This window comes from Rhea americana, unplaced genomic scaffold, assembly GCF_003343005.1.
Source record: "Rhea americana isolate MKP2758 unplaced genomic scaffold, rheAme1 scaffold_27, whole genome shotgun sequence".
Taxonomy (NCBI): Eukaryota; Metazoa; Chordata; class Aves; order Rheiformes; family Rheidae; genus Rhea; species Rhea americana.
Window position 1 is genome coordinate 4909919 of NW_028186390.1, and position 71928 is coordinate 4981846.

At 42.6% G+C, this 71928-nt stretch overlaps 2 protein-coding genes across 2 annotated transcripts in view; one reads left to right on the plus strand and one right to left on the minus strand.

The window, feature by feature from the left end:
* SPATA6 (spermatogenesis associated 6) overlaps window positions 1–16035 on the plus strand; it is a gene marked incomplete at its 5' end in the record, with an annotated part of 42471 nt that extends 26436 nt beyond the window's left edge. The window contains 3 exons of the mRNA XM_085308190.1: window positions 8091–8190; window positions 11872–11960; window positions 15634–16035. Coding sequence (XP_085164316.1) covers window positions 8091–8190; window positions 11872–11960; window positions 15634–15814 — 370 coding nt within the window. The remainder of the gene's footprint in view (window positions 1–8090; window positions 8191–11871; window positions 11961–15633) is intronic.
* A 15311-nt stretch (window positions 16036–31346) lies between these two features.
* On the minus strand, window positions 31347–57750 carry SLC5A9 (solute carrier family 5 member 9). The gene is made up of 14 exons (XM_085308166.1): window positions 57570–57750; window positions 55662–55733; window positions 53102–53206; window positions 51066–51230; window positions 48331–48436; window positions 47649–47729; window positions 46700–46905; window positions 45773–45908; window positions 44723–44830; window positions 44073–44223; window positions 42659–42827; window positions 41874–42089; window positions 33671–33818; window positions 31347–31641 (listed from the first exon to the last, which is right to left on the minus strand). Exons 1-14 carry the CDS (start codon window positions 57702–57704, stop codon window positions 31433–31435), a joined length of 2007 nt encoding a protein of 668 aa, XP_085164292.1. The 5' UTR covers window positions 57705–57750; the 3' UTR covers window positions 31347–31432.
* Between the last annotated feature and the right edge of the window lie 14178 nt (window positions 57751–71928).

Below are 71928 nucleotides of genomic sequence, written 5' to 3' on the forward strand. Positions count from 1 at the left end.
CCCAGTCTCTTCTGACATTGTCTGTTCATTAATTACCCATGTCTAGTGAAGAGGTATTGCAACGGTCATTTTTATCCTTTGTTCTGTGGTATGAATCTTTTTTCAGCCAGAATTTTTCTTTTTTTTCTTTCTTTCTTTTAAAATTAATTGTGTTTAAAGCTGTCAGGGTCCCTTATATTGATGGCAGGAATGTCTTGTATGTTGTGAGCTGCTGTTATATGCGTAGTAATTTAGTCATCTGCCAGTTAATCTTGAAATCATCTGAACGTTCTTGCTCCTTCTCTTTACCAGCCTCTCTCCAGAAGTGAATTGTGATTTTGTGAAATTATGGTTTTTTTCTTATTAGAAAAAATGCTCTCAGCTCTTTAGAGATGTAACATCTTTTTTATATTAAAGATGTAAGCATTTACTTTCATAGTCAGAAAAAAATATAAAATAAAGAAATAAAGGGCACAGTCTAATAAATTTGATCTGTATGTTCGTACTACTGGAAAAAAAGATGGCTTTAGTTGCCTCTGTGCTGAGAATTATAGTTGGAATGACAAACATGGATCAGAGGTCAGTATTTGGAAATGCATGCAAATGCTGCTGTTCAGATCATATAAATACAGGGAAAATCAGTACTACTGAAAGTATAACAATGTTAGTATATTTGCAAGAACACTGTGTTTTATCTTGCAGTGATTTGCTTGTTATTTTCGCCACTTTATTTTGAATTACAAAGATAGAAATTTGCATATCTAGGCAACTTTTATTGCTAATCAACCTACAGTCAAAATAATATTTTACTATTCTTTCTCCCTTTAATTCCATTATTTCCCTTTTTTAAAAAAAAGTAATGTGAAGTGAGCATCTGCCTTCATGAGAGTTCTTCCTCAGTTTCCTGCTGCAGAGGTGGTAAGGCATTGCAGTACCTTTCTGTGGTGTAGATGAGAGTTTTGTGTAAGTCCTCTGAACCTTTTTGCATCCTTTTTTAGCAGTTTCCAGTCCCTTTCTGCCAGCCTGCTAGGGAGGCCACGAATCAATCTTCTCTCTCCCTTCTTCCACTGGCTTTGAGTCAAAAGCAGAACTGTAAATAGACTTACTGTTAGGACAAAGTGGCAAAGTTTTGAATGTTTATTTTACGTTTTATTTTTAGGTTTTTCATTATTTAGGTCACCTGAGGAAGGTCTGTGTTGCGAACTGACAGTAGACATAGTGAAGCAGCTGTGCCACTTCCCATTTTGAATCTAGCTCTTATACAGTGCTGTGGTATAAGCATACTCTTTAGTTCCTGCCTATGATGTCTGGGTTTTAAGTCAGTGCAGTTAATATGTACCTTAGCCCTAGCTGGCTGATTGTACATAGGTAAGTATTATGCTTTGCGGAAGAGCATTAGGGTTGAAGTGTCTCTACTGTGCTGCAGAAGAACAAAATTCAAGTCCAGCTCTTGCTTTTTTAACTCATGTACATCTTCATGCATACTAGAATATGGTGTCTGTTCCTGGGGATTTGTAAGCTAAGCCTTCCTTGTAGTATTGAAACCTGAAGCAAAATACCAAGCTGAAGTCATTATTTTGTGAATAAAAGGTGAAATAGTGAAGTGAATTCTTTAAGCTAATGACAGAATTTCTCTGCATGGAGCTATCTGCTGGCACAAGAGAAATGCTTTTCTCAAGAGATTACCACCATCGTAGTAGTATTTGGACATTTTTGTTGTGTTGAGAGGCAAAGCTACTTCTCCTGCATTTGGGATCAAGGGGTTCTTTTTCCTACTTTGGACATTGCAGGATTCTGTTTTTGTTTTTTGTTATTGATCTGAAGAGTAATCACTCCCGGAGTGAAGTCCCTCTTGATGTCTTTTTGATGTTTTCCTGGTGGTACTGCTGCAATGTAGTCTTATCTATGACAAAATATAACAAAAATTCTAACCTCTATTTGAAGTAAGACAGAGGTTACCCATCTGGATCAGATGCCCTTATGTTACATTCTTATGTTGTTTCACTACCCTCTTTCTGTATTTTATCTTTCTCCATGTACTACGAGAATGTCAGCATAAAGGTAGATATTACTAGTAAAAGATTAGCTCCTGTGTGAAGTCCTTGAAAATTCAAGTTGTCAGAAGCTTTGGCTTCAGTGATCTTGCAATGTTACCCCAGGATATTGTGTTCTGGTTTTCTCACATAGCAGTATCTAAACTAAGAGTAATTCACATAGTATTTGAGAAGGTGGAATGCATCCTAGGATACATAGGGCTTATTCTACTTCCGTGAGAAGTTTTGAGAGCCTTCTACTAGGAAGTAGAGCACTGAAAAATTTAGCAGGCTTTTTAGAAAATAGCTTGCTCTAGGGAGAGACTGCAACTAGGTTTCCTGCCTGATGCTAGCTAATTATTTCTGATCTTTGGGAACTGAATTTTGGTAGTAAGGTGGTTCATGAATCTTTGGGGTTTGTTATCGATGTCACCTTTTGGGGAAGTTTACTAATTTTCCATTTACTAAGCTGGTCTCTGGAATCAGCCCTTAAAGATCATTTATTTCTTATCATATTATGTAAAGACTGAGCAGCATATAAGTCTTTCTTCCTGTTTTTGATCAACTTATACATTGTCATCTCTGACCAACTTCTATGTTATTTGTCATCTAATTGCTTGATTTTGCTGCAGAAGTGAGGTAAATTTGAAGGTGATTATTGTCAAAATTGTTCTGTATATAAATGGGAGAATTCATTCAGAAATTCAGAGATGATGGGCCGATGGAAAAACATCCAAAGAGCATAAGAAAGTGTAGCCCATTATGATATAAGCTAATAACATAGTTACAGAATGCTTTGAGAGCTGCTTTGTTGAGGAATGGCTCAGCTAGAGTACTGGGCCTTCCCTGAAACCTCAGAAGTTGTCTACTTCTTGGAATTCACTTTATACCTGAGGTTAATTTAGTCTTTGAATCTACTGAGGGAGTAGATGGTGGTTCATAAAAGGACCCTTTTGACTAAGGGGTCAAGGACTAAAGAATCTTAGTCTTCCTTTTCGTTCTGCTTGCCCCCATTTTAAGGGCTAGATAGGAAGCTTAGTGTATGGCAAAGAGAGTATTTACTAATTTAAACTCTGCTCTGAATGTATCTTTAGTGCTTCAGGGCCTAGTTCTAAGCAGGGCTTTTGAAAGTAAGAAAAACTATTTAGAAAGGATGAGGTATTTTTAATTTTTTTTTTAATTTCTTACTGAAGAGGAAGAGCAATTGTATCCATAACTAAGCTGCTAGCTACTACTTACAAATGTTTAGACTGTCATGCTATGACTTAAGGCCTTGTCTGTGCATGATTGTTTCTCTTTCATGGAAGTATCCTGGTATAGTGAAAGCCACATACTTTTTCCACCACAAATGTGTAAGAATATAAGGAATTTTATGTTGACATATTTTTTATTACAATTCAGAAATTGGTACATACCAGTACAGTCTCTAAAACAATTTTGCACTGGTAAAGCTGCATCTATGCCAAGGTTTATTGCCATCAGTCCTTAAAAAAAAAAAAAAAAAAAACACACAAAACAAAAATGACTCTTTTACTATATAGACTAGTAAAACTCTTAATTGTATCCCAGCCTTTGTATTGTGCCTCTGTATATACTAATATATACTGAGAACACATTTCATCTTAGTAAATTACCACTTCATGTCCTTTTAAATGAGAATAAAGTAACTTCTCCACTTAATGTGGATGCTGCATAAATGTCTACTTCCATATAAAATCTGTGACTTCTTTTTCAATTTCAGAATTAAATATGTTTGGTTTTCTTGAGAATCTCTCTTATTGAAACTGTAAGTTCTTGAAAATTGTGTTTTTCAGGTTATACTTAGCTTAAGAGTTGTATCTTTCTCCCTCTTCCCCTTCCTCCCAATTACCATAGTAATGTTCTCTCCAATTGTGAATCTGTTACTACAGTACTTCATTGATTTCTGTCCTCTGATAGTTTGTCCTTGTATGTGGTTTTGCGCAACGTGAAGTCTGTGTCTTTGAAGCTGATGAATTCTTCATGTAGGCCACATGCACAGAGTTGTTCACAAGGCTGGGAGGTATGATGGTGGGGGAAGGGGTCCTGTTAGACACTGCAAATATTCCGCAGTAGACTTTTGCATTAATTCTGCTGGTGTAAAATTTATTAGTTGCTGCTGCTGCAATGTGATATTAACATTTTTGCTATGTGCAATTATGTGATTGGATTGTCTGACATTTGAAAATTCCTATTTGTTACAGCTCTCAAGTTTGCAAGCTTCTATTTGACTGGAATATATGGGTAGATGTATCCTCTGTGTTTGTAATGGACTATTTCATCCTAATGGATAAAATTATATATGAAAATAACTTTAATCTTCAGCACAGGATCTAGACTGTACTTGGCTTCTTTTTTCCCATCAAGGTAGATGTTGTCTGCCTGACCTTAAAAAAAAAAAATCCTTATCTCATAAAAGAAAATAAATGCCTTTAGTTACATTACAAGGGAAAATGGTTCTGTTTCCTTGATCGTACTCGACACAACATCTTTGAAATTAATCTTGAGAAGTTCTCTGATTGATCTGGCTTTTTCTAGGTCACTGAGCTATATTTCCAAAGTGTTTATACAATCTATTGGAATCAATAAACAATTTAAACTGATGTAACTGCAGAATGTTTGCAAGTCCCAGGGAAAATTGGAAGTATGACAAAGAATACAGCTGTAGAAGTTTATTTTGTTTATCAGGACAAACAGTCATTGAAATGAAATGACTTTTCTTTCAACACTGCAATACAATACTGACACCTTAATCACATACATAAGTAGCTAGTTGTTTTAAAAACACATTATTAGCAAATGCAAAACCTTTATTTATAGTTTAAGAAGCTATGCTCTAAAGCCTGTTTTATGCTAACTCTTGTATTGGAGATACTTTTATATCACGAAATGGTTTCACTTCAGATTATATGTGTTATATTTCAGGCATCATTTTATTTTAGGTTGAGTTTTGATTGGTGTAAATATTAACATTATGTCTTAGAAGGTGAATTAGACTGTATATTCATTACTAAAATTAGACAATAATGATACTAGCAAAACTAATTAAAAAGAAGCTGATACTATTTTAATATTGGTTAAGATTTTGATTTCTCTCTCTCTCTCTCTCTCTGTCTCTCTCTCTCTCCCCTTCTCCCCCTCTCTTTTTATTTTGGTACATTAAATTTGGGATATATGCAAGTGACTAACATTTCTTATACCACAGCGCACACTAGTGGATTGATTAATAAAATCACCCAAAGAAACACCTAACAGTTCTTGAATTAAATACTTAAATCTTCCTGCAGACATAGCCATGTCTTCTATAATTGAATACAATAGCAAGCTGGGTTTTCTTTTTCTCTAACAGCAAATACATCTATCTCCAAGGATATTTGTAAATTTAAGATTAATAGCAATGATCTGAAATCTTACATATGAATTTCATAAAATTTATTTCCCAAAGGAAATCTGTTCTAACTTCTGTTCTCACTGCTGGTAACCTGGATGTTGGAAGAACAGCAGCTGCTGTTTAAGAAGAAAATGTCAAGCTTTCTTTGGTCTCTCTTCATTTGTTAAATGGGAAATGATCCACTATTACTGCATCTAGAATATAGGTTTTTAAACACGCATTGCAGAGATTCTTTAATATTAGTGCTTGTAAATGCTAATGGGAAGTTGTAAGGTGTCAGTACCACTCCAACCCCTTTTCCCTTACCTCTCTCTTTTTTATATAAATTGTTTTTGACCCCTGCCTGATCTGATTCATTCTAAGCAGAGTGTTTTATCAGGACGGCATGTTTTTATTCAGCACAATGCTAGTGATACACTGCATACATTGTAATGCAGTACATCATAAGGGTTCGACTGTATTAAAGAAATGAATGCCCCTGCTTGTTTAAGTTTTTTAGATTTCTACACTTTTAATGGCAACTCTTCCTCTTCCTCCCCTCTTCCCAAGATTCACAAAGTAGTTACTTTTTTTTAGGACAAGTTACTTGATTTCTTTAAATGTAACAGAGTTTTAGATTCTAGTATGCAAAATAACTGAATAATATGGATTTCTCATTTATGCTGTTGGGTTTGAAATGAGTTGTAAATATTCAGGATACTAATATCAATGCCTTTGTAGCCTACTTTGTGAAAATCCTTGCCTGGTATGCAGAGATGACACAAAGATAAACAATGTTGAATGTAATTAGAAATATGGAAAATACATCCCGCATAGGTTATATGATTCATCCCTCCCATATTGTGTCAACAATTTCCTGTCATCGTTTCATAGAAAAAAAAATAGTCACATTCAGAGATGGATGATCTGATCTAAGAAAACCTGTAGATTGGCTGAAAATCTTGGGACTGTTTAGAACAAAAGTAGATTTTGAAAGAGGTAAGCAATAAGAAGTAAGTTCAAATAAGTTAAGCAGATTCAGGAAAACAGAAGAATCTTACTCAGAAGCAGCCTGCTGGTCGCTTTCTGCTGCATCTTTAATACAAGTAATGATACAAAAGGTTAGGAGGTGCTCCCAGCCCTGTCTGCGACCGTTAAGGCAGCCTGGCACTTCCCATTTTCAAGATCCTATTTTTGGTTACTTTTGACTTTTCTTAGTTACCTGTTTTGGTCTGAAGCTTTATATGTGCAATATGTGCACTCACTTTATTACTTCTGTAAGGAGCTGTGTTGTTTTGAGCAAGACTTCTAGAAGTTTGGTGAAGGTGAACGAGGCCTGTTGCGCTCATGCTGTGGATTGGAGAGAGACTTGATAATGCAGGGAATTGCCCTACCAAGGGCGATGGTAGCCAGCGGAGAGAAAAGGGCAGAGGGCTCGCAGTCTCTCAGACCTGTCCAGAGCCCAGTGCAGAATCGCAAGATTCAGTCATGAAATTTCTCTGCTGCATCAAATTTGTGCAGCCAACTAACAAAGCATATCTGTTTCCATGCCTCTAGTCTTCCCAGAGTATGGCAGCCTGGCGCTGCTGCTAGCTGCTCTTCCCTTAGCTCAGATTGCAGAGGTCTGCGGCAGATCTACGGCTTGCAGTCCTGCTGGTGGCCCATTTGCACGTGAGCGTAATACCGCGTCAGGAGTGATTATTTCCTTGCTGCTCTTCAAATTTAGGAAACGGTGTAAATGAAACTAGCACTGCAAAGTCAGGTTCTCAAAGGTTAGGAAACACTAAAAAGATGCACAGTCTTGATTTAGTGTTTTGTTTCCATGATTGTGATGAAATGGTTTATGATTTTTTTACACAATCTTGTACCAGTGAATTCTTGCTTTGCCTTAATCTTGCACCTTTTTAATAATATATTTTTGAGTATGCTAAAATACGGAGGTTGGTGTGTAAATGATCCTATCTTTAAAACCTTGCCTGTCTCCCTTAGTAATCTGAGAATTACTATAGTCATGAAATTTCTGCCAGCTTCAGAGCTCCCTGAGATGGATGAGGGGTGTTTGAGTAAACTGGAAAAAGTGTACTGCAGAACATGAAAGAAGAAATCCAAAGTTTTTCAGTCAGTCGTATCAAGTGGCCTACCTTGGTTTTAGTATAAAAAAGCAACTTAAAATGGAGTTCGGTCTTGTGAAATTTGTGGTACTTTCACGTTTAGGTAAGACTGTGAATTTGCATTTTTTGAACTCCATGGATTTTCCAGTTTACACATGTTGGAGTTATCTTCTTGATGGTTTAGCCCAGTGGAAATGATTTAATGTGGGTAATACTTCCTTTAAGAAGAGAAAAATGCAGCCTAATCAATGGGAACAGAATAACTGCATAGCTTTTCTATTCTGTAGGGACAATACAAACATTACAGAAATATTACTCACTTACAAAATCAACATTTTCTCTGCTTTGTATCTTGTATTGGGCTTGTGAATGCATATTGTTTACGTGTGGCTTTGAAATGTTTCCTTAGTTGTACTCCAGAGGAGAAAAAGAATCAAATCTAAACATTGTATATGTTCCAAGTAGAAGGAAGTAATGCATTCTTCATAATTTAAAAAAAGTCTACATCAAAAGCATGTTGGAGCTTTTTAACATGGAACTATTTCTTCTATTGGTTTATTTTCCCTCTTCGTCTTTCAGATTTAACTCTGGTTGGCCTACACCAGCAAATGGAGATGAGATCCATAAACGAGTGAAAAATATTTTAAGGACACACAGTGCTAGACAGCGTCTAATATTTGTAAGTGTGACTGCAAGCTAACTTTTTTTTATTAACAAGATGATTGAGGAAGAGAATTGTGCCTAGAGACTTAGTTTTATTACATTTTTGTATTTCGAGGCAGCCTTGAGTGTAGAAATGTGGATTCGGTGTTTTGCACTGATTTTGGTAGCCTCCTTATGCAGTCTTTGTGGACAGCTGGTATGGGTAACCCTCTCACAGGGTATTGAAGATGATTAAATTATTTTTTAAATTTGGGTCCCCTGCTTTCAGTTTAAGGGAAAAAAAAACATTACTGATCTGTAGAACATCAAGGACATAACATGTTGTGCAGCTGCACACCACCAGCTGCTGGTGTCCAGCTGTTTGTAGAGCTAATATTATTTTTCAAATGTGTGCCTTTTTTCTTAATTACCTGGCTTTCAATAAGCAGAGATCTTTATCTAATGAGATTGTGCCCTGGATCAGAACATTTTGTCCTTGAGCCTGATGGAATTTTGAAGTGCAGTTTTAGTCAGATAACAATTTTTGTTACTGTGATTCTAAGAATCCCAGTTGTGGCACAGGAGTTCCCTGGGCAAAATGTTGCATCAACTGAATGACAGGAGTGTCCATCTGCAAATAAGTTAGGCTGTTATGTATGAGATGGCGTAAATGAGAGGTAAGAGAATGATAAGAATTGAAATAGGTAAGGTTAAAATAAAGAGCTCTGATGAAGTTGTTATTTTTTCTGGAAATCTAATAGGCTGATGTTACTGATCAGTTAGAGACACAAGTCTCTCAGTGGAGAAAGACATCTTGTTTGCTTCAGTTTCTCTTCTTGGGGAAGTGTGACAGAAGTGCGTGAGCCCTGGCCTCCTTGCTTCCTCCTTCAGCACAGAGCAAGTAGAAGTAATGCTAATATGCTTGAGTATGAACTGTGCTGTTTGGGATGCAGTGACTCCAGTGGCTAAATGAAGGTTCTTGTTATCCCTTGCTGAAAGATGTGCCAAAGAATATCTGTCTTGGCCCTAAAATCTTGACACCCCACCATCACTACCAAATTTAGCTATCCTGGACAGTTCCTTGTGTCACTTGTAGGCACTCTTTACTGTTCTTTTTCTTGTTTTCTGTCAAGTGTTTATTTTTAGCTTAGTTTTTGTGAGTTCTTTTTGTTTTAAGCACTGAAAAACCTTTCCTCATGCATGTTAAGACTGTGAAATCGTGTGTATTGTACCTCCCTGAGTTTTTACACAAATGTTACCACCTCTTGTCAGCTGCTGCTGCTGTGAGCTGTCAAATAGAAGATACCTATCATATTTTTGTATTTCAGCTACTCCAAAATAGGTACAAATCTTGTCAAATACTCCTCTGATGTTTCAATGAACTTAGGATAGCAGGTTGAAATATATGACAGTCCAGCACCTACATGTAATGAAAGTTTGCACAGCGCAAACCATCTCCAGGGGTCCTTGACTACTTTCCTTGAACAGGAGACCATGACTTTAGGATAAAAGATTTACTAGGTTGTTAGAAGAGCTAAATGACTGGTTACACTGTCTGTCTATATAGTCATAAAGACTCTAAATATTTAATATTGTAGCGAGTAAAAGAGAACTCCATTGCTTTCTTCTTTTAGTATTTTATTAATTTTATTTTTAAACATCACTTAAAGCAACTCTTGGAATGAAGTCTTATGCTACTCCAGAATGACTTACACATGCTGGTATTCACTTCTTGCTGCAATGTTGCACAAATGAACATTAATTTGAAAGTATGATGTTAGATTCTTAAAGCATGGTGCTTTCATTTGGCTTTCTCTTAGCACACATGATCACTTCCAGTATTGAACGCATAGTGAATACACACAGGATTAATAACTAGAAGTGAAGCTTTACTGATTCTTCTTCTGCCAGAAATCCTCATGTGTCTGCCCTGAAAAATCCAATACCCCATCAGAGTATTGGATAGGATTTTTGGATCCTTAATTAGAGATTATGTCAGAAGAATATTAGAAAAGTGCCATTTTTCTAGGTCCATTTTCTTCCACGGAGCAAAAGGAATGGGAGGATATTACAGAAAATCTCACTGTTTAATTATCACATGCTGCTAACTTGTGAAAGCTGTGGTAATAGCAGCTGACCTGTTAAACAAACAAAAAAGTCAGTCATACTTGCATTGAGTGCTGTAAAATTATACAGGATTATACTGTGCTTCCCTAGAAGGTCCAAAATCTAGGCTGCGTAGTTAGGCAGTGGGTGGGTGAAAGTCAACAGATCATCTTGAAAGTGAAGGAATAGTAAAGCAAGTGCATTGGCAATTTGATGAGTAAAGATTTTGGCTTCAGCCTGGAGCCTCTTCCAAACTTTGAAAGGTTTAAAGGTATCTCTTATTCTGTTTTATTCCAATGAGCCAAATGCTAAATAAACATTCTCAGAAGCATCCAGCTGTGTTTTTCAGAACTTCGTTTCCATAGTGCTCTGTAAAAACAGTGACTGAAACTGTGCTGCAGATTCCTTAGGGTGTCCGCTGTAGCTTTCCACTATGATATTTTGACAGTATCATGTTTCCATCTTTTTCTGTTTTCCAGAACATAATTTGCCTCTGGCAAATACTGCCGAGTTTTATTTACCACTGTACCCCATTTTCTCTACTCAGTACTTTATAGTCTGTGACTGCTGAAGGTAGAGAGCTTTCCTGTTTACAAACACACTTATTACCTTATATTTTACCATAGTAAGTTGAATTAGATTTTCCCTCATCCATACTCCTGCCATTCAGCTTGCTTTACATCTTATTGCTATCTGCCGTTATATTTATTGTCTTCTTGCCTAGTTCTGTGTTAAGAACAAGCTTGATTATTTTTACTGCAGTCTCTTTTTCCGTTTACTTCTTATATATCATGAAAGATTTTGTTTCCTAATCCTCATGGCAACTGGCTCCTGCTGAAAGCATTACTTAAGTATCACCACTTAAGTTGTGTCTTTGTTCTTCAGTGTAGAGTGAACCTGGTCATATATGGATGGAATTCCTACCATCCAGTCTCAGGTGAGCAACGGGCTCACTTCAAAAGAGGTATTTGTTTCTTATTTACCTCAAAGAGTAACTGTAAATTAATTAATGTCTAGATAGCATTTGAAAGATAAGATTGCTTTGTAGCAACTCTTAAGAATACCACTGAAGAGTCATTAGGTATGTCACAGATATTTTTTAAAACTGAATAAGCATGTTCTCAACCCTGTATGTGGAATGGAATTATTTAGATGTATAGAATGCTACTGTCATGTAAAGTGCCTTATGTGAATAACAGTAGCTCGTAATGCAAAGCTAATGAATCATGGACGTTTAAGGTTCTTTTCCCCCTCTTCTGGAAGATGCAAAAGTAAGGCGGTGAGCAGTGGGTTTTGTAGCATTTATGCCACACATTTGTTGGTGATTATTGAGGCTTATGTTGTCTGCATAGTTCTTTAGAACTACAATGCCAAGAAATTCTTTCCAGTTTATTACCTGAAAATTATTAGCTGCATTTTGGTGAACTTAATTAAAAGTGTTCATAAATGGCATTTGGTTCATTACACTTTCTCACTTTCTCCCCCAAGAAATGTAAGCACTTTAATAGTCTTTCACTAAATGGAAAGAAAATATTTTTGAAATGATATCATTATAATCAGAAACTAAGGTAATGAGAATTTGATTTCTGTTTTTTGTTTTGTTTTGTTTTAGGATGAGAGTAATTCAACAAAAGAAGACTTGACTAAAATAGGAGAGTTTTCACATAAAGCATCCTTATCCATGAGTGAACAGCAGAGCAGGTATGGAGTTTTTCTCTGTCCAATACAGAACTGTCATATTCATGGTATTGCCCTTTAAATTTAGCCAAAATTACACTTCCTGTTTTGAACTATGTGATATATTGCATGGAGAAAAGGCTTCTGTAGGCATTAATCCTACCAAGCCTTTTCACCTAAAAGCAAAATACAGTTATCATTATGCCTTTCATGCTGTTTGGCACTATGTCAGTGTAGTCTTCAAAATACCCTGATTTTGGGACTGAACTTGGCTATAAAAATTATCTATGAGTGGTAGTTTCTGGATTTTCTTCAACCCAAATAGACAGCAAATGTAACTTTAAAAATAACCATTTGACTATACTTTTTAAATTATAGAAATGAAAAAATAAAAGTTTAACGTTATTTAGTAATTTGACTTTTTTTCAAAGGACATGCCTGGAAAAGAGGAAGCATCTTAAAAAAATACACGAAAAACATAGACTACATGTTAGAGATTCAGCATGCAATATTTCATCAGGAATCCTGAAAACCTGAGATCCTGTCTGGTGTATATAGGTTAATTATTCTGTGTATTCTTCAGATGAATGATTAGGGTTTCATTCTAATATTTTACTTAAAACATACTGATTGATTTGATTTTGACAACTTCTGTAGTAAAAATAGATCACTGTTGAGGTTCCCTGTGTATGCACACTGTATTTTGTAGAATGTTTTGGGTAGTCATTGGAGGAATGATGTTAAGTAATGTAAAACAAATTGGGTTATATATTCTTTTTTGGATTTGCTTAAATTAAGAGAAAAAAAATCCTAGAACTTTGATGCTAAAATTGAGACTTTAAAAGGTTTTATTTTGATAATTAAATGTGGTGCAATATTTTGTGACAATGGCCTCATGAGTCACCACTGTATACCACTGAAAGGAGCGTAATTCAAAAAGGTCTAAGAAGGTATGTTTTGAGGGGGTGTGTTTGTTTGTTTGTTTGTTTTTAACTCCTGTAATTTGTAGATACCTTTGGACAAGCTATCTAATAAAATAAATCTTAGATTTTCACATTTGCATGAAGTTGTTACTGAAGTTGTTAGCACTTCTCTACCTACATGCACTCCTGTGTTCTTTACTACTTTGTCATTAACAGCTGCTGCAAGTAAAATATGTGGAATGTGTTTGTGAGAGAGAAAGTGCAAGTTTTTGTATTGAGACAGCTTTAGGATTTGATGCTGAAACTGAAGACCGTAAGAAAAGAAGAAACAAATCTTAATACTGCATCAGGAGATGATGAGATACGAAATATGGCACTCAGGTTGGGAAAGGACAGTTCCTTGCACTTAGAGCCTGGCAGCACTAATGCCACTCACGAAAGGGAGAGACACCTAAGGACTCAAGGACAGTCTGACTGCTGAGTGTTTGCCAGAGTGCTCATAAACAAGATACAAGGACAGAGACAGAGTTCAGAGAAGGACATGGTACTGTCAACCAAATGTTGGCAGTAAAGTAGATGATTGAAAACCACTGGGAGTAAGGAAAAGGTCCATGTTTTGTGAAATATTTAGTATATGACTCACTCAGAAAAGAACAACTGGGACTCCTAAAGGAGATGTATGAGGGAACAAAAGCATATGATGGATATTTCAGAGCAGGGAGTTGCGTGCAGAAATCCTGCTGTTAATATGATTTGTGAGTGTAATTCCCAGATTGCTTAGCTCAGATTCAGATGGTTTCCAGTTGAGACAGGTGAGGGACTGTTCCCTAGCTTGGCTGTATCTTTGTCCAGACCAGTGCTGTGTATCTCATGTGCAAGGACTGACTGATGGAAATACACAAAAAGATACTGAAGCTTATGTCTTTTAAGTCTTTGTCAGAAACAGAATAAGGAATTTACAAAAGTTGCTATTATTCTTTGACAGTCTTCTCCTACTGCCATTAAAATTGTTGAATTTGAGTTTTCCCTAGGTAGATATGCTTTTAGTAGGAGAAAGTGCAAGCATTAGACTGACTCTAGGAAAAAGATTCTGAAGAAAAGTATGTCAGAGCTGTTTTTAAGATTGCATACAAATGACCCTCCTAGGGCACTGCTCATTTGTTGGCCTAAGAAGGCTCTGTCGGAAGTGAGGTGATACAAGCTGTGGAAAGAATGCAGAAGTTTAGTTCAGTTGTTGATGGTCTCCAGTGTGTTGAATTGTCTACATTTAACATAGGCCTGTGTAACTTCCCTGTTACTTCTTCTGTTATGTTTCTTTGTGTCCAAACTGTAGGACATTGTTCACTGTATCTAGGATGATAAACAGGTTTAAATTTTTCTCATGCTGTTGACTGAACTAAAATATTGGGGTTTGACTTCTCCAGAAGTGTGAAGGTGACCTATCTCCATTTTTAGTTTTGGAACCTCATATAGATTTTACTGTTGTTGATTCGTATAGACTGACATCACTATAGTATTTGAGTGTAAGAAATCTAAGTGCAAAAGCTGTTCTTCCTTCTGTTTTCCGTGGGATAGTGGAGGCTTAGAAACGTGAATTTGAAAAACTATTCCTACATCTTTCTCTTCCTCCCTCCTCATTTTCCTTTCTTAAAGTGAAAACTTGAATGTGTTATGCTGTAGCTAGCTAAAAGTATATTTGTAAATGCTTTCATGGAAAGATCTTTCAATTTTGTCACATGAGTTTACTGATATTAGCTTGAGGACAAAGCTTTAACAATTGGTTTGACCTTTTAGATTAATAGATGGTATCAAAATAACAAGATGTAAAACTTCCCCATGAAATTTAATCCATTTCCTGGGTGAAGAGGGACATGAGTAAGTTTCACATTTCCAGTTTATTTTCTCTTACTGAGAACCTTCTCAAAAGGCTGAGGATACCTCAGTCCTAATTTTTAAGTGTTTAAATCTCTGAGCGGATGTGAAAGATGTCACCTCAGTAGTCATTTTTTGCTTATGAATTTTTATCTAGTTTCAAGTTTTATTACTGGAAAAAGGCTTGTTTCATTATATAACACAAGCCTTTGTTTCAAAGGTTCAGGTGAATGCAAACAGCTATGAAGTTTAGGTATACATACTTCAAATTTGTCAGTGTTTCATAATGATTTTAAAAGAATAAACTTTGCTTCGTAGATCTAGGAGATAATTTCTTAAAGCAACTGAAATATGAGAATATATTTGTGTTCAGTATTAAAACAGTGACACAAAAGATGAGGTGAGAAACAAACACTCGATTGCTGTTATATCATAATGTATTTTGGTGGAATGGTTAATCCAAGATAGTTTTGATAGAACATTTTACAGCTGCATAGACGGTAATTTAATATACCTCAGATAGATTGTCTATATTGAAATAACTGCTTGTGGTTACATTTTGACCTTCAAATGACACAAAAATCCTCCTGTGTTTCTATTGCATAGACTTAGTGCCTAGTCACACTGCCTATCAAAATATAGTGAAATGACTGCATGCTATTTGAAAATTAATTCTCTATTTAGGAGGTATTATCAAGTGCACTTGGTTACACGGGGGAGAATTTGTGTGAATGAATAACGTGGGGCTCCCATTTCTTAGAAGTAGCTGCAGTGCAGCTTTTATTTCTATTTGTGAAAGATAGTCTATGGTTAGCAGCTTTACTTTGGATTTCTGCTGTTTTGTGCTCTGACTCCTCTGCTCTTGATTTGATGATTATTGCTTTGCTTCTTTGTGTTAACAGTTCACCAGTACAGCAGAACACCGCTGTTCACTTGGATGATGGTCAGTACTGGTCCAGTCATGCAGCTGTATACAAGGGGAAGCCTCACAGAGCGATCTTTCAAGACAGTCTTGAGAAAATATACAGAAACATGTACCAAAAAGCATCTGGCACTGTTTCGGACCAAAAAACCCACTCCTGATAGCATTTTATCTGGAAGTGTATAGTACACAATGTTCATATTTTTAATGAAAACTATTTTTATGTAACAAATGCTTGTATTCTATTTTTAAGTTGTAAGTATGTTTGGGCAGGGTTGCTGAGCAATGGAGTATTGGGCTTGAGTTGCCAAATGGGGAACAACTTGGACACAAACAAAAACCAGGCTTCTTCCTAGTTAATAAAGCTATGTTGTTCCTTTCAGACTGTCAGAAGATAGTCATTTGAAGACTGATAGATCTGCTGGACATTCTTGTCTGACATCGAGTTAGGTTTCAGCTGCAGCCAACTTTTTAAAGAAATGATTATAACTGTTTAGTAACATAAATAGGATTGGTTGAGAAAGTAGTAAGTAATATATCCTAGTGTTCAGAGAGGTGGTCTAAAGGGGAAAGGGTGAAAGTGTGTATCGATATAAAAGCGTCTGCTTTGGGAAAGAGGGAATGGGTTTTTAGAAAATTGCATTTGGATTGTTTTTTGTTGAAAAAGGCAGAAGGAAAAAGCTTATACTGACCTATAGACATGCTTTCAAAGCATTTTCAAGCACCTTAGTAACAAATTTTGCAATACTGTCAAATTTTAAAAGAAACCTGTCCAATCCAGCAGTCTTTTTATCAAAAGAAAACTCTTCTTCACATACCCTGTGCACTTGAAAGTTCCAAGGTTCTCTTGAATGCAGTCATGACATTTGCCAACATGCTTGTAATTTAAAAAATACAAATAAGAAAAGGGCGAGGAGGAGGTAGGCCTGGTACTAGTCAGTAAACTAATATGCCCAGTTCAGGCCTTCTGAAGTCACTTCATCACAATCCCACCTAATTTGGAGCCTATCCTTACCAGCCTGCTGGGATCCTGTTGGCAGAAATTGCATCCTTTTTGCTAAAGGCCACCAAATGTTCATCAGCAGTTCGATGCTTTCCCAAGAGACGGAACCTTTTCAGCTTTGCGTTGAGCAGATCCCACATTAACAGACCAGGGCAAATTGCCCATCTATTGAAAAAAATGAATGTTTTAAAAGGGCAAGAGTGTCCATCTCCTGCTTCTTTTTAAAATGGAGAAAAAATAAACGCATATTCTGGCTCCTTCCCTGACTGAGAGAACAGATTCAGTTCCACCGATGCCATTTTACCTATTACGATTGGATAAAGGATAAAGCTAGCAGTACAGATGGCAGAACATATGACTGTAACCTGCCAGCATGCCTAGATAAACAAAAAGTTGGTCTACTCTGCCTTCCCTCCTTTAACGCTGAGACAACATAATTGATTTGAGAAAGCAGTTGGTGAGCAATTATGCTAGTGGGAAAGCACGTTGAAAGGCTGTGTGCTTCTGTTTCAGGAAAGGGGACTCTCAGAGGAAGTGTCTTGCATATAGACATTTCTATTCCTTGTAACAGTTAAACCAGTTGAAGTGGATTAACACTGATAACTTCCTGTCCCTGATGCCATTTAGCACATTAGTGCTTTCAAAGGGCATTAGCTGTTCAGTCTTATGCTATAGATAAATGTTGAGTCACTCTATTGAGAAGTAGTACACTTTTTTTTTCCTTCAGAAGTGAAAAGTAAAACTTGGCCAAGGTGGTTCACTGAAGGATGGTGACCATAGTGTGTTACAGCACCAGTACCTGGTACTCATCCATCACCTGGTGACCCATATTAGTCCATAATGGAATAGTTTCTTTTGGCTACTAAGGAATATAGGTATACACAGATGGGCCCTGAATAGGCAGAGGACATTCTGAAAGACTCTTTCCAAGCTTTTGGTTTAAAATGAATCTACTAATATCTGAAACTTGCTGTGGTCTTCCCATATGGATTGCAGCCTTTGATATTCGCTGTTCTTCTCATGGCATCCCATAGTCTTCATTCAATATTCTCTGTATTTGGGCCTGTTAGTGTCATAGCTTAGTAAAAGTTAATGTGATCAGAAGGTTGGCTGCTCCCCTTTGGCCGAATCTGTCTGCCAGGTAGAAGTACCGTTCAGTTTACCCTCCCTGGCAATCTGTCATTGCAGATTTTGGTCCCTGTTAGCTCAATGTGTAGGAAGGCCTGAGTACTCAAACTCTTTGTGTGGATAACCAAGGACACAAGTTGCCAAGATATCAAGAAACAAGGAGGGGAGGAAGACGATTGGAGGCCACTGTTGAAAAACAGTAGTATTTTGGACAATCCAGAGAAACAGCTGCGGAGTGCTTCATTCTGTTCGCCTAACTTAAGAAAGGAAGCATATGGTAAATATGACAACCTCTTTCTTTTTTTTTTTTTTTTTTTTTTTTTTTTTCCTTTTTTCCTTTTTTTTCCTTTTTTTTTTAAACTCAGAGGGATGTCTTTTTTAATCATCTTCTTAGTCCTAGGTACAGATTAGAGGACTGGAACATCTCTCTTATGAGGAAAGACTTTGAGAGCTGGGCCTGTTTGACCTGCAGAAGAGAAGACTGAGAGGGGATCTTATCAATGTCTACAAATACCTTAAGGGAGAGTGTCAGGGGATGAGGCTGGACTCTTTTTCAGTGGTGCCATGTGACAGGACAAGAGGCAACAGGCACAAACTGAAACATAGAAAGTTCCACCTGAATATAAGGAAAAACCTCTTTATTGTGAGACTGACAGCACTGAAACAGGTTGCCCAGAGAGATTGTGGAGTCTCCTTCTCTGGAGATACTCAAAACACGCCTGGATGCAACCCTGTCCAATGTGCTCTCAGTGACCCTTCTTTTGAGCCAAGGGGACTGGACTAGGTGATCTCCAGAGGTCCCTTCCATCCTCAACCATTCTGTGATTCTGTGTATTTCATGTGGGGATTCAATGCGAGAAAAAAAGTGTTACACTTTTTTGACTGATATTAATATTCTCACTCTGTAGCCTTCATATGCAGCAAAACAACAAATGAAGCAGATAGATAGACTGTAAGTGTCTTTGGCCTGATCTAACTGCTAAGGGAGATGGTATGTATAAAGTCTTTCTGAATCAGCTGCTGCAGAATATGTGTTTCTCTCTTGGGTCAGAGTCATTCCACAGCTTATATGCTGTGATAGAGAAAAAGTGTGTTCTCTTCCAAGCAGTGTGCTGGAAATCTGTTTTGGTTAATGGAAAACTTTTCTATGAAATGGGACTTAAGACCCAAATTGCTCTGATCTGTCCCCAAAATCTGCAAGCCACTTGGTTTTTAAAAGCTTTTGGCCCTTTCCCTGTTTGCTCAGCTAGCTCTCTTATTAATACGCATACAGCTCAAGTGCACTGAACACTGCTGCTCCTTTGCTACTGTGGTATGTGATAAGTATAGGTTCAGGCAGTGAACCAACATAGTAATAAACTGTAATTGTTTAGTGCACCTTGCTTTCTAATACAATTTAAATCCCTTCTAACAAATGCAAATTTCTAGGTTCCTGAGTGGAGCTTTAAATAGCATTTTCTGTGTTCATTCCTTATCTTTAGTCATCCACAAAGTGGTCTGTTAGTGACAGTGGGATGGCGTAATTCCACCATCATCACTTTACCTCCTGAAGGAAAGTTGCCTACTCAAATCTAGAAATAATGGGCTAGATTAAGAGAGAATTAGTGTTTTTCTGTAGAGTCTGTCTCTTATTCCTGCCTTCCCCAAGTTATTACAACCCATGAGTATTCTCACAAAATGTTATGGCTTCCAGTGTTGCTTGCAGTATGCAATATAATCAGAACAGTATTTTAATCTTTTTCATTTTAATAAGTCGGTCCTCTTTCTTTCTCCCTTCCTCCTTTGCTACAAGTAACTTTGTATAGTTCAGGATCTTTGGATGGCTTTGCACAAACTAGCTAGCTGTGTTCAATAGCACACCAGATCGTCTACTGAATAACTGAATAGTAGTTGCTTTGGAAATCACTCAGTTTGGGACCTACTGCAGATTAAAAAATGTCAAGCTCTCTAATGATCAGCTAGGAAGAGGGAAGCTTAAACTGGTTGACCTGGAGCAAGAGACATAGATGTGGATAGAGTAATGAGAACAGGTAGCAATAAGATGTGCGGCCATGTTAACATGTTAAACCCCCCAAGTCAGCTTTAAGCCCCCGAAAATGGTGAGAGGGAAAGAAGCCTGCCCAAAAGGCTTGGGCTCTCTCTCTCTCTTTTTTTTTTTTTTTCTTTTTTTTTTGGTAAAATAATAGGTTTTTAGCTCTGCTCAGTATTAAGTAGTCTGTGCTAAACTCACTGTTGTTTTTACCTCAGCTGTAAAATGGGGAGTTTGTGCTCTGAAGCTTAATTAAATGACTGTAAAGTGTGTTGAGCTCCTGAGGTGAATGTTGTTAGAGAAATTATTTTATTTTGTGCAGCCTAGGTGAAAAGTCCCGTCTCCGGGTTACTAGAAAGGTGTTATTTTAATTTTCCCAGTTTTATTGTGTTTTAATCAGGAAACTATCAAATAAGTCTTAATCTTATCAAGATACAAGTCTATTAAATCTAAGACGCTCCACTGAGAAAAACAGTCAACTACTTTCTACCTGCAGTTTTAGGAGCTAATCTTTACAATGGGTATCCTGCTCAGCTTACATCTCCTGGATGATCCAGGTTCTTCATAATGATGAGGCAACAAGCACAAACGGAAACACAGGAAGTTCTACCTGAATGTGAGGGGGAACTTCTGCACTGTGAGAGTGACGCAGCACTGGAACAGGTTGCCCAGAGAGGTTGTGGAGTCTCCTTCTCTGGAGGTATTCCAAACCCTCCTGGATGCAACCCTGTCTAATATGCTTTAGGTGACCCTGCTGAGCAGGGAGGTTGGACTAGATGATCTCCAGAGGTCCCATCCAACCTTAAAGATTCTGTGATTCTGTGATTGCTCTCATGATATTTTTTTTAATACAAGTTCTGTTTTTATCATCATGATGTCTTAATGCTTTCTGCTATATGTACTATTAACATCTATGAGATTATTTGTTCTCATCCTCTCCCCAAGGGTGAGAGGTGCAGTGATGTGTGCAATAACTTCACAGCGGAATACTTTGTGCGGTGCCATAGGTTTATCAGGCAAAATAAGTTGGAAGGAATTTCCACCTTTCCTATCGATGAGCAGGGTATAGTCTATTATCATATTATTCTCGTCTTCCTAATTCTTAAACTTGAAGGTGTTTCTAAACAGTTGTTTACTGAAACACTGAACTATGCAACAAAATTATCCTTTTAGCAATGGCCACTTAATTGTGTAAGTCGTGAAACATGGACTCTGGGTCATGTGAAAGCCGGCTATGATTTTAAGTGCTCGCCTGGTTACAAAATGCTCATTATCAGGATACCTGAGAATATCTCAAGAGATTTGTTTAGGAATCAAAGCATTTGGGGAAACTTTTAAATCAATGAAACTTAGGGAAAGCCATTTAGCTTCTTGGTGCCAGCTGAAGCCAAGAGTGAACAGCACTTCTGTGGGATGATCTTAATGAGCTACCTCGCTGACAGAAGTGATGCCTGGTTTAGGCAGTGGACACCGGTAGCAGCAATCTATGGTTCTTTTGAGTTTCCACAAACAAACTGGTATTGTGGGAAGTGATCAAGAATGTTTAATAATTCCGTTTTCTTTTATGCAATGGAATATCAAACAAACTTCATTGCCCTGGTTTCTACTGCTTTGTCCGTGGAATTCAAAACATCTTCAATCAAAACTCTTAAAGGTGAGACTATAGCTGCTTTTGTTAGTGATGTTGGCTTGTTTTCACCCATTTGACCAAAGATGTGCAGTTTGTTTCCTGTGTTTGCCCTGAGAGAGAAATTCTCTGAAGTGCGGCGATGATTTGTCTGGATGACAACATGGAGGAATTGCAGTCCTTCTGTTTGCTTGATCAATGTGGAGATTGTGCTTTTCCTCCTTGTGTATTCCACTCGGCTCTGCGTGATTGCTTTCGACTCTGCGGAGAGCTCTCTGCAGTCTGAGATGTGGGGATCTGAGCCTTTTCTCCTCTTCAAGTGAAGGAGTTCACTCTTGCAAAACAAGTTTTTCCCTTTTAGTTCATCAGAATTTACTGATCCTAAGGATGTAGCGCTTTTTCTTTTTCCCCCTTTCTTTTTCTTTTTTTCCTGTGATCCTGTAGAACTGATACCACTGAACAGAGATTGCTTTGTATGAAGTGGGGTGAGAGTGGAGAGCAGGGGTAGATTTTGTCTGTGAGTGGTTCAGTGCATGGCTTTCTGTGTTCTATGCATTTACATCCTATGACTTGTAGATGTATAAAAAATCGGTGAAACTTAAAAATAGGTGTTTAAGTAACAAAAGCACCATTTACGTTACTGAACTGTGGTGAATTCTAACACTTATATTTGTATTGTTATACTGACCTGAAGTTTTAGATGTTGAGCTAATTGTGTAATTAGGAAGACTATAGTTGTATGAACTGTTTCATTCAGTACCCCAGTAGTAAACAATTGCTAAGAGGTTGCTTTCCCTGCCTGCCTTGTTTTCACCACAGTCATCTAGTGTTTACATACATTTTAGCCACTGTGCCATTTTTGAAGGCTTTATTTGTCTCATTTACGTTTTTGGTTTGGATAATACTTAAATATGAAATCCATCTGTGAAACATATTGTATATTCACGTTGAGGGGTAAAACCAGTTTTTAATTAAAATTTTATACAGCACTTGTATTTCACTTTGTCCTGTTTTATTATGAAACACTTCAATCTTCTTCCTAAAACACATATGTCTTCTGCGTTTCAAGATGTTCCTTGTTGCTCATGCAGAACCAGTTTCTGAGCTCTGTCAGCAGAGTGCCATATGTTCTGGGGTTCATTTAGCTTCTCTGGCGTTTGTGTAGGCAGCATATTGGATGTAATGCAGCTAAGCTCAACTCCATTCTTTTCTTTGTAAACTTGTCAGGAGATGAAATAAGCAGGGAGAAGAAAACAGTGAATAATACTAAAATGATCTGAATTATCAATAAATTATGCTAAGTTGGCCAGTCAAAGTGAAGGCTTTTTATGTATTTGATGATTTTCTTTAATTGTGGCTTATGCCTAGCTTATAAGATGGTGTATCTCTCGATGCTACCCAGCATCACACCCAAAATGAGTGCCGGAGATTGAGCTATAATCCAGATGATTTGGAGATGACAGGCTTTATAAGTGCTCGTAATTTGCACCAATCCACTATTTTTAAATACAAAAATGTGAGTTACGGGAGATGTGAGTGCAAAAGAATTGTATTCCTCTTTGTTGTCTTCTGCCTTGGTGAAAAATAACTCTCCCCATTTAAATGTCTGGTACTGAAAAGGGAGAAATCCTTCATCATCATGAGCCTGGTGGTGCCCTCCTGTTAAGAAAAATGGTTTTTTTTTGTTATCTGATCAATCCATTCCTGTTCCCTCCATGCACCCCATAATCTTGACCATGAACGAATAGTTCCTTCAGTTTTTAATATGCTGCCAGTTTGTGGGAACACAGTCCATGACTCTTTATTGATATTAGTCATATTGCCAGATACTGATCTTATCCGCTGAAAGCTGACTATGACAAAGAGGACCAGGACCGAAGTATTTTTGTGATTTTGTAACCAGAGCTATTAAAAAAAAAAAAAAATCTGTTTCCCCTCTTGCTGGGGGGGTTGAAGAGGCTGGAGGGAAGAGGCTCAAGTGGCTGCTTGAAATGAGTGCTTTGAGGAGTGGGGAGGGAAAAGTTTGCAATTCTGACCTAATATACCCCAGGGATGGTCAGAAATAACCAACTGGAATGACATGAGTGTAAACCTGGTTGAAGTGACAGGCAGATCAGCTCCTGGGACTCTATTTACATATGTTTAAAACAAACAAAAAAGCTGCTTTTGTTCCCTAGGAAAACCTATTTACTTGGCATTCAGCTCTTGTATGAGCTGGGACTGCTTTCATGGAAGATGTAGAAACAAAGCAACTGACACTTCTGCTTTGATATGAGGCTGAAGCTAAGATTTGGTTCTGAAATATGAAAGTAAACTGAAACTACCTCCAATTTAAGGGGTTTTTTTTAATGACCTTAAAAGTTTTGCAAAGTTCCCCCCCCCCTTAGGGATCAGAAGAAATTATAACAGTAATCTTACTTATAACTGTAAGTCTATAGAGACAGTGGCTGTAGGTTAATGAAAAATTGACACTGCTACTTGCCGGTGCTTCCAGCAGAATTTTTTTCTTCAAACTGATGTGAACTATTGCACTGCGTGAGTTGGTTATGAGTCTCACATATTAAATTGAATGCTTCTTTTGTGGAAGCTACAGTAGTGAGTCACAGCTGAATGTTTTGAACAACATTTCTGTTTTGAACAAATGCAACAAAAATTACATTTTTTTATAATGGCTACTGTGATGCCTTCTTCCCACCCCTTCACTCCGCTCAAAATAAAAAGCTCACTTTCTTAGACTAAACCAGAAAGTGGCCAGAGGAATCACCCCCTAACAGTTTCTATCCACAGTAGTGTATATCTTGAGTGCTATTAACCCACTCCCTTATTAATCAAGAGCGAAAAGAGACAGCACCATAGAGCAATAACTGAGTACTGCAAGTGGAGCTGCTGTTATATTTTACGTACACTTACATACTATTTTGTATACTTACACACACTCCTCCTAAGGGCTCCCCTAAGGTTTGCAGAGCTTTATGGAAGTGCACTCTCTGGAAATATTTCCACAGTGTATTATGGGACAGCTTGCTTCTCATTTCTGGGAATAATGTTCAGAAATGGCACAAATTCAGCAGCTCAGGCTGATTTGGTTCATATTCTGACATCTTAATATCTCTGCTTGTTGTCCTTGGCACAGTGGTGCCATCTGGTCTTGCTTGGACAGGTTATCTTTAACACTGCACAGCATGATATTTCGGTTTTTGCTTATGAAATCTTGGGCTGTGCTTGAATGGCACAAGAAATCCACTGATATAACTTGGTGCCAGCCTTTGACCAGGTGGCACCTGCTGAAATGACATCATCTCATGTACAAATGGCTGTGATGGAGCTGGATAAGCAGAGGTGCTGGGAATAGCATTTGAGACAAAGGGAAGGAAGAAAGACTACTTCAGGCATTACATGTGAATTCTGGTCAGGAAATAAAACGTCATTGGACATTCAGAGACCACCTTACTCACTTGAAGAGCTTTACATCCGTAATGGACAGTTCCTGGAGGGAGAAGCTGTTTTAGGACAGAAGCATTCTTCATCTCTTCTAGAGGAGTTTCAAGGCTCATTGGGCCAGGAGAAGGCTGTGAAGATAAGTGACTTTGTGGGTTGGGGTACACCTGGGAAAAGGCAGAGTTATGTGCTCATCCTTGCTGCTGTCATGATTCATATGTTTTATCTAGCGAGTGTTTCGGATGAAATGTACTGAGCTGATGATCTGTCTTTCTGAGGTGAACACAAATCCCTTCTACACTGTGCTTTGGCTTCAATAGTGGAGATGAAGGCTGCTCCCTACCAACCACTTCCAATTCTGTGGCTGTTACCACCTCATAGCCATCACTCTGAGGACTCCTACAAGACAGTGCCAAGACTCCTGAAGCTGTGGAGCCTGCTGGCTTGGTGCTGCACACTCCTGCAAGAGCTTTATGGTGGTGTATGCCTTTTCTTGAGACAACTGCAAAGGTCTGCTCTGTGCACGGTGGATTGGGGCAGCACAGCTGAGTCTAACCACACACAGCAGCTGGAAGGACAGGTATGGCCAAATTCAGTGACAATGTCCAATGCCAATAAAGACTCCTGCTGGAGTGCTTCTCTAACAACAGCATCATTATTTTGGTGTTCCCAGCAGACTGGCCCCCTCCAGTGGAGAGAAGATTACATTTGTGTGATGAGGAAGTTGTGTTCTTGAACTCTTCTGAAAAACAGGCAGTGACATTTCCTTGCAGCCTGGCACAGCCTGGGAGGTTGCCTTCGGCACCTTTGCAGCAACACTCTGTTGGGACAGCGAGTGGGCAATTGGCTTATTCACTCATGTTCACCTGCTTCAGAGATGGTTATGTAAAAACCTCAAATTGTCGTGACATCAACATTTTATCTGTGACAAAGAATTCCCTTTATCTATTGCTCCCTGTGTCACCTTCACAGCGCCTTGTACATCTCTTTTTACCTTTATATATTGTGCAAGGCAAACAAACTAAAAACCCAAATGCCAGGCATTTGGTATTCACAGAGGTTGGATGACACCTACCACATTACCCTTCTTTGGTCCTAAACGGGGAAGGTGATGTATCCCATTAAATGTGAGATGAGAGACTTTTAAATTGGTTATTTGGATCTGTTACATCTTGTCCTTTGCCACTTCCTTTTGACTTCTGCCCTTTTTTTTTGCCTCTCTGTGATTATAAACCCCTGTTCTTCTGCATGCACCATTTATGATTTTTATTTACACTGTATAACTTCATAGTAGACAACCGTTTAATGTAACAGAAGAGGCTTGATGAAACCCAGCAGCAGAAAGCTGGAGAGAGATGGAGTCACACTAGAAATAGGGTCCAGCTTTTAGGGGTTTTTTTTAACATAACAAGTATTTAACTTCTGGAACAACTTATCCCAAAACTCTGCTTTGCTCTTGACTTGCAGTCTTTACGCCAGGACTGACAACCGTGCTAAAAGAAACACAGCTAAGCTGTCAGGTTGATAAAGAAATAAGCAGGGATGTTCTGTCATGCCAAAAATCCCAAATCCTACCTGTACAAATTAAGAAAAATAGTAATAGATTAAACTTAGAAGCTCCGAACCTGGCTGGCTGAGCTGTATGCCTGGATGTATGCCACCTTAGTCTTGCCACGTATGAAAACTCTGTAGTGTCCTCAACTGAACTGGAGCTACAGCTACAGCCTAAAAAGAGGACTAGCTTCCTTCTCTTCATAACTCATTGCCTTTTTATCTGCAGACATGCCAAACCTTGCTTTGGGATATTTTCAGACTTTTTGTATTTGTTATAGATTTTTGAAGACCTATGCTATATTGATGGCATTTTTAAATCAAAAAAAAAAAAAATCTAGGAGACTTTGTTTTGTAGCGATAAAATGTACAGCTAAACACCAGTCACTTTAATGAGGGTGTGTTCTGCTGCTCCTCAGAGATACCAGCTGCACACTGAAATCCTCTTGCTGATATGTCAGCATTTCGTAACTGCTGTAGCTTGAGGTTAGCGGGGTGATTTTCCCTTGTCTGGGGTTTAGACCAGCGCTTCTAACCTGGTATCTGGGTAAGATAAGATGAAACGACTGAAGGTAGGAAGCTGGCTTTAATATCTGTAGGAGAAATACTTTGAATACATAATTCAAAATTGTTTTATGCAATCTTCCCACCCGCTCCACCAAGGAAAAGGAGAAAGGGAATCTGGGCAGTGATCAACACTTTGATTTTAACTTAGAGTCCTACAGAGGCTGTTTAAAGAAAAAAAAAATCTTTACCCAGACTAGGGATTTAAAGCTGTTTCTAAGGCTGCAATGAGATTTCTGATATATACAAGCATTTACAAAACAGATTATGCTGATGTTGGAAGCACTGGACTTTGGAAAATGGTTAAGTAAGCTGCAGCGTTAGGCAGAAAAATTTCCAGCCTGAGGAAGCTGGAGGGAATGAGGGGTTCCCACAGGCTGCAGTGTCCCAGCCTGGGGAACGTCTCTGTGGCAGTACGGTGCGGGGTACTGGCAGCAAAACTGGGCTCAAGATCTAAGGCTGCGTGTGTGAACAGACCAAAGCACTAACAAAGTCAACAACAGGTGTTTTTTTTTTGCAATATTATGTGCAGTAAAAGTAGGAAGGAGGTTCTGATGAGTTGTTTTCTTTGCATTTATTATTTATTATTGTTTTTCTCAAAGGAAAGGGAAAGCAAGAAGACAAGGAGCAGAAGAAAGAAAATCAAACCATGCAAAGCTGCTGGTTTTATTTCTTTTCCCAGTAGATATCCCAGATGGAGAAGGGTACAGGGAGTCTGTCGGCCAGGCCTTCTTACCAGACCCAATGTGTCCCACCTTCTTCTTCAGCTCTCCGTGAGGTTTGCACTGGTGAAGTTTCCCTCTGTAAGAGTACAGGGAGGGTAACACTCCCTGCAAGGGTGAGAGCTTATGACCTCAGGTGATAAACAACTTTTACCCTCTTTAACCAGGAAATGGTGACTCACAAGCGGTCGCTGTCCGGTCCCTGCTGATGAGAAACGGGCATCTCTTCTCCCAGAGAAACGATGTTGCCCTGTTTGCTAACTCACTCTCTACCATGATGAAATATATGGGGTCCATTTTTTTTTCTCCTTTCTGTAATAAACTGTGCCCACCATAGCGTTTATTTTTTTAAATAACATTTTAAAATATTTTCCGGTAAATTAAAGTGATGACATGTTTGTAGGGTTCATTGTTAATTTCATTTCCTTTGGCTCAGCCAACCAGATAAACCGCAACGTTATTAATCTTTGTTTAAAAGAAGATCCTTTGCCGAAGAGTAATAAATGATCTTGATAGATTTGTCAGGAAAACGAATGATAATCATTTGCAGATAGACACAAGCCTAGTATGGAAGATTAATAAGAAAATATGTATTGGCATCATTAATAACAGCTGCTGCCAATGGACTTGTATATTGGTTACAGTTCTGAAAGCACTGTGTTCTTATTAGGATATTGCAATTTATCACAAGCCCTGAAGAGTGAGGCTGCCCCCCGAGAAGGACCGGCGCGGAGCAAGCCGGCGCGGCCGCTCGGTGCCTCTGCCGCGGCTGGAGCTCCGGTTTTCCTCAGCGCTGAACCTCCACGTACGCTTCCCTGCGTCGTCGGTGCAAGGTCTTTTGGTCCGTGTTAATTTGTCCACTCCTTCCTCGTTTTGGGGGCCGCAGCAGGCTGGGTTTGCAGATAATCCTAATTCCCTCCGTCCCTCCTCTGTCAGGACTGAGCAGTGCCACCGGGGAGCTTGGGCCCAGCGCAAAGAGAGGGGAGATGGAAGGAGTGGAGGGATTTACCAAGTCAAATTTACCAAGGAAATCAGTTTCTCTTGTGGGGTGCACAGCTGGCTGCAGCTGGCAGTTGCAGTGTCTCCATCCCCTCTGTGGGCCAAGCTCAAGGATGAGGTTACAGCTCACAAAATACATTGTGTCCTTTAAAGGAAACAGTCTTGCAGGGTCTGTGGGGTGAAAAGGGGAGAGGAAGAGGTCAAGATAGTATGTCCAAAAATCAGGAGTGTTTTGTACTGTTTAAAAGGAAAATAAAGAGTGAAATTTCAATTTCACTGCTTGCAAAATTTAAATTTTCTTATGGAAAAAAAATTCTCAAATGTGTGAAAACTGTCTCATTTTCCATCTAATCACTCAGCATTGCTTTTCCCATGGCATTAGAGACTGTTTGGTCCAAAAAAAAGAAAGAAAAAAGAAAAAGAAGGAAGAACAATAAAGCTGGTGAGCTAAGACCTGCTGAGGGGTGCTGCGTCTCAGAAGCCCTCAGTGCCTCTCTGCTTCAGGCCAGGAGGTGAGATCTGTGGTATTTCTAAATGCACTGGAAATTTATCCATTATTATTAGACATTTACCAGCTATTAATCACAGCTGGTAACTTGATTACCTCTGAATCTTTTGCGGCACCCTCTGGTTTGGGTACCACCTGCTCACAGTTGCACAGTGGCAGTGCCAGCGAGCTTTGCAGCGTATGCCTGTTCCCACCGGGAGGGACAGGTGACCTCCTCTGGTTGCTGGGGCTGAGATTTCCCTTATTTAAAGGAAAACTACTTTTTTCTCTTAGAAAAAGCAAGTGCTTGTATTGATCTGTGCCAGCTGAGCCCCAATCCTGCATTCCTGCATCTCGGCCTGTGGCGGGGGCTACAGAGGGTGCTGAGCCCCGTGCACAGCCCACGCCGCAAGCGCTGTGCAGAGCTGGCGTCCACGAAACTGCAGACGTCCCTGCAGGCTGATGTCCCAGACCAAGGCCATTTTTTTATCCCCCCCCCCAAAAAAAAAAAAGGAAATAAAAGGGCCAAGCTAAGCCTAGCAAGATGTGCTGCGCTGGGGGTGAGGAAGCCGGGCTGGGGCAGCCCCGGACCGGCATTGCCAGAAGAGCGTGCGAAGCGCAGCCCCAGGCGCCTCTCCGCGCCCCGGGGACCAGCGGGCCGCACACCGGCCACAGGCCGGCCGCTATCGCGCTGCCTGCAGGATGCTGCGCTGAAAAGCAGGGTGAGCTTTGTTGTGCACAAACCTGGCCTTGAAATCCAGGGCACAGAGATGCTAAAAACAACACCAGTAACAAAATCCTCTAAATATAAAAAGACTCAGAAAAGAGCCCTCGGTTCCAGCGGTGGCACCGGGAGCGGTGGGGGAGTTGGGCACTCACGCAGCTCGGTAAGGGAAGGTGGCTGTTTTGGCTGCTGGCAAGGAGCACCTGGCCAGCTGGGGCCATGTCTGTGCAGCCTTGTGTGCACAGGGCACAAATTACTCTTTTGCAAATCTTTGCACCCGTCCTGCCATGGCTAATCCAGTCTCCTCCATGCAAAATTAGGAAACCAGACCTCAGGGCTCCCTGTCCCAGGTGGGCACAGAGCCTTTTGCCTCCTCTCTTTACTGGATCATGGCTATATCTATCTATCTTCATCTTCATGGTGCTGCGCTTCACTGGATGCCCTCACTTCTGCACGTAGGCCATGCCTGGTGGCTTGGATGTGCCCCTAGGCTGCTGGAGCAGACTCGAACTCCTTGCAGACACTTTTAACTTTCTCTGGATGAGATTCCTAAACACCTGGCAAAGATTTACAGTGGGGACTTCCACCTTGCCATCTGGGGGAGGTTGGAAAGGTTATGGCCATGCTACATTTCATGACACTACCAGGATGGGTCAGACTCCAGGGCAACCTGGACCAAGGAGAGACATTTATTTTCCTTCCACTGCCAGGACAACGTGGTCCCACTGAGACCTTTGTGCGTCAGCACAGGATATATAACCACAATAACCTGAAGTCAAAATTGGCTTTGTTACTAAGGCACTTTTATTGCTGGTAATGTTGTTAAGGGGTAGGATTGGTCCGACGAATAAATATGATCACGTTGTAAGGAAGTCACACTGTTACGTGGCAGAGCCAGGGAGGATCTGTGAAGCCCCTTCTCTGTTGCTGCTGGGGGCTGGCTAACGCAGGTCCCCGGGCAGTGGCAGCCAGCTGGTGTCACCCACGGCTCTGGCTGGGGAGTGCAGGAGCCAGGGCTATCCCTGAGGTTAGCTAATCCGGCGTAACCACACCCAAATTTTGGCCATGTAAATTCAGCACATCATAGCATTTAGGTCTCCCTCCATAGACCAGAGTAAACTAGCAGTCATTCCTCTGAGCCCAGTGGTGCAAAGTCAGCCCAGAGCCGGGACACGTGAGGTGAGAAGCCCGTGGATGTGCTGCAGCCGAGCTCTCTGCCAGGCTTGGCTCTAAGCCTTTAAAATTGCTCCCAGGTCTCCTGACTGCCCCAAATGCTGTCCCACATATCCTCCAAACCTTGGATGTGACAAGGTCTTGGTCATACCTCTTCTTAGTTACGGAGAAACCAAGCCCTGCAATCATTGCCAGCAAGCAGTGCCTCTTGGGAAGGACTGCACCAGGGCTCAGTCCAAAGACCATTATAAATATCTCTGTCGTCCGACAGCACCAGCTTGGAGAAGACAAGTAGCAGTGAGAGAAACCAAAGATATATGCTGCTTCCCCATCCTCAGCCAAAATATCCCCACAAAAAGACATTAATGGCCAGCAAGAGAATAGCATTAACATTGCAAATGTTCTTCCACAGGGGTTTTTCCTCAATACTGGTGAGTTTCCTTTCCAGGGCAGCTCTCTCCTCCTGGGACAGCGTAGGGACAGGACTGTTGGATAGTCCGCAGAACCAGAAGTAGAGCACTTTCCAACAAGGAAGCTTGGCAGCTGTGAGAGACGGGCAGAAAAATGAGTGTTACCCTCTGGCTGGTGACTCCTCCCATGCTCCTCCAACTTAGAGGTGCATCGGGCAATCTGCAACGGGGTCTGATGTGCACCTTGGATGAGAGGAGACTCCCAGGGCAAGGCTTGTGTGGGAGAGGGACAAGGTAGGACAGGACAGGAAGAGGGGAGAAGACAAGAGAAGAGAAAGGAGAAGCAAAGCACTGCCTGGATCATCTACAGCACAGCTTGATTACTGTCGGTTGATTGTGACATGAATCATTCGTTATTTAATTAACAGAACATTTCTCCTTCCTCCCCGACCAGGTTTCCATCCACTTTCACAAATTTTTGACAGGATGATGGCCTGTTTGGAGATCTCCTGGCTTATTTATTACACGTGATGTGCCATGGATGAAGTATACATTTTAATTGTCAGCCTGGTGCTATGTGTTTTTCATTGGGTGTTCTTTCCAGATATAACTTTCTTTGAAAGGTAGAATGTCACAAGGCCTTGAAAAAGGTGTTACTTGAAAAAAAAAACTCATTAAACTGTCAGCTGCTGCATTCTGCATTTCCTTTCCCATCATTACTAATTACCAAATTACCAAGACATTCATTTATAAAAAGATAAGCTAGTTAGGTGAAGTAGCAATTGATAAGAAATAATAAATAATGCTGAACAGATGCATTCAACTTAAGCCCAAAACTTACTTATTCTGTTAAAAAAAAAAAAAAAAAAGGTGTTTTCTTTATTCTTTAGTGCTTCACTTCTGTTTAGTTTGGCTGTAATTGGTACTGTGGTACTGGCATCCGTTGTATCCTTTGATGAGCAAAAGGAAAGAGTGAAAAAAAAAAATCCTGTATATCCTGTGTACGTGACCTTCTTGTGAGTGTTTCTGCGCTGTGACCTTGGAAGGTTAAGCTCAAAATCACAAAACGGAAATTTTTAGTGGCTTTGCAGAAGAAACCTCTGGCTACTCTGAAAATAAGCTTGCAGACGTAGCATCTCCTGCTCTCTCTTTCCTTCCTGACAGCTCTTTAAGCTTATTTGTCACTTTGTCTTCCCCCTCTTTAAATGCACTGTGTTGGGCACACAGCTAAAATAAATTAAGTTTGAGTCTTAACCGTGGCTTTTATCCTAAGGTAAGAGGATCCTTGGCATAGAGTAAATGAGAAAACAGAGACTTTTAGATTTACCCTGGGGCATCCAAAGAGTCAGAAGCAGAGCTCCCAGGGCAGTATGTTCCCCTTCGGACCATGACACCATTTTGATGTAACAGGTTATAGCATCACTGACTGGAGTTAATCCAGTAGGGACAGCACAGGGGTAAGGAAGAAGCATCTCTAGCACATACATAAATGCTTTAATTGCTAGCCATGCTAGAAGACAAGTATAAATAGCATTCATATGTGCTGGGAGATGAGATTACAGGGCCTGCCATAGAGTCAATGTTATCTTTGCCATTGTGCTACGGATCTCCTCAAAATTATGTTGTAAGCAACAGATCAATGCAGCATCATGAACACACAGGCCCATGAGTGGAGCTGGGTGCAAGACCCTTGGCACAGACCTTCACCATGCCAGGGGCTGTTTGGAGGTGACTGATGACCCCCATCTAAGGAGTCTATCACATCATTAATTTGCCAGGTCTGAAGTGCTAAAATAACACTGTGACGGGGGCAGGGATGGACCAGGGTCATTTGGATGGGCAAATACCTTGTTTTAAGGAGGAAAAGGAAATAAGATTTTAATGAACGGTGGGTTTTCTTTGCTTTTCAGGACTGGCAGTCCTTTTGAGCCTTTCAGAGGATTGGGCCATGAAGGTAAATCCTCCAAGATATGTTTGGAATGCCAAGAGTCATTACACATTAATTTGCTGTGTCTTCACAGCTGGCACACCTGTAAATACAAGGTGTGACTCCTGTGAATGCAATGGATGGCCTCTCCAGGGCTTTGAAGGGTCTTGGGAGGACCCTATCCTGGCTGTAGACTCCCAGGCAGTCCTGCATGTCTGCTCACCAGGCAGCCTACCTGACTGTTCTTTATCGCCCAGCCCTGCATTTTCAACCATGTCGCTCTCTCCCGTGGCTGGGTTGATTTGTGCTGCTTCACTCTTGCAATTTTCCAGGTCAATGGCACGTGCTTTGCTGTGTCTAGTCCACCACGTCAGGCAAGCAAGCTGTACAGAGGGATGAAGAGTAAGCAGATTAGCACCTGCCAGTCCCAGACTGGTCAGCCAGGTATGTCCTGGGTTATGGGGCATGTGTGTGAAAAGATGCTGGCAAAGCTGCTCTAAGGACATGGTGTTCCCCCCACTTTCTTGCTACCTCCCCTTCAGGCAGATGCCCTCACTCCTGCACAGGTAGCCAGTGCCATCCCACGGGTTCACAGATCAACCCTGGATTTAAGCTGGCCATAGCTCTCCAAAGAGCTAGGTGGCACCAGTGTTTTTGCAACCTCCATACGTAACTGAGCAGGACAGCAAGGCCCATACTGAGCAATTCTGCCTGTAAGAAGCTGGCACTGTCCATAGCATGTCCTCCCTCACCTGCACATGCTGCACTGCAGCTGCAGGATGGCACCAAGGCAGTGAACCTGCACTGCAGACCACATGTCAGGCAAAGCCACTCGCTCATCCAAGGAGGGGTTCCTACTTGCTCTGCCCATATGGAAATGAACATCTCAAACAGGTCACTTACTTACAAAGTAACGTGAGTTTAATTTCTGAATTTTACAGACACAAATCTAGGCAGCAGTTTTCAGCTGACATAAAATGTTGCATAATTTCCAGAAGATTTATAGCTTTATTTAAATCATTTTCAACCAAGATGAGCATTGGGCAGGGCTAATCTTTCTTGTCACGATGTGCTAAATTGCTTTGATTTTGATGATCCTCATCTTTCTCAAGGATTTTTTTTTTATCATTTAGGAAATGTCACTGGAACATAGCAAAGTTTCAGGGTACTAAAGAATTCAAGAAACTTTTTTTCCCTCTGTGTATAAGTCGCTGACGACTGTTTTTGCCCATTGCAGCAAAACCTGCCAGGACTGGTGTTTCCCTGGAGTTCAGACTCTGCCAGACAGGATATAAATGCTCAAAGCAGCACAGACCCCTGGGTTACCTCATTGCATATCCACACCTACCCACCCAGGACGTGGCTCTGACAGCAGCCAGCCTGTTCACTAAACCCAGCCACTATCCTGTATTCATGAATCCGCAGTTTGTCAGAGCCAGGCCCTCGGTCACGAGGGAGAGCAGTATCTCCAGAGTGAGGGGAATGGTCAGTAACATGTGGGAAAGCACACACCAAAAAATACTTTTTTTTCTTTTCATGGATAATAGTTGTTGCTTCTGAACATACACAGCAACCAGAAAGAGCTTAGCAGACCTTCTACTGCCTTGAGTTGCCCTTCACAGTGCTTAGGCACCATCAGTAATGCTCTCAGCTGAGATATGCTCTCCTGTCTCAAGCGTGCACAGAGTGATGGGCTGCCAGATTTGCTTTTGTTCACTGTTTTCCTTCTTCAGCATTTATTTGCCCCAGGGACAGCTGGCAGGGGCAGCCCACAAGCGTGGCAGCTGTGCACCCAAGCTTTCATCCATTGAGAGCGGGAGGGACCCATGGGCACTCATCAGTGAAGTCTCATACAAATGCTTCAGCTTCAGCCCTCCTGGGGTGAGTTCTGGCCAGGTAAATTCCTTGAAGTCCTTCTTTATGCTCTTTTCTGTCACCCAGACCAACACACCAGGGCAAGCTGGCAGATCTTCATGGCCATGAAAGCAGCCATGGTGTGACTAACAAACTTGTTACACTGCCTCAGCACAAATTTACAAACAGGTGAGACTGAAGGAGGAGGAGGGAGGAGATGGTGTATGTTTTGCATATGTAGAGAAAGCAAGCGAGCAAATAAATAAATAAAGAGAACTGCTAGCAAGGGAGCTGCTTTAAGATAATTGACTTGGACCTTAGAAACACTGACACATATAGAATCATAGAATCGCAGAATCAGTAAGGTTGGAAGGGACCTCTGGAGATCATCTAGTCCAACCTCCCTGCTCAGCAGGGTCACCTAGAGTGTGTTAAGACAGGGTTGCATCCAGGCGGGCCTTGAAGATCTCCAGAAAAGGAGACTCCACAGCCTCTCTGGACAACCCGTTCCAGTGTTCCGTCACTCTCACAGTGAAGAAATTTCTCCTCACATTCAGGTAGAACTTCCTGTGGTTCAATTTGTGTCCATTGCCTCTTGTCCTGTCACACGGGACAACTGAAAAGAGTTTGTCCCCATCCCCCTGACATCCTCCCTTCAGGTACTTGTAGACATTGATGAGATCCCCCCCTCAGTCTTCTCTTCCCCAGGCTGAAGAGGCCCAGCTCTCGCAGCCGTTCCTCATAGGGCAGATGCTCCAGCCCTCTGATCATCTTTGTAGCCCTAAGCTGGACTCCCTCCAGTAGCTCCATGTCTCTCTTGTCCTGGGGAGCTCAGAACTGGACACAGTACTCGAGATGAGGCCTCACCAGGGCTGAGTAGAGAGGCAAGATCATCTCCCTTGATCTGCTGGCAACACTCTTCCTAATGCACCCCAGGATACCATTGGCTGCCTTTGGCCACAGGGGCACATTGCAGGCTCATGGACAATTTTTCATCCGCCAGCACTTCCAGGTCCTTCTCTGCAGAGCTGCTCTCCACAAGGTCAGCCCCCAGCTTATACTGGTGCCTAGGGTTATTTTTCCCTAGGTGCAGGACTCTGCACTTGCCCTTGTTGAAACACAGGAGGTTCCTCTCCACCCAGCTCTCCAGCCTGTCCAGGTCTCTCTGAATGGCAGCACAGCCCTCAGGTGTGTCAGCCACTCCTCCCAGCTTGGTATCATCGGCAGACTTGCTGAGGAGGCTCTCTGTTCCCTCATCCAGGTCATTGGATGAAGAAGTTGAACAGGATGGGACCCAGTACTAAGCCTTGGGGGACGCCACTAACCACAGGCTCCAACTAGACTCCACCCCACCGATGACGACCCTCTGAGCTCTGCCTTTCAGCCAGTTCTCAATCCACCTCACTGTCCACTTGTCTAACTCACACTTCCTGAGCTTATCTAGGAGGATATTACAGGAGACAGCGTCAAAAGCCTTGCCGAAGTCAAGGTGCACAACGTCCAGTGCTCTGCCCTCATCTCCCCAGCCAGTCACTCCATCATAGAAGGCTATCAGATTGGTTAAGCAGGATTTCCCCTTGGTGAATCCATGCTGGCTACTCCTGATCACCTTCTTTTGCTCCATATGTCTGGAGATGACATCCAGAAGGAGCTGTTCCATCCCCTTTCCAGGGATGGAGGTGAGGCTGACTGGCCTATAGTTGCTTGGGTCCTCCTTCTTGCCCTTCTTGAAGACTGGAGTGACACTGGCTTTCTTCCAGTCCTCAGGCACCACTCTGGGAGCCCCATGTCCCTGTGGGCACTAGTGCCACCTGTGAGGAGCCATGTAGCTCTTCCAGGAATGACTCAGCCCCTTGGTGGATGGGGTTTGGGGGATCTACACTCACCAGGGCACAGTAATGCTTGGGCTGGGAGCAAAGGAGGATGGCGCTCGCCTGTTCCCAGCTGCAGCACCCAAAGCAGAGGCTGTGTATGATCAGCGTTGCCAGGCCATCAAAACCTGCTTCCTCTCACCATTCTCTCACTCTGGGCTTGCCACTGGCAGTCCATGGTGCCTCTCCTGTGCTACAGAACTCCTGGACATGCAGCATCATGAGTAGAGCCAAATGGGGGCACATATGACTCCCCCTCCACCCAAATCACGCCTGTCTCCACAGATTCATTCAGCAGTGGGGGAAAGGGCAGCAGAGCATTTGCAAAGTGCTTTAAGATCCTGGTGCAGGAGGTGCCAGTGACTGGCACTTTTCCATCAGGACACCACCAGGGCTGTGCAGTTGATGCAGGCGTGGAGCCAGGTTTGGGGTTTGCTGGGAAAATTGGCTGGTTTGCTCCTCTGTGAGCGCCTAGTTTCCACAGGAGTCAACCACTTTTTGCTCTCAGTGGCACTAAACGATGCTGTAGGAGGTTGAACCTGCCCAGTTTCAGCACCTCAGGAGTGCATAGTGTAGGTTCAGACCAGCTGGGCATATCAAACCTGGCTACCATATGTAGTCAGACTTAGTTTATGTACCTAAAGGAGACATCAGACCTCAGCACACTGGGAAAACATCCCTGACTGAACACGACAGCTGGAGTTGCTGATCCATCAGCCTGACAGGCAAATCTAAGCCCTGATCCCTGGGTAGGTGACCTGCTTGCGTAGCACTGTTATTTTGTGGATTGTTTTTCTCCTTTTTCCCCTCCACATTTTCTTCAGACAAGGGAGTTTGCAAGAACTCAGCAAAGTTTTTCTTCTGTTTGTAAACTAGAATAAATCCTTCTGTTCCAAAATGCCATCTGGCACCTGACAGTTGTGTTTCAGCTTCACAGTCTCAAATTTAATTGTAAGCTCCTTTGCAGGGTTTTCAAGGACGGCGTGACACAATATGGACTACCTACAATGAAGACATATGAACTCTGGAGCATACCAAACAAATTCCTTGCATACTTGTTTTCCAGCACAGCATCAATCACCACAGGGATGGGAGAGTGTCCAAAACAGCAGGGAAAATATGCTACAGCTTGCAGTTCTTGGATTGTAATTCATTTAAAGCCAGGCACATTAACTGTACTGCTCTAACATCAGATACAAATCTCTTTTTTCCTTCTGCCCATTTGCTATCTGCAAAGCATTGAGATTCAATATTTAAAGTCGTCCAGTGTAGATCCTCAGCTGGTGTAAAGTAGCGTAACTGAGCTCACCAGCTGTTCCTGGTCTTTGAACGCAATGGAGCTATGCTGATTTACATCTGCTGAAGTCTGATCTATCACTATATTTCCTTGGCTATTTTTTTGTGTGTGTGTGTGGTTTGCTTTTCTTTTCCTTTAGCTTGACAAAATAAATGGCATAATTTCTAGCTCTTATATGGTGTCTTTCATCATTATATCTCAAAGCAGTGTGCAGATAAGAGCCAGCAAAATGATCCCCATGTAATTTCTGTGGGGAAAATCTAGTGCTCATTCAATGAGTTGTCCAAGCATACAGGGCCCAGAATACAGAGCCAGGAATAATCTCCCGATATCCTTGGCCAGGACATCCCGTAGCCCCCTCAGCCACTATCACAGGGACATGAGAGCTCTTCACCACAAGTTTACCCATTCACATGCAAAATGAAGAGAAACCCAGTATTGCCTGTAGTCAAAGATTAGGTTCAGGCGTTGGTCTCTACTTAGAGGGTTAGAGCCTGACATGTCCATCCAGATGTCTACCTCCTGCCTTTCCTCCCTGCAGCCTTCCTGTACTTCAGTCATTTCAACGCAGCCACAGACTGGCTTGAGACAAGGAGACAATCCCTGTTTGCAGGGCACCTCAGCACCACCCAAGCACATCAGCAGGACAGCACGGGAAACCGCTCCACTGCACGTAATGGTCCCACCCTCTACCAGTGCTCATGTGCAGCGCGAAAGCTGGAGTGAGTCTGACTGAGGGAAAATGAAAGATGATGATTTTAATGCTGTCTACTCAGATACATACCAGACAGGCAGCAACCCAGCTACACTGGCATCTACCTCGGTAAAAATCACCTCTTGTTTTGGCTGTTCTCTGTTGAACAAGGTCAGATCTTTCCTATTGAAACTAGAGGTAAATAGCAGGAATTCAATGGAAATCAGACTAAAACCAAATACAGGCAGACTCCCCAGTCCTACAGAGCCATATAAAGAAGGAATTAGTTACCATTTACTGGCACAAATTGTTATCCCCGCTCATTTTCATTGTGAAGGCACAGGGGGGGTCACACATGGGACATTGATGACTCATTGATGATCATCACTATTAGACACCATCATCGGACTACTCATCTGGGTCTCCATGTCCAGCATCCTGCTGTCATGGCCAATCACCTCATTAATTATCTTAAACAGAATCTCTTACACAGAGGTCAAGTACCAAGCCTACCTCTGCATGGGGTCCATGGCCTACCAAAAGACTACACTGAATACTTTTTTTTTTTAGAAAACATTTTTAAAAAATGTCCAGTCTACATTTGTTGATAGCCAGTTTTATTCTTCTTGCTCTCATGCCAGCATTGTGCTTTAGCTGGCTGCCCTCCCTCTCTGGCTCTCCAGCTGTGTTTGGGGGTAGCGACCCCCCCAGCCCCTGCTCTCTGAGGATAACTGTGCACTGTTCTTTCAGAGAAAATGCTCTCCTCTCTAGCACTCCTGTTAGCCATCGTCCCTGGACTGTTACCAGTCTTACAAGCTTTTTGCAAGAGCATTGGCTCTTTGAGAAGTTTGTCAATAAGGTCCCTTAAGTCCAACAGCTCTTAACTCACTTATTTCTACTGAAAGTCCCTTATGTGGAATCTCTTATGGTCATAACCTCTTTCTCCCTGATGCAATTATAGTTGTTGCTCATCCCATCATATAGTAGTTGTTCATCCCATCATTAACGGACACTTTCTGGGCTTTTCTTCAGTTCTCTGGGAGTTCCACTTGTTGAGCTCTGAGCTCAATATCCCTTAATTTAACTAGCCCTCTGTGCACGTTCAGTTCATTTAATATCTGTCCTATTTAATAAGCCACACTTTAACCTCATACACGTCTTCCTTTGCAGGACTTTGGGCCATCATCATTATCATCAGCAAGAATAACAATCATACAAAGTCAGGAGGGTCTAGCAACATAGTTACCAATGAAATGGCTAGATAACATCAAAACAAAAGGTACCTTCCTGCAGCCAGATACTTCTTTTACTAACCACAATCTTCCCCAGTGTAGCTAATCACATCCCCTACGGTAATAAATATAGTTTATAAAGTCCAGATATATATGATAGACCAAGCTTCCTTTGTCTAGCAAAACAGGTTAGGCAGCCATGCTCTAGTGTTGGTAAATACATGTTACTTTTTGTCTCAGCTTCCACTGATCTACATGCCTTTTCTTATTCTCCACTCCACCTTTTAAAATGTTTTTTATTTGTGTCTGTAGCACTGAGATCAGACTAAAAAATCTGTAGGTGCTACAACCAGTCTTTCATCTCCTGCACTGTTGGTATGACACTCACTCTTTGCCAGCGCTACGCTAATGCATCTTATCTTGCTATTGCTGTGGGCAGGGAGTGCTGCACATGTTTAGTTATCATAGGTCAGCTGATAAGTGGGAACTCATTAAACCACAGCATTTAATTGCCGGCAGCCATCTGCCCACCTCTAAGCAGTAGTGAACAAGTCATCCCATAAGCAGTAGAACTAATGGCATCTCCTTGCCAGTGTTTCTCGCTCCCATGTGGATCCTCTGATAGATAATAAAAGCTGAGACTGTATCCCAATGCAGGCACAAAGAGCGTCTTTCTCTTCCCTATCTGAGCATCTGCTTTCATGTAGTCCTTTGGAGCTGGGATCTTTGGCACCGCTATCATTCAATCAAACATTGATGGAGCTGGTTAATGCTTCACAAGCTAAGAAACTACTATGAAAGCATCACCCTTATTTCTTTAGGAAGTTAGACAGAAAAAAATGTTTTTTAAATTTATCCAGTAACCTTCCTTTGGAGGCAGATGGCAGTTTTGTTATACGGACAGCTGCTTTAGAACTTGGGAGGGGGAATAGTTGCTTTAAGGTGTTACTAAATAAAGCCTCTAAACTCGGTGCTGTTTTAAATCTGTTAAGTAAAAGAAAGCTGCACCTGACTCAAAGTTATTAAATGCAATTGAGATCACATTGGGACAAAATGTTATTTTCCTAAATGCCTATGTTGCAGAAGATATTAATCTTGTTTGCCTATAAGATTGATGCTGGCTCTGCTGAAATAGGGTAGAGGCTACAATTAGATATATTTAATTCCTCCTCAGCAGCCTTCTGTAATACAATTTCCTCTCCTTCCCCCTTCTTCTTCTCCTTTCTATTCCAGTTATGACGGGCTGTACTGTCTGCCCAGCTCCAGGCACAGTATGGGAACTTGCACTCAATTTTGAGCACTCAGTGCCTCAGGAAGCATTAACACTATGAGACCTGGGAAATAAAAAGCTGAGGAGCAGGTGTTTCTTTGCAGCATATGCATTATACACCATTTCCCAACCATGGGAGGAAGAGAAAAGTCCAGGTTTTAGACATTTTTGGAAAACAAACTAGGTCTCTAAGAAAAATGTGCCATTGCAAGGCACTTACCTTTTCTTCGGATATCGGAGGGGTGCAAAGACTAACAAGGACAATGACAATGGCAGTGAGGACACAGAGGATGAGTGCAAAGTAGAGGTAGTGCAAGTCCTTTAGCACAGCTGGTCTTCTGTCCTCCTCACCACAAGCCGGTGTGCTATAAATAAACTCCATGATGATCCGAATGAGACCAATAGCCAGCCCAATCATGAGGCCCCAGAAAGCACCCTGAGAAAAGGCAAGCATAGAAAAAAAAGAAGGTCACTGCACATGTTACCTTTGGTTGAAGTTTTCTTTCTTCTTCTTCTTCTTCTTCTTTTTTTTTTTTTTTTTTTTAATACAGTTCTTTTCTTAGACTAAAACCTTTTATGCCTGATGGAATCCCACACTGACATATATCAAAGAAGGACATTTTCAGTTAAAAATCCTGATTTTCTCTTTCTGTCCTTGAACACGGAACAGATAGAGCACAGAAAATGCAAGAGTCTCCTCCTAGCAACATGCCTCCAGCCAGACCCTGAGACACCATCCCTGAGGGAGGAAAAACTTTGGCTTTTGTTCTTTCAGTAGAGACTGCCAAGAAGTACCACTTGCAGTGGCTTCTTGGAAGCAAACCCCCATGCACCAGAGGCATATCTACTAATACATGATAGGAAAATGTTTTCTAATTGTCACACATTAGTGGGACTGGCTTTGAGTCCAAAGAGACTCTAGGCCTAGGTAGCGGATTTTTTTTTTATCATTATTATTATTAATATCAAATATGTGTATTAATTGGCTGATGATATCCCACTTACAGGTTCATTAATCCTCTTGCAGAAGATTGCCAAGATGAACAGAGCTGTGATTGGTGGGGCTAAATAGCTGGTTATGGACTGAATGTAGTCAAAGAGCTTGCCACTGTTGGCTGATTGAATGATGGGGATCCAGAGAATACTGATGACTACGAGGATGAGGATAAAAACTCTGGAAGATGAAGATAAAAGGATATTAACTCTACAGGTGATGAAGTCCTCCTGAAAATGAAGTTTTGCAGCAAACCACACTTCTGATTGCTTTCAGAATTTCCTAAGAAAAATCCATAAATTGCTCTCAAGAAGAACATAAGAAGGGTTCTTTGTGTGTACACAGGAAAAGAGAACATTATTCTCCTCTAGAAAGTCAATACAACCAATCTCCAGAGCTCATTTCATAGATTTCAGAGAGGGTTATGCTGGGACTTGCCAGTCAGCTTGCACGGGAGCTCTACAAGGACATAATGGTTCTTTATGGGGCCCTCATGCCATGAGCTGGGTCACTGTAAGCCCCTCAGTCTGGTGTGTCCTAGAGAGTGAGATGTTTTTCGAAATGCTGTCTCTTTGATGTAATGAAGATAGGGATCTGGAAGCTCATGATCATTAACCATCTTTATGCTGCCTTTCCAGGCAGATAATATATTCAGTCTAGTGCGTATGCCAAATACCAGTGCATATGCTGTTTACTAAATTACTTCTGGGGTCTCAGGTGCATACAGTACCCTCCCTCATCTCTGCATTGGTTGTTATAGGGTTTCCCCATATTGCTGAACAAGAGGTACTTCCCCTCTCAGTACCTAATGGCAGTGAAATATGCAATTGCCTGCATCCTTCACCCACTTCATATCTAAGTTTTGAAACTTACTGTTTGCAGGCAGAGAGGAAAAGCATCACAATCATGCAGAATGTTGCTTAAATTCTTCTATGAGGGAGAAAACTACGCACACCTCTGATATAATGCAGTACTAAAGCTTGCCCATAAGGGTCACTATATCTTACCACAGAGGCAGAGAACTGGGAAGCTCACATAATCAAACCTACTCTTTTCCCTGAAAAAGGAACAATTGCACTGTATCACTCCTGTCTGATGCAGAATTAGTGCATTTTTAAAAGCCACTGGTGATGTTGATGATGGACAATCTTTAGCTTTTCTGTATATTGCAATGAAGGCAGTATTTATGTTATGTTTAGACAAAACAGAAGTGATGATCTACCTAGCTCAGAGATAAGCTCAATGTTTCTCTTTGCTCAGTCTATCTGAGTTGAAGCTGGAAAACATAATGCACTTTCCCATGCTGTTCTATTCCTGTTCTATGTTTTAGGCACGAGTGTTTTCTCAGTGAGCCAAACTGAAGAATGTGAAAACTGCAGTCAAAACAGATGATGAGAGCAATGAGACATAAAGAAATGTAAGGACCTGCCCACGATCATCAGCTCCTGCTCTGAAGCCTTTTTGCGGATCCGCTGCCAGATGTCTATAACGAAGAGAGTGCTGCTACTGTTGAAGATGGAGGTGAGGGAACTCATCAGGGCTGCCATCATCACAGCGATCATCAAACCCCGGAGCCCTGGGTTAAAAACAGGGGGATGCAAATCAGAAGCAGACCTTTTGCTTTCTAGCAGCAGTAGTATGTACTGCATCAGAGCCTCGACTGATCTGTGGCCTGGTTTAGGCCAAGATACGAGCACTTCCTGAGTACTAACTCCCACATCTTGCATCCAAAAGAAAACCCTCTGGGATTTTTCTTTTTTAAAATGCATTTACCACATATATATCTTGAAAAAATAACAACCAAACAGTTCAGTTGAAAAATCAGAAATGCTTTGTTTCTTTCAGCATTTTTTGCACTTTCTTACTTTCCATTTTCTTATCAGACTCACTATCATCTCTTTCATTGCGTACATACATGTAGACATATTCCTCTATGTTGTAGAAGAAAAGACTCATCTCAATGGCTAACAGCTGCAGGAAAGGAGTTCCTTATCTTTACAACGAATATGGGCAGTCTGATCCCATCATGCAGTGCTTGCCTCAAGCCCACTTCTACACATATAAAGTTTTCTTACCTTCAGGCATGAGTTCTATTACAAGTTTAGGGTAGGCAATGTTAGAACAACCCACTTCAGCTCCACAGACCTTTCTACAGATGTTTGGGTCCACACATCCCACTTCATCTTTCGGAGACATGAAAATAATAACAAGTCAGTGTAAAGCCTTTTCAGCTATAGGATATATAATTCAAGAGAACAAATCTTGATGTCCTCTATGGCTTAATATAAATTCAGAGGTATAGATGGAAATGCTGCTATAGTGAGTTGCGGTGAAGAATATTTTATGTCATAAAATAAAGGTGAAATTTCAAGATGCCATCTTGCAATTTTCTCCAAGGTATAGATGTAGCACTGCTGGATGCTACCTAATTGTAATCCTTGGTGATTTGTTCTTTGTAGGAACTGAATTGTATCTTTGGGCAGTCAGGTGGCTTACCAAGAATGTTTCAGGCTGATTTACTCCTATTTGAGGAAATCTGGGAGTGAAACACTAGAGGCACTTAAGTTTTCCTCCTGAACCGTTTTTCCTAACCAGGGTAGTCTCTCTAATAAGCAGAATGCTCTAAAGAAACCATCAGTGAGTGCTCTTCAGGAGACAATGTGAGGAGAACTCTTGCTCTTCCCCAGAGGAGGGATTTAAGCTGCCCTGCAAAATCCACCAGGAATTACATGAATCTGTACTGCAAATTGCTATGACTCGCACCAAAAGCCTAACAGACATACTGCATAGGACCTGAAGAACTACCTCAGTGCTTCATATATTTCTTCTCACTGACTTCCTCCAGATAGATAGACGCACGCAACGTTCATAGCATGGAGTTATATGCCCCCAGTAGCACAACATACTCAACATGGGTACTCCCAATGACTTCTGCCGCAGTGGGAGCAGCAGAAGTGAAGGGAGGCCATGAGAACATCAATGTATAAGAGGAATATTTATGAGTATGCCTGCAGGATTCCAAGGACAGGGGAGGTGCTGAAGTGTAACAGTGCTAGGGAGCCTTGGTGGGATTATTGCTTGTACAGGCGTTAACATCCTACAGTGAGGAACACAGGAAGGCCTACCTGGGTAAAGAGATCTGCTGATCATTCCTGGCATGACAATGAAAAACATCGGGAAGATTTTCAAATACCCTCCGAGCACAGATCCACCTTTGGCATGGGAAAGGTTCCTGGCAGAGAGAGACCTCTGAACTATCACCTGTAAATGGTGAAAGGCAGCAGGGAGTAAACAGAAGCACTGCAGAGATAGCAGGATCCATCCCCTCCCTCTTCTTCTCATGGATGACTTTCATCCATCAGGGTCCCAGGGAGTTTTGCATGCCAGTGGCAACTTTCCCATCTCAGCTGACTGCAGCCTGCTGCCACTACTCAGCGCACAGGCTATAGCAGAGGGCACTGTGGAAATTTCCTTTACAGAAATCATTTTGCCCTTGACTGAAATGAAGCCATCCTGAGGACTGGAGACACAGCGATCGTGCAGCAATGCACAAAGCAGCAAGAGACAAGGAATAAAATGGACTTGGTAAAAGTTCATTGGTAGGTTTTGGTGATTATATCACCTTGAACCACAAAAGCAGTTTTCTTAAGAAACAAATACATTTTTCCTTGTTTGTAGCTTGGATAGTGATAACAAAACTGAGATGAGCTGGGATATGAGTGACTTGCCTGAGGGTCCACACAAAGCCACTGTGGAGGCAGTTCCTTCACCTCCTTGTCAAATTAACTGCATTAACACCCCCCCCCCGACACCCACCAGCTGATAGTGGGATGAAGAGAGATTAAAATAGCACGTTTTCCCCACATTAACAAATGCACAAAATTAGAAGCTTGCTGAGAAGGTGGAGGATGTGAGCTGTTCTGGTCTAGTCCAGTAATGGGGGCAATAACTCCTGCACAACACGTTTCAGCTCACAGATCTACAGACTGAGGAGTGTCCTGGAAATACTACCACAGTGGTTTGCCTGAAAAGAGGAGGAAGATATCCTTTACCTGGTCAGTGCACCAGCACCAAAGAGCCAGCACCGAGAGGCCAAATATAAGGCCAGGCCAAGGAATGTCTCCTGTGACTGGATCCCTGAACAAATGAAAGGCGTCCTCACGTGGGAGGTGACAGGTTGTGTTGGGGACTATGACCTTTGGTATTGCTGTGCTGTATTTCTCCTTAAGTCCTTCATACCAACCAACTTTTTCAAATCCTGAAAAGAAAATAGTAGTGATTTAAGGTCTGGTGCGTCCTGCAAGGCATTCTTTTATCTGAGTCTCATGATTCTTCTCTATCTTCCTCTCCTATTTTTTTTCATTCCAGCCTTGCTTTTGATGGCAAGGTTTGTGCAGGAATCAGTTGGATTTTACCCAGAATGCAAGAAAATCTCCATGAACCTAATCCCCATCTCCATGAACCTAATCCCCATGAGGACCTCAGAATCTGATCTTTGCTCAAATATCCTCCAAGAGCTGGAGCAGGACGGTATGAAATGAAATAAGGTGTATCTGTATTTGTATTTAGCAAGAAGACTTAAAGCAAAGACTGATATTGTTAAGTTTGTTCCTTTTTTTTCCTTAATGCTTAGTTACACTCAGGTGAATCCACAATAACTGCCAAAGTTAGTAAGGAAAGTCAGCTAAATTACCCTGAATTTATAGTGACAGCAGGATTTGGCTCTTGGGATATAGTTTTGCAAGCTCATTGGCAACTTCATGTAATCCCAAACAGCCAAGAGGAAGTTATATAGAACCTCCCTCCACACAGTTAGTACAGAGGAGGAAGCAAGACTGACTTGCTGGGGGAGGACAGCAAGTGCCAGTTGTGCCAGCACCACTTGTGTGAATGATTAAAGCCCACTTCTGAGACGTACATGAAAGGATGAAATATCCTGTTAAGGTCTAACAATCTTGAGATCATGAAACTAGTGGATGGTGCCACTGCAGGTCTCCTTACCGATGAACATAAGCACCAAAGCTCCCAGCACCATGATCAGTGTCTGCAGCGCATCTGTGTAGATCACAGCTGTTAAACCGCCTGTCAGGAGAAACAGACACAGTGTTAAGTAGGTAACACACATATTTACATGGAAACAGGTAGCTCACATGGCAAAATGCTTTCCTTGGCCCCATCCCTGTGATTTCAGGACACATCCACCAGGAGATCTTGGTACTGAGCTAGACCCCAGGATCTCTCACAAGCTGTCTTGTGAAGAACTGCCTGACTCATTTCTCTACATTCAGGAGAGGATGTGAAGGCAGTGAAAACAGCTCTAATGAGCTGAAATCAGCATCTTAGCAGCTAAAAATGCCAATGTTGAAAAAAAAAAAAAAAAAAGAAAGAGCAAATACGGACAGTGGCATCTGTCTGCACAGGGGAAACCAAAAGCATTTGCAATATGAGAAACTCCTCTAGAAAATACTGAAAATCTCCAAATAGTGATTTCCCCCTGGGCGAGGAAAGGAGAGAAGAATAGCCAGAAGTCATCAGCAACCGGGGACAGCAGTGCAGGTACTACACACAGCCAGAGGAATCTTTGCCACAGATCAGGACCTGAATACTTTCCCCTATAGAGGAAAGGGGAAAATTATATTCTAGGCTCCAGGTTATGGAATTTCTTTTAAAGTTAACTCCTTACCAGCTATAGTGTAGACAGCAGTCACTGCTAGCAAGACCACAGTGGACAAGTAGAGGTTCCAACCCAAAGAGATTTGGATGAACAGAGCTCCAGAGAAAATGTCTGTCTGGAAGAAAAAACAATAAAGCAGGTCTGACTTTAGCAGTGCTTAATGCAAGTAAATCTAATGGAGCAATCTGCAGCCTTCTGCAGGTGAAAGCAAAGGGAGGACACCATGAAGGTGAAGTAGAAGAGGAGGAGAGAGCCAGTGGGCTAGTGGTAGTGAATCTTCTTGTACTCAGTGTAAAGAATATTTCTCCTCCAGGTCACAGCTATCAGTTTCTGGGAGATGGGGCAGCAAAAGACTGAAAATCAAGGTCCCGCCCCAAGGGACCACAAAGCTACCAAAATAATGACTATCTTACAGGTAGCCTTCATGGCATGTGAAGGTATTGACTGCGAAGAGATCTATGGGGAGAAGGCAACAGATAGGAGCCTTCAGATTGGGCCCACCTCTCCACAGAGCAGATTCATGAGGAAAGTGGGGTGAATAGCACGGGCCAGGCTTTTTCTATCATTGTAGCCTGGTGGCCTCATGGCCAGGAGATAGTCTCAGCCTGAAAGACCCCTGATGAATCACTGTATTTGTGCCATGAAACCATGAAACCTACTCATCTGAAATAGTCAGCAGCCTGCTTTTCTATTGCACAATTCAGCATGTTAGAGTGATTCCAGTAAAACAGTAAAGCAGGTAAAACCTGCTGAGGGCCTGACCAGAAATACAGCTTCACTTTGATTGGACCCATTACCAGAGAGAGAGAAACCAGCATCTGGGAGAAACCTAGAATTATGCAGATAAATATCTTTCAGATGCAGAAGATGATATGAGAGACATGTATGTGTTGGGAAATTAACCTGAAGAACACCTGTAAACCTGGTTAGACATAGGTAATGCCATTTGCAAAGTGAGATAGAAGGTATGGTGCAAGAATTTTATGTCCCCCAAATAAGCACCTGAAAAGCAAGCATCCAGGACACCTGATTCCACAACCCTGAGACATGCTCTGAAGTGCTGGCGTCAGGACACTACAGAAGCAACTGTGCATTCTGACTTCCCCTTGACTTCCTACTAGGAAATGCAAAGAGCTCTCTAGCCATGCAGAGTTGCTCCTTTGACAATGGTGTTTATTCGGTTTTCTGCTCTTCTTTGCAAGCAGAAAGCACTCTACAGTGTCCTAGTTGCTAACCTGTGTTTGGTTAAAAAACAAAGTGGAGGAAAAATCCTTTTTGTAACCAAGTGCCTGCTGTCCAGCCAGCCGCTAAATTAGCTCTCTACAATCAAAGGCAGTGCTTAATAGAAAGCACCTGTTGTGCCCATAAACTCCACTAGCCACATCCGTCAGCCATGCACGAATTAGGTGCACAGCGAAGAAACTACTGAGATGAAAAAACAATGACTAGGGCCAGGTGCTGCTCTGAAAGGCATTGGCAAGTACTGCCTTGAGAAAGGTAATATTCAAAGACTAGTCTCTTTCTACCACGCCTGTTGAGTGCCTGGCTGTGCACAGTGCTGTGTTATAGCAGGAAAGACCTTCTATTTACCCTGCATATGCCCCATTTTGCTCCAAAGGTCTCTTTGCAAGAACTTATTTTAGGCAATGCTTCAATCCTGCAGAGCAAAGCACCTTGAGACAGTGATAGCAGCAATGAATGACACAACCAGCACTTGGCTGTTGGAGGAGGAAATCTATTCGGCACTCTCAACCTGCTCACATCTCCACTTCTCCTCAAGATCCCCCAGTGCAATGCCTAGTGAGTGGGTGGTTCTTATTTAGCTCCTTGAAACACATCTTCCAAGACCTGAGATACAGCCAGCCTGGGAAATCTGCTTCCAAAGGCATGTGGGCACCGCATCTCCAGTCAATATCTTCTGGGGCAGTTTGACATCAAATACTTTGACAGAGTCCAGGCAAAACTAACTTGGGCACAAAGGACAGACATTTTCAGTCCTTGTAATAGATTCCAAAATATAGTCTTCTCCCTTCAAGGGTGCAGGTAGTCCTTATGAAATCTCTAAGCATAAGTTATCCACCTGCATTCATGACATTTAAATGAAAGAAAATATCCAACAGTTTACACTGCTTTTGGCTACCAGCAGGGTACAATGCTACCAGCAGGGAGCAAGCAGCCAGGAAAGATGCTGAGTTTTGTCTTAAACTAGAACCTATCTCCCTCTTACCATACAATACAAACTACAGAGAGAGACAGGAATAACTGCAATATGTTAATATCATAGTGTTGAAAACTCAATTACAAGAACAGCATCAAAATAATCACTAGGATAATGCAGATTTATGGTGATTTAAGACAATGTCACATCTACAAGATGCAGCCTGCCAAATCCTCAGATGGGGTAATGCTGCAACTGCTCCCCTGTCTACATTGCCTAAGGTTTGCTCTGATGGATGGGCACAAGCAGGCAGGCAGCTACAGTATTTATACTATTTAGTAATTAGCTGCCATATCCCCGTAAAGTTCTTGTTGTTTAATGAGGGCTTTCTGTTTCTCTCTCTCGGGGTGGGTCTCCATGATCAATGCAGAGGTAGCTATTTACCTGAGCAAAGCACAGTAACACAGTGATACTGTTTCTGACAGCTGAGCTGGTCCTTTCGAGGACATCTGAGTTATCTCTGAGCAGCCTTGCGTTGTTTTATGCCTGCCCTAGACACAAGGATAGCATTCAACTGGATACATACGGATATCTTGGTGAATATATAGAGAATGAGTGACAGCACAGACATGTAGATTTGAATCCTCTGCCCTCCAAATCTCTTCTGCAGGTACTCGGGCATAGTGACCACTCCTGCTGCAATGTAAATAGGCACAAAAATCCAGCCAAGAGCCAGGAGTGCCCAGGTAGCCTGGTAATGAGAAAGAGAAAACAAATGCACGTGATTCAACGCATGGGAAGGTCCCCTCCTTCATCTCAGTGGACACCCTGAGAAAGCAAAAGGGTGCAGTGTTATGCAATGTATTTGGGAAATAGTCTGGGGGATGCATATAGGATTTTGTCCCTGCTCAGAAGATATGATTACAAATGAATTATTGCAATAGAATTATAAACTTTGAATTTTTCCTCTTACATCCCTTGCCTCTTTGTCACAGGGTGACATATCCTGTTCCATCTCTGTGCCTCTGGCAAGACGATGTATTTTGTTGCTATGGGTATCTTAAAAGGAGATGTTGTATTTGCTGGCCTTTGCAGTCATTGCTGCTGTGGCAACGAAGAGTTAAAGAGATTCAGAGAACGATGGGAGCATCTGCTTGTTGCTTGATTAGCAAGTGATGAGGCTGAGGCAACAGACTCTCCCTGTGGAGCATAAAAATAAGCAACAGCAAGACTCTACCAGGACGTTCTCCTTTCGACAGAAACAGACCTGCTTCTATGTCAGGCAGATCAAGGGCAGTTTGATTGCTTTGCTACAGGTGAAGACTCTTTTGGAAGGCAAAAAGGCATTTCTCTTCATGTATTTCTTCTCCAAAACCCAGCAAAAGCCCAAATAGGAGATCTTTAATTTATATAAACGCCATTAAGCTATCAAACCCCACCTTCTGGATGTCTCAGGCTCTTACCTTTCATCCACGTACCTCATATTAGTCTAGATTTTCCTTAGATTAGTCATTTAAATTGTCAGAAATGAAACTGAACCTTGGGGACAAAGACTGTGAGAGACTGAGGAGAACAGCTATGGCTCCTGCAGTGGCTAAGACATGCGTAGGTAAAAGATGCCCATAACTGCCACTGATTCTGTAGCTGAGTGGCGTCCTATGCTGCAGGGAAAAAATAAAGGAATATTCTAAGGTCCTTTCCAATCTCAAAGAAATGTATCTAAACACATGAAGTTAAATTTGCCCTAAAATTCAAGCTATTGTCTTCATGGGTTTCTAAAAGCATCTGCACAGATTTACTTAAAATACAGTGATGTTGATATGTTCTACATGCATCGGCCTGAATGCAGGCTCTGGGTTCTTGACAAAGCATTCGAAGGTGATCTGAATGGTTTAGAAAAAACAGCTGCAGTGAATACACATACCAGGAAAAAGCCTTTGGTGGGCACTGCCTGTGCTTGGCAAGTATCCAGCACTATTAGCAGTCTCTGCTGATGAAGACAAGAGATTTAGAGGTAGGTGAGCTATGCGTATTGTGAGGCTGGCACTAATCTCACTTCTCATCACTGCATCTGAGAAATTTCATTAGTGTCACACACAAAGGGCCCAGTTTTCATGCTCTGTGTGGTATCAGTGTCAATTTTCCAGGTTATTTCAATTGGGCAGAATGAGACCTGCCTTTGCACCCAGATGTTCATCCCAGAGATGTCACATTTCAGAAGATGACAGGTGAATACAGTGTTGCCAAGTCTCATGGCTTTACACTGCACTTAGCAGCACATAGTGCTTTTTTTTCAAAGTCCCTGTTCCCAGAATCCTGTGTTTATCCAGGTACCTTTTTGGCATATGGTATCTTTTATCTTAGTCTTGATGACAGCAGACTGAAGCTTAAAAACATGGCCCATGTGCTTGTGGGAAGGTCAAAGAGCTAATAATTTAAGTGGATTCCATTTAAAGTAAAATTAAGATGTCATGTTTTTAAAGCTGTCTCAGTTTCTGGAGGTCTCTCTCCTGAGGTTTGAGAACTTGGAGTTTCTGATACTATTAGCAGCTGATTTTGGAGACAAGCCCCAGTCCTTTTGTAAATAGTGATATTTTAGTTGCCAGTTTAGCTGACTCTTACGTTCCACTCAAAGCCCCCAACAGCAAGGCCCCCAGCTGCTCCAGTGCCCGCCAGGCCAATGAATAAGCCACTGCCCACGTTGCTTGACATCAGAGATGCTCCAATCTGAAACACACAGCACAGGCACAAAAAACCAGCACGTTACTTCAAGAAATTTCTATATTGGTGCAAACGTTTCCCTCAATTGCTTTCCCCAGGGTCTTATCTCCTTTCAGGCAGGTGGCTGGGCAGTAATGGAGAGTTAGGTTCTCTCCTCCCTCCTTTATAAACACCTTACATATTTATGTCTTAAAGGTGTGTCTGTTGCCTTCTACCCACTCTAACACAAATTTTAATCAGAGTTCACTTTGGTAATGGTTTCCTTAGATACATGTCAGTTGTGGCAGGGAGGGGAAGTCTGGTGGCAACGAAACCAGACACGTCACTGTCCAGGAAATGTGATGAACTTCTCCATTTTCTTGTTATACAGCTAGCAATGTGCCTTCTCCAACCTTGCTGACCCTTCAGGCTCTACCTCTCTGTTGCTTGCAGAGATCCCTCTTTCTTTAAGTCTTGCACTGAACATGATGTGGTGTTTACATAGCCATGGTCACAGAAACGCCCTTTCAGAACTCTTTCTAAGGAAGCGGATCACTGACCCACAGCAGGGACAATGCTAGAAACATGCAGCCTTTTGTATTCATTGCCTGTAGGTAGGTTCAAAGATACTCAGCTCTGTAGTAGATAGGAAAATGCTAATGCTTCAGGTTGACTATAATACTGTCCCTAGCATGGCTCATTGACCCCTTAATTAGAAGAATGTAAGCTCCAGGCTGCTTTAAACATAGGCCAAAGAATATCTGACTTAATTACTACTTTTATTTGGCACAAAGCCTCACCTCCTTTCTGTATGCCAAGGCCAAATCCCTTTCAGGGTCAGCTGAGAAGTTACCAAAAGGCTAAGTTGAGCTGTGAACTCTCCAGAGAAAGTTTGCTTTTAGCTAAATATTCTATGAGTAGCATTTATCTCCCTGGCACTGCTCAACTTGAAACAAAGAATAATGGAATTTGACCTGCTTCTCTCTTTTGCACAAAGTAAAACATTAATATGGCATGAATGCTCACAGTGAATCCTGCCAACAGCTCTTCCTTCTTGCCTAAGAAAAGTCCTGATTAGAGAACTGGCGGCTGCAATGAGAATTTGCACCTTGGATAGGGACTGGAGCTCCCAAGAAATGTAAACAGCTTTCCTGATACACATCAGAGAGACACAGAAATACAGAAGATTGTCGCACAGGAGCAGCAGCCATAATGTCAGGGTTTGTTTGAGGCTGTCCAACACACAGCAGAAATCTGTCACTACCATAAAAATACATGTGTAAATTGCATACTCAAGGTCAAGAGAATGAGGTCCTGAACCTGCAGAAAGATCTGCAGAGCTCGAATTGGCTCTCTAGCTGGACAATCACAATCAAAAAGTGAACATCATTAGAGGTTGCTCTGGACCTAAGAAGGTAAGTTAGAAGAGCCAAAAGTGAAGAACAACCTACACCCACATGTTTAACCCAACAGAATCTGTGGCCACCTGTGGTTGGACCCAAGAACAATGAGAATTTTGTTTTAAAAGAAGAAGGATATGGATATTTGAAAACACTGTATTTTAATATCTTCTAATTTCTCCCTTCCTAATTAGATAAAAGCATCAAGCTAAGCTTTTTTACTAAATGCCACTTGGCTGAGACAGAAGTATAAAGAATATTTAAGAAATAACATATTTTAGAGACATGTATGTGTCTCTGATGGAAAGGGCTGAAAATTAAGTCTAGTGAATTTATGAGCAATGTGCATCCAAATTAAAAAAAAAGAAAAAAGAAAGAAAAACAAAAAAATACAGTGTTTTGGTTGAGAGCTGCATTCCATTACCCATGACTCACTGCAGAAATATATGATGCTAGAGTACAGCACTGGCTGAAAAGGGTATTTGTTCCTGTGGCATTTTTATTCCTTTAAAACTTTAAATTATTTTTATATGTACCTTTCACTCTCAAGAAAAGGCACCTTCAATAGATTTTGTTTCTTTCATAGTGAAGATTTATACTTTGGTGGTTTGAAGTTTATATCCTTTACATTGTTAGTCAATAATGTCGACTTTAAATAGCAAAGCCTTGGATCACAAGTCCAGAGATTTGGGATTATTTTCTTCTTGAATCTCTAAATGCATTTTTACTGGATAGTACATTTCTAGATTACCTAATGCTCTCTTGGCCTTGGGGACAATTGCATGTTTAGTGAGTTGAGACCAAGGAATTTCAGACCCAGATGTGCAATCAGAGCTCATTCACACGAATAGTGGAGAAACTGAACATTGAAAAAACTGAAGATGCTAAGCTATTCTTTTGGCCTGGTAGCTCCAGGCTGCAGCCCATTAGCAAAATTGCATGGGATGTTTTTTTTTGTGGATTCCCTGTGTCTCAAGGCTATGGTCAAAAAGTGTATGAACCGAATCCCCTTGCTAGACCTGCTTCCTTTGGCTCTAGAATTATTTTCAAACCATTAGAAACAGAGGGAGCAATTCACTCACAGGCCACCAGGTCATAGATCGTCCTGCCAGGAAATATCCTGCAGTGGTCCCTCGGCTTGCTCGTATGGATGACTGAAAAACACAGAAAAAAGGTAAGCACCCTCAAGCCAGACTCAGCACTCATCCCACTAGCTTTGAAACATCCTGTCAGCTGTCTCTCGCACCACCCTAGTTCAGCTCCTTTGGGTATCATTGCAATCATCTGGACCCCCTATTCAGAGCAGCTTGGAAAGACAGTTTGCAGGTAGCTCTGATGTAGGCTGAAGCAAGGCCCCATGTGGATGGGACCTGATTTTGAAGAGGATTTACATTCTCTCAGTTGCCTACTCAAATGTGGGAGGAAAGATGTGTGTGCAGGTGTCAGGTAGTGGAGGTGGGCCAAGCTGTGGTTTTCCAGTACTGGTGGTGGTGACCTTGGCAGAGCCCTTCTTTGAACATAGTGCCTGGTGGGACCTAATAGTCATCATCTTCCTGTGCCCAGAGAGAAGCTGCTTTATCTCTGTTTTGCCATCACTCTGGGAAAGCAGTAGCAATCTTATTGTTGAAACCTAAGGAAGGCCAGGTACTCTTCTCTGACAAGGCCAGAGGAAAGAAGCCATGGTATTCATGATGTCCTTTCAGGCAAAGCAGAGACTCTGAGTGCTGTGGAGACCCCAGGAAACGCAGCACCAGAGAAGCAGAAGTTCAATCATCTCTCCCCAGTGTGAGGGAAAAAACAATCAGTGCCATGCCCTGGGAAGCGGCCAACATATCCCATCAGTGCAGTTGGACCATGCTGAGGGAAATGCTTCCTCTTAACTTACATCCTAACCAGAAAGTGGGCAGCTTTCCTTGGTGTTGCAGACCCAAATCTTCATATGGCTAAGAGTTGCCAAGTACCTAGCAAACACCTTCAGAGCCAAATGATGGATTGTATGGCCCAAGAGTGGGAAGTAGGAGACAAGCACATATCCCATAGGATCCTGACGAGGAATGAATTTGGGCATGGCATGCATCTCCACGCCAAGGTGACTAGCACTGTGCATTTCAGCAGCCCCTGCCACCTAGTGTCCTCCCACTGCTGTGGTTTCAAGCTATCCAGGAGCCCTGCATTAGCGTGGTCATGTTACTCATCGTCGTTTAGGCCGCATGGGTACTGCAGGGATTTCAAGAGCCATAGGATAGCCATAGGCTAGCAAGCACCCCTAGTGTAAGTGTTTTCAGCCACTAGGCCCTGGCATTTGGGCACCATACTAGACTGGTTTGCTGCAAAACACCAGTCTGCATGGCACTACCCAGACTGGTTAGCAGTACTATCACCAAGTCAGAAAATGTCCGAGTGTTTGGTATCAGCATCAGCTCCAGAAATAGTTTAGTCTATCTACTAGCTCTGCCAGGTTACACTCCGCTTCTGCCTCTCTCCATTTGGAGTTCTGGTGGCCCAACTTTGGAGGGAGGCTGCTTGAGCCTCTTTAATCACTTTTCCTTGAATTCCCTCAGGATTGAGAAAAACACTTCAGCCAACCAGAACACTGTAGATATCTGTGAACGAGGCCTTCACAAAGCAAGGAGAACAAATAATAAATAACAATCTTTTCAAGATTTCATTTCATTCTTCCTCCTCACCACCCCAGCCTTCCTGCCCTTGTTTCCTGCCACCAGCGTGGTCTGAGACTATGCTGCAGCACTGGAGATGGACCCCAGCTCCAGAACAGCATTCAGAGAATGCAAGGAATGACCACATAGTTGTCCCCATGTGGGGAAGTGGGGGAGTGATGAGTGCTCAAATGGAGATCATTGTCACCTCCAACACCTGCTCAGTAGGCTCTGGAATAACGCAGGCACTTTGCAGGCAGATACCTTTGCATGCAGGAGGGGCCTGGTGCTCTCTCCTAGGCAGAGCTAAACCCAGTCACCTTGGAGACTCACCCATATCCCGACAGCGAGGACAAAGGCGAAGTAAACGATGACAACGACAATGTCTGCCACCCCAAAGGGCGCGGGCGCGCTTGTCTCCTCCGGCAGCGTGGGCAGCTCCGTGGTAGCTGAGGTAGGCTGGCTCATGGCTGCGAAAGAACTGCTGATTTTCCCTTTAGCACTGGACTTTGGTGCACATCGGCCTCCTTCGGTTCCCTTGTAATAATTAACAGGGTGGAGAAGGTGTGAGTGAGCAGCGGGAAAATGGCAGGACTGTGGCTAATGCTTGTCCGGGGACCCCTGACATAGCTTTGGGACCATGGCTAACGATCAAGGCCCTCCACGTACTACCCTCTGGTGTGTGAGCAGCTCTCTCAGAGGCTTCTCTGTCCTCTGACCAGTGGTCATTTCTGCTTCCCATTTACACATCCGGGATAGCCTTTGCCAGGACGGCAAAGGAATAAATGCCAGATCAGCTTGTTCCCCCATGTTCCCCATCACCTTACTCTGTAGAGTCCTGGAAGGGAAAGTTCCTCCAAAGAAAATTGAGTTAAGAGAGGAGTTGTTCTTTCTTCTGGGTGTGGGTTTTTAGGCCATGCCTGCGTGAAATATCTTTTTGTGCAGGATCTGCTGACCATGGCCAGCTAAACAGAGGAGTCCACATACTCTTGGTGAAATAAATATTCACAGTACATTTGGATGGGCAGCTCTTAGAGGAACAAACATTTTGTTCTGTGTTTATTTAGCACCTAGCATGATCTGATGCTAATCTGTGGTTGGTTTCTTTGGTGCTATCATAATATGGGCAGTTATTAATAATGATATTTCAATTTCTATTGCAGCAAACTTTGCTTTTCTAAGTTTTGGTCTAGCTTGTGTTTGCCTTAAGGCACCAGGTGCCTGAGTCCTGTGATTCAGTGACAATCTCAGTTTTCACTAGACAGTAAAGTTGCTTCTAGCTTGCACACATGCACGGAGAAACCTTGAAAACCTCTAATGGGCTTTAAAGGTAAAGAAAGATAAGTAAATAAATCAAAAGCACATGGCAGGCATGTCCATGACATCATTATGTAGACTTCCCCCTGAATGGCAAGAGCCAGGACAAAAGATCCTAGACTGGGTGGTTCGTTTCATATTTCTAAAAGTTCTTTGTTGGGCACAAAATACAGCACTGAGACAAAGCACGAATCAGGGCTGAAGGGGACTGCCAGCAGTCCTTGTTCCAAATCTCCGCACCAGGCAGGACGCTCCAACCCCATTGCCCCTCGGAGTGGGTCTTTCCACCAAGGGAATGGGAACAAGCCAATAGGTTTGGAATTTTCAGAGAATTGCTCTCAAAGGGCCTCTTGGACTTTGTGATTGAAGTATAGCTACACTTAAAATAATAATAATTAAAAAAAAAAAAAACGATAACCGAAGCTGAAGGATAAACTGAGCCCTTGGCAGCAGCCAAGGTGAGAAGAGCCTGGGGACACAAGCACCGCTACTGTGCATGGCCCAGGACTGGCCACTGCCCTCACCCTGGAGCAGGGCATCAGCTGGAAAGCACAGCCCACCCTAGGGTGCTGGACCCACACTCAGACTGCTAAGCCAAGGCTCTCGGAGCCCAGATCAGGCAGGGGATGGAGCCATGGCAGGGCACTGGTGCTCCATCCTCACTCAGGCCAGCCGTGTGCTGCCTCCTCCCCAGCCTCTCACTGAGGCTCGGAGATCCTCTGTGCTACAGAGAGACCCACAGCAGCCCATCAGCAGGAGGGGAAGCATGTTAAGGTGAACACTATCACTTTGTGTGTAGCAAAAGGAGGAAAACACAGCAGAGGAGATGTCTAAGTTTTATCAACAGGCTCTTCAGCACCACCACAGCCAGCAGTGAGGGAGTTAAGGTGCTTGTGAGACAAGCAGAGCTTCAGCCAAGGTCTCTACGTGATGAAAGTGCACCAGCAGCAGGAGCAGCAAGTGCCTTGGGCATGGGCAGGTAGGAGGGGGCCTCTCCCCACAGTTTGCACAGCAGCAAACTGGTAACTCCAGCTCCTCCTGCCTGTCCTGGAGGCGTTGGCAGCCACGTGGTGCAGTCTGCCATTTCCCAGCTGTACAGGAATGTCTTGCCCTTCTCTGCCTCCTACACTTGAGCCAAGCAGGACTTGTTCTTCCACCTCCCTCTGCCCTTCAGTCTTGTTTGGGGGGGGGGGGGGGGGGAGGAGGTGTCCAGGATGTTCCTGCAGGCACTTGAACTGTTAGTCATAATGTACTCCAAAAGCCAGACTGCTGGCTTTCCAGGGTGGTCCTTAAGGCTGCTAAAAAGCATTCATCTCATCCATCTTTTGGATCCCAGTACCACCACCAATGTCACATGGGCCTGTGGCCTCTGTTTCCTCCCTGGTTTAAAAAGACAAGCATCTCCAAATCACAGCTAGCCCTGGTCACCCTCTGGAGATATCTCTCCCTCTCTCTTCACTGGCTAAAGAAGAGCTACTTTTCTCCTTGACAGCTCCACATAGTGCACGAAGTGCTGTGAATGCCCCTCCAAGAGAGCTTCATTTCTCTGCCTTAGCTTCCCCACCTGTGGTAGCACCAAGGAGATCATGAATGATGTGCTGGAGGCATTTCATGAGTGCTCCTATAGAGGAGATACTGCAGTAAAATACACAGCAAAGGGGCAGGTGTCTTCCCAAAGAGAGCTAGCAGAGCTGGAAGCTACAACAGATTTCCTTGTGAGATGTTTGCCTGGCAGCTGCTACTCTGGCAGGCACAGCGGGGTTTGCACTAGGGGCTGTCGAAAAAAACATGAAGGGCTCTAGCTGCATGCTAAGAGAAAGACGAGAAGACTTAGGACACAGAGAAGATTATGTAGACCTTGATACCAGCTCCCAAAACTCAAACATCCTCATCCATCCAAGAAGGCCTGGCAAGGACTAACACTCACAGCTTCCACAGGGGCCTTCAGGAGCTCAGTCACCAGCATTTCTCCCAGTCTATGGCTCAAGACAAAAATCTGTCTTACAGGAGGAAAGTGTCTGGCTCTTCTGGAGAGCCAGCAACCCAAGTGAGATGAGCTTCCTGCCTATAAGGGCTCTAGTTCAATCTTAGCCATTGACTCAAGCACAATGGCTCTCCAGGGTCTGCACTCCTTTGTGATGCCTCAGCATGCTGGAGACATTATTCTCACACTTGGAAAAACAAAGCCAGTGACAGCATGAGCCAACAGTATTTTGTTGCTTTCTTAAAAGATCTAGACTGGCGTCCTTTGCCCTACAGGACCTTCCTCTGAAGCCTTGCAGCACTGTGGAGTGGGGAAAACATTCCTGCTACCCTGTCTTGTTTCTGCAATGCTCTGACTTGGCTGGAAGTGTCCTTGTATTACACGTGCCTGCAGCTATTTCGTACCTTCCAACGTGGAATGGGGTCCTCAGGTCTGAGGGTGCAAACCTGGTTTGAGGAAAAAGTTGGCAGACCTACCCTGCTTGACCTGCAGCAGGAAACCTGGAGCGCCAGCACAGCTCTCCTGGGCCTCTGAATCAGGGTTGTCCCAGGTTGTTGTGTGGGTCATGCTGCCCCACTGCTCCTCCCTTGTTCTGACAGCTTTGGGAGAGTAGTGTGCCAGTGCTCTTACCAGGATTGTGAAGCAGTGACAAAGCTAGCCGTAAGGCACAAGCTTTCCCCTGTGGTCCTCAAGTAGAACCATCTCCAGGCCCACAACCTCTCTCCCTGCCTTTGTGGGTTCTCCACCCACGAAATATCATGTGTGACTTTTCAAACTGATATGAGCTTCATTTGTTCTTGTTTCAAGGGAAGCATCAAAATCTTTCTTTTATTTTGTTTTATTCTCATCTCTTCCAGTATCTCACTTAGAATCTAGCAATGAATTTTCTTGCAAATGCTGGCTACTGACTTGCTAATTAATTGCATTACTAAAGCGAGGCCTCTGCCCACCCCTGCTCCCAGGTCTGAGGCTCTCTGGGAGCAGCACCTCTTCATAGTCTCATTATCCACAGGAGGCTTTTCAGGATTGAACTGCTTCAACAATCTGAAGTACAGTTACCAGAAATTAAGTATCTGGAAACCTAAATCCCCTAGTGCAAACAGGCAGCTCTCAGTGCACAAAGCTGATTTACACTCACCCACACACTTCCCTCTTAACACTGCAGCACCCAAAACCAAAAAGACAGTCGTCTAATCTTGAAATGCATCAAATTCCTGCCCAAGAAACAACTAGAATAGTTTCTCTAGTCCACCCAAATCAAGAATCCAGCCGTCTACAGGGAACCCAATCCAAAACACTTACCCACCCCAGCTCCTTTCCTCCCATCATCCTGAGACACTGTACCAGTGAAAATTAACACTTGCAAACACTTGCAATATTGACATGCCTAAAAAGCAAATAAATCTAAAAATCCCATTCCCAGCACAAGTCTCCTGACCCCCCACCCTCCACCCCCACCCTAGAAAGACATTGACTTGTGCCTGCAGGATCCCGACAAGTATTATAACACTGACCAGTTCACCCAAGCTGTGGGGCCAGCCCTGCTGCTGGTGCACTAGGCTAGGACTGTGGTGGCTATGTCACAGAAGCACCCAATACCTGAGTCTGTCCACGATGGTGTCTTGCTTCGTTGCCTTCCTCTCCCTGGTGTCAGCCAGGGAGGCGTGCTCCAAGCCAGTTCCTTGGGGCCAGTGCAAATGCGTGCTCCTCCTGCACTTCCCACCGGGGCACAGCTGTCACCAACGTCCCACTGCTGTCCCTGCCCACAACAGCTAGGTGGATGATGCAAGCCCAAGGTGTAAGGCATCCTTGGCCCCAGGCACTGGCCTCCCACAGTGCTGGCACGCCAGGTGAGACATGCAGCTCATGACGCACCCAGGGGAGAAGCACGGCTCTGCTGGGCCATATCTGACAGCGGCATTTATCTCGCGCTCCCTGGCTCGCCTTGCTCTTAAGTCAACATTGGCAGCCATCCACCCTGAGGAGACATGGTGCTCCTTGTCCTGTGGAATGGATGGGGCGGAGGGGGGACTTCACATGCCTGGGAAGCAATAAAAATTCAATACAGCTTGCATACAATGGAGCAATCATTGGAGTTAGATACGTCACAGTGGCAGAAGACCAGCTGTTATAAATAGGCAAATCTCTATTGATTTTGGGGGAGTTACTTACAATTACTCCCATTTATCTCTAGGAGGCTTGGCAAGGCACTTCAGATGCTCTGGTTACCTGTGTATGCTGTTAACGCAAATCCATCTTCCCTGATATTCAGAGCACTTCAAAGCTTCTCAGTAGCATAAAAAGCTAAATTTTGATTCCTCAGAACTAATGGACAAGTTGGCATATTTTATGCCTGTTGGTGGGAGTGCTGAGGATGGCAGAGGAAATGCTGGCCTGCTGGGGAGGAAAGGAGTGTGTGTCTACATGTAAAGGATAAAGCCCTCTCAGAGGTTCACTGAGGCACAAAATGGAGCTGGTAGACGAGCCATCTATGCTGACAGGTGTCATGGGCAGAGGGCTATGCTGAGATGAGGAATGGAAGTCTCTCTCCATGGGGAGAACATTGCATTCTCCCCACCCTGCCCAAGACATCTTTCTCTCCTCCACCTTCCCCAAACCTTTTCTCCTTGCTTCAGGGCTCGCTTCTTGGCACTTTCTCTGCATGCCTAGCTGGGCTTTATTTTGCATCTCTTTTGCCCTTCCTGTGGGACTAATAAAGGGGAGGCAGAAGAAAGCTGAAGGCGCTTGGGCAGTGGGGCTGGGGCTATCCTCAGGCAGCCACCAAGAGGTGGTCCTGTAGGTGCTCGGTCCTTGCAGGTGAGACTTCTTCCACTACTGCCACAATGTCCAGTGGAGGAGCAGGGGAGTCACAGTCTCTTAACCCCCGGCAGTTTTTAGTAGTATCTTGGAGCTGAAATGCAACTGCCAGAGGCCTCTTGGAGTACGGCAATGCTGCTCTATTAATATGCTCTCCTCTTGTTGCAGCAAAACTGACAGGACATTTAGTGTCCTCTTGTGGAGTGTGTTTTCTGACTCATGTCACAGCAGCTGAGAATGAGCCCTTGAGGGACTGGAAATTTTAAGTGGCATTTCAAAGAGCGCAGCTCAGAAAAAAATGCTGAAGCGCAAGTGTTTTGGGGGCAAAGGATGTTTGGTTAAGTGACAGGCAATTATTTTTGCAAATGTTAACGAATAAATGGACTTCCTCTTCATTATGAAGCTACTTCACAGTTGTCAGCAAATAGCTCCAATGACAATTAGTGAATTTCTAAATGGATTGAGAAATTGGCCTATATACAAATAACAATGCATTGAGGCAAGACAATAGTCAAGCCTCACTTCTTACCTCCTGAGGGGATTTTTTTTGTGCATACTGGATGGGTAAGGCATTCAGTTAACCATTATTTTCTTCTCAGCCCTTTCTCAGAGGGAATGACTCTTGAATAAAATCCAGGAGTTTTTAATTCTGATTTGATATGAATGGGTTTTTAATATATCTAATGCTTAAATGCAAGCTATTCAGATCAGAGGCTGCTCCTGAGGAATGGTAGGGAGCAGAAACAGACAGAGGGAAGAGGAGCAAGAGACTGCTGCGGTTGCTACCACAGCTCTTTTCTTCCCTCTGCAGGCCACACACTGATTTTCACTCCTGGCCTGTCCTGTAAACCTGGAGCAGGCCCATCATTCCAATTCTTTCTCTCTCTCTCTCTTTTTTTATTATTATTATTTTTTTACACTGGAGTGACTCAGGAAACTGGGCTGAAACCAGCGGTATAAGCACTGTGTAGAATAGCCAGGGAACATGTTTGATTTTGGTGGAACCTCAGTCCTTCACCATGGCAGGCTCCTTTATCCAGCTTTGCGTGTATATCACATCAAGTGGAAAGCTCACAGCTCCATGTGTCGGAGACAACTCCTGTCCACTACTATTGCAAGCCTACAGCTGATGTCTCTGCTCAGCATCAACCTCACAATGCTGGTACAAAGGCAAAGGGGTTTATAGTGGACATGCTGTCTCTAGGTCCTCCTCTTGATAGGTAGCTTTAAGCATGGACCTGTCCCAAAGGCAGCACAGACTCGTGCTTTCCTCCTCCCTCTATACCCTGAAGATCACCTGTAGCTCCTATGCAAACACCGTGGCCCTGTGATCCTATAATCTGTGTATAGATTAAGTATGTCCTTGAAGGCAGTTATAAGCAAGCATATAATCTTGCTGCACGTAACCGAGATAGTTGCTGAGTGGAGATGCCTTCGGCTAAGCATGGTGTTACCAACCTAGTCATTCTAGGCTGAAATGAATGTTACTGAGAACAGAGCATCATCCCATCTGCCTTTTATTCAGATTCACTCATCTACTGGCCTGAACAAGGGATGGCCACTCCTCATCCAGTTGAGCATCAGTAACCTTCTGGATGCCCCTTCCTGCCTCACTCACTCTGCTGAGAAACTTCTGTGACTGCTGATAAATTAAGCTGAGAAGCTACAGGCAGAGTTTCAAGTTATACTTGCAGCCACGGCTGCCTAGAAAAATCATTCTAGGACTGAGTATACTTAGGCTGGATAAAATATGTCATATTTACTGAGTGACTTTTCTGACCAAGAGCCAGACTTTGAAAGATATTAGCAAGGGTAAAACATTAAGTGACAAAACAAGGACATTTTAGATGAAGGATGTTATTCTCCCTTTAATTTACTTCCCTGTACAGCCTTGTAAAGATCTCAACAGAGTAAGTGTCCTTATTGATGGATACGCTATCCTTGTTAAGATGGGACAATATACTTATTTACAGCGTTCATCATTGTCACGAAGGCACAAAGCAAACAGATATAACTAATGAAGATTTAGTTATTACATAATGTAATGGCTTTGCCAACTCCATGCAGAACTCTGGGTAAAAGCCCTGGGAATAATTTTTTATTATTTTTTTTTAGGAGTACTTTTAATGAATTTAAAGCATGAAGTGATCTGTTTGCACTCTGTATTAGGACTCTAGGTACTGCTTTTTTGGAAAGATAGCACAGGTTTGGAGCTCAAATGAAACGATCTGAGAAACTAAAGGAGGAGTGAAAAATTAAGGAAACACAAGAAAGGTGAACTAGGCTGTTCATCTTCCACAGAAGAAAGGCAAACTGGGTTGGAATATCTTGCAGATGTCAGCTGTTTGTCTTACAGGATAGCCATTAACAATATGACACCAAACCCCACCAAGGACCACCCTTTCCCTGAAGAATTTACTGCATTCCTGCTGAAAGCTGCACAGGCCCTAGGAGCTGATCTGTGAATCACCAGAGAAAGCTCATTGCCAGAACCAGACCTAAACAAGAATATAATGGAGACCAGATGAAGACATGAAACACAGCTAAAGACAACACTAATCTTACTCTACTGATTATGCTGTTGCTCCTGGTCCATCTCACCTTAGACACTTAACTAATAAGTGGAATCATTCACTTGTGCTGTGGTTGTGGTGATACAACACAGTGAGGCTGTTGTGAACTTGTGGCCATTAGATACCACTAGCAAGCTGAAGATTCATTACCAATAAATGAACAAACAGAAGAGACAGAGGAGCTGCAGTAAGACCAAGTCTACTTCACTTCATTTTCTCTGGGTGCCTCTGAAGACAACAGCCAGGCAAGGGGAGCTGGTTTACGGTGGGAGTAGAATCAGGTTGCCTGGGAAGAAAAGAAGAGACAGGGCTGGCAATATGTAATGGTCTCTGTGGGATGTTTTTGAGTTCTAGTCAGCAGAAAAAAAAAAGGCAACCAAAGCCCTGAAAGCTTTATAGGTGGACGAGGAAGGTCCCAGCAAAACAAGTAATACACTAAAGCAAGGCATATAAGGTCATGTTTCATGGTCCCTTCAAAAAATATATTTGGTTGATACTACAGGAACAGCCAGTTTCCCTTGTTGTCCTACAGTCTGCTGTGTCAGAATCATGAGGAACTTAGACTGAGACTGGTAAAAGCAGGAGTGATACACAATCACCTGAAAAGCTCCTGTGGGATGCATGAAGGAGGAGGCCTATGCTATGGGCCCATGCTGTTCCATGCTATGACCTTGCATGGCACAGACCACACACTGGGGGACCACACACACTTGTCTTTGACAAGTGATTTTGATAGGTTTTCTCCAAAAAGCACTCCCTATGCACAACTAAAATGCAATCCAGTGCATGTGATTTTCACTGTGTGTCCTATTTCAAGTAAAAAGCTCTATGGCAAAAGCACAAATCTCAACTAGCTTGATGTTTTGGAACTGCGGATTCAATCAGGTATCAGCAGCTTTGATCCATCTCTGCTCAGTGACTATTTAGAAAATCCTTCTCCATGGCAAAGAATTATAACCTTCATTTTTGAGTTAGAAGTCAAAATAAAGACATTATCCCTTCTGACAGATTAGTCAGTGTTTAGAGTTCTGGTGGTTGTTTTGCTGGGAGGTGAAGTCTGGTGCAAGCCTACATATGTTCAAAGAGACAGTGGAGTCCAACAGAAGGAACCAAGGGAAAGTTTCTTTCCATCTGGCATTTTGTCCTGAAGCTCTGCAGACATTTTATAAAAGTTATGATGTCTTCCTTAGTCTTCTGTGCTACTTCTCATATAAAGGCTCCCCCAAGCAATGCTCTGTTCTCTATGCTTGCATCCAGGCCCCAGGGAATGCCTCTGCCCATTGGATTCAGCTGCTACCTCTCCTTTGATTGTAGTCCTGAGAGTCTGGAGCAGCAGCTACTGTTGTCACAACAAGCTATCGCTGAACAAGTCTAACTACTTTTCACATCTACGCCCAATGAAAGGGAGTTACACTTCAATATCACTTCCCCACAGCTACTCAGTTACAGCTTCTCAATGGAACTGGGAATGAGTCAAGCAGTAGCTGCAAGACCCCTTTTTAGCTTCAGCAGCCTTCTGTGAAGCCTTTTGACCCACTCCTAGTTGGAACATTTTTCAAAGCAAACTGGACATACACATTTTTTTTATATATCTTAAAAGAAGAATATTTGAAGGATGCTGCATTTCCTCTGACCAGTTGATAAAATAGATGTTGAAAACCTCTAAGGACAAAGGATATTACATACATATAAAGTGAGTATAGTCTTCGGAATTACTATCCCCAAGGAAAAGAACCAGCAAGGAAGACTGAGCCAAAATGGTCACTGAAAGAATGAAAAGTCAGACTTAATGGTTTGCTACAGTTTGTGAGGATTGAGGAAAGAAAATACAAAACTGAAGGAGTTGTCAGGCAGGGAGATAGGGTTACATTTCCTCCACATGAAGACTGCAGTGTCGGCTTGATTAGGCAAGAGAACTTGGGATCACTACAGAGAAAGCGGTCTTGCTCCCTGTCAACTTGCAAAAGCTAATCAGCATCCCAAAATGACAGCTCCCTCCAGGGTGATATTTCTTAAAACAAAAATAAAATAAAAAGTCTCTTTGGTTGAGTTTCCAACTTAGCTGCCCTACAAAAAAGTTCGAATGAAACAGAAAAGCTATGACTTTCTTCAGCAACACCCCAAATGCTAATCTTCACTGTGATAATACTAGTAACTTATATGACTTCAGTACCCTTAGTTGAGTAGTTGTATCCTGAGGAATACATAAAGCTTGATAAACTACTGCCATCAACTTGCACGTTATGATGAGACTTATTGTGGGAGGATGCTGCTGTTTCATGATGCCCTGGAGAAGCTGAGGACAGAATGTGATAAAGAACCCCTTGCGGAGCTGAAATTCCAGGGAAGGATTTTAAGTACATGGAAATGGAATAATCTCGTTCAGGACTCTGGCCAGGACACAAAAATATAATGCCCTTATTCTTGGCCAAAGCATTGGGGGAGTCTCGTTACTGCCAATTCTAACTCTTAAAAATTCTTGAGTTGGGGGCCAAAATTGAATGATATTGGCTTAGATATCATGAGGATTTTTTAATTATTTTTAGTAGAATAGCTTTTTTGTTCCTTCTTCTTTCTGCTCCCCTAGGATGCATTTTTATACTTTTCTCCACCACAAGGAATTCTAGCAATGAAATTCATATTTGCATGAAATTTGGGATGCTTGCTGCAATCCCATGACTCCAGAAACTGGGACTTTAGGAAAAACAATAAACCTCACTAATTTCACAAGAGAATTGCAAATGCTGGCACTCAGCTGAGGCTCTTCTCAAACTCTTGCACTCTCCAGTGTGAGCTCTAGTATTTGATGCAAGGCTACCTTCCAGACGTCAGCCGTAGCGTCAGTTCTCTGTGAAACAAGAGACCCTGAGAAACAAGTTCTTCTATGAGCAGTAAACCGATGAAAACTAGTTCCTTTGGATTTATGTCCTGTGATAGGAACCTCTGGTGTTGGAGGAAGGCGCGAGCTCTCACTGCAGCATTTCCAGAGGTCAGACTATGCCTCTGCTATGGATTCTCTCTGGGACAGTAAAATCTGAAGCTCACACTCCCATCTGTCTCTCAAGAGAAGGACTAATTGCCTAGGTAGAAGGAAAAAAAAGAGGCTTTTATTTTCATATATATATATTTTTGTAAGAACTTGAGTCTATTAGTTCTCATTTAATGTTAAGCAATGCTTCTCAAATCAGTGATTGAGGCCAGGACTGACACTTCGAAGGATAAATGCACCCTGCCATATCCACACTGCGACAGCCCTAGGAAACCCCCCTTCAGAATCCTAGGAAATAGATTTCTGAGCTGACTTCTGGCACTATCTGTGGCGTTTCACCTCCCACCTAAAGGAGTCTTGCATGCAGAGGAAGCAGGAATGACCTACCAGTACCAGTACCTTTATGCTGTAACCCAAAATCAGAAGAGGTGATGTGTTGGGCCATATGCAGAGGGGACAGATGCCTGCCAGCAGGTCATACAGCACCACTGTGTTACTTGATGTGCCTGACAAGGCCTAAGATAAGAGAGGCAGCTGCAGCATGGAGCTATGGACAGGGAAAGGGTTTTCCCAGATCAGATGGAGGTACAAAAGGCATGATGAACTAACTGTTCATGCTGGGAGGAACAGGTAGTATTCATGCAATAGACATAGGACCAGTTCGACTCACACCTCCTTTGCCAAATATACAGTAGAATAACACAGGAGCCAAACAACACTGATTATAGAATATAATACTGGATTCAATGCAAAACACTAGCTAGAGACTTGTGTTCTCAGTAACAACTTTATTCTTTGTTAACTTGTTTTTCTGTGAGACTAGAAAACAGCAGAAAAATATGGATGGATTGTCTCTCTCCTCCACCTCCCCCTACCTCCTGTCAGTTTTAGTATCTATCTAAAAAACAGAAAACAAACAAACAAAAAATTAGTCCCCAGTAAATCATCAGGTTTACTCCAGTGCTTGTATTTCAGTGCTCTGCTATATTAGGGCTGAATCACCCCCCCCTTACACACACACGCACCTTGAAACAAGGCCCCCTTCGCCCAGGTAGCTCTTTGCCATTTCACATGCACCTGCTTTGCTCAGACCGGCTCAGGAGCCTGTCTGGCTCTTTCTGCAGCTCCCTTTCCCCCAAGGATGACCCAGTTACCACCTGAGCTGTAGGGTGCAAGGCCCAGGGAGAACCCCAGGGGTGGTCCTGGTCCTGCAGCAAAGCATTGGCCTGCCAGCTCCGGTGCAGCACAGTTACCAGCAGATGGCAGCTGGAGATTGCTGCGGTGCAGCTCCACAACAGCAAGGAGGAAAATTTGGGTTTTATCTGCTTGCAAATAACCGGTGAGCTCTGTGCAGCCACGACCTTTCCACTGAGGGTGGTGCAAGCTGCCTGCTTTCCAGCCTGGGGTGGGGATGAACATGCAGGGAGTTTCAGTGAGAAAGATAGAAGAGGCTGGAGAGGACACAGTGCTTGTCTACCACCATGCATAGGGGGGAGGGGGGGGGAGAAAAGAGGAGGAGGGGGGGGGAAAAAAAAATCAAACAATTCATGAGCCATATCCCCCCTCCCTCTGCCCCAAGCTGGATTTCTCAAGTCACAAGATCATTTAGATCTCATTTTTCAAACTGACTCAGTGTCAAAACTGCTCACATAAGTCCCAGCCAATCTTCCCAAACACATTTTGGATAGAGTACAGCAGGAGTCTCTGAGCACAAATGCCCCCCTCAACACCAAAGCCCACAGTGCATAACATCACTGTGCTGCAGCATTTCTCCACAGCTTCAGACCTAGAGATTCCAAGATGAGCATTTTCCTGTTATTATCACTTGTTCCACTCCTTTTTAGGCCCCACTGCTCAAAAAGGTCCCTCCATCCATCCTCATCAGTCCCGCAAGAGGACTACTTCACCTTCTCTCCATATAGTCATGCCTCTTGCTCCAACTGCACCTCCTTCCTTAAAATTCCCCATCCTTCTTCTTGTCATCGTCCTCATCATCCTGTTCTTCTTTCCAGCCCTTCTGATTCCTGTGGCACTGATGGCCCAAACACAACAACTCAGAGAAGGGAAGGATACAAATCTCTGTTTATCCAGGGCAGCTGTGGGAGCTGATCAGCCCCACCTGCTTACTCAGAGGAGCTTTCTTCCACAAGCCATGGAACTGAGGAACAGGCCCTTTCCCTGACTGACTAATTGATCCTCTGTCAAGAAGCCAAGATGGGCTCAGGGCAGACTAGTACAGACTACTAGTGTTACCTGCTCAGGCTGCACAATGGGAACGCTTCCTTTCAAATGATATTAAATACCCCACCAGCTGACAAAAGGTCTTATCTCCTGCTAGTTGGATCTACACCTAGGGCGCTGGCGCAGAGCCCTGCCTAGGCTTGCTGCCTGCCCCAGTGAATCACACAGCAGTTGTGTCCTACCAAGGGCAACCACAGCCATTCACACTTCCTGTTTCTTTTGAGTCCTCTTCAATGTACTGACAGTATGTTGGCAGATGTTGTATATAGGCACGTGTAAAATGTCTGTCTAAGCAGGTAAGACAAAGAATACACAATGTGTCCCAAATGGAGAGACATTTGGGGAGCTTGTAGCACAGCTGAATTTGGGTCCACCATCACCCTGAGCAGCATTTTAGCCCAAGAGGATCCTTGCAGCCTGTGGATGACTTACATGCAGAAGGTTTTCTAGGCAAGGATGAAGAATGGAAATACCGTTTTTCTCCCACCCCCACCCCCAAACCCCAAAGCTTCAATTCCGTAGCAACTGATAAGGCCAGAAACGGGAACAGACCCAACAAACAGTACCAGTTCAGTCCAATCCCAGTTTCTCATTTACCAAGATCAGCTTCCTATCCAAGCTTTTTTGGCTTTCATCTCTCCTTTTATCTGTGTCTGTCTCTGGTTTGTCCCTTCTGGTTACTACTACTTTGATCTCTTGAACCTCTGTAATCCAAAGCTGAATCTATGAGAGCTTATGTTGTAGACTTCGTACATCTGTACTGTTTTGAGA

Coding starts and splice junctions, on each gene's coding strand:
- SLC5A9 (XM_085308166.1), bottom strand. CDS start 57,704: ATGAGCCAGCCTACCTCAGCTACCACGGAGCTGCCCACGCTGCCGGAG. Junction 45,909..46,699: donor GGTGCTGGTGCACTGACCAG/GTAAAGGATATC, acceptor CACCATTTACAG/GTGATAGTTCAGAGGTCTCT. Junction 44,224..44,722: donor AATAGAACTCATGCCTGAAG/GTAAGAAAACTT, acceptor TTTTTAACCCAG/GGCTCCGGGGTTTGATGATC.